Raw genomic sequence first — 72,089 nt, forward strand, 5'->3', positions numbered from 1 at the left:
AGACATTTGACTGTTCTTCAAGGTCTGATCACCATGTGGGCGGCATTGCCCCATGTTGATCTGAGAAGGATTGTGACTGAAGCATTATGGGGCACTGCGGCCACATTTCCCTAATGTGAAATGTAATTTGACCGTGCGGCAAGTGGCAGAGGTAGGGCTGGTGGTGAGGGCCTGCATCCCTCCTCAGAGATCCTTATTACTTTTCACTGACGTGGCTGTTTGAGCCTTTCACGGGCATGTTACTTAACCATGGGACTCTTTCACTAGCACCCAAGCAGATGCAGGTCTTGAGGAGAAGGTATGGAGATGTTGATGCACCTAAGGCTTATCCACAACCTCTCAGACATGCAGGATGTTCTGCTCCAGGGCTGCAAAATCAAGAGAGGACATCTTACTGAGGGGCTGGTCAGAAGATATCCCCCCACCTCAGTGACAAACCAACACATGCTCTGAGGTCTCCGGTTTGCTTAACTGCAGTGAAGAGCCAAGACAACTTCATAGTTCTGCCAGAGGTGCCTGGCAATGGGACATTGCTTTTCTGCCTGCAGCACCATGCACCTCAATCACGTGCTAGGAGATTTCCCAGGTGGATGTGTGGGGTTTCTCTCCATGCTTTCTGCATTTACAGCTATTCATTGCCGTATTCCTTTAGATCCTTAACACGTGCACTAAATGAGTGCCTGCCCTGAGGGAGTTCAGTGCTTATATGCATGATTGGTTATGTAGCTTTCTGCCCTTTTCACTGATTTCAAACATATAATTACGTGTGAGCACATGGCCTGTGGGAATTCTGGCCCTTCTCAGCTTTGGACAATTTATCATGGATCTGTAATAGCAATAGGAGCTTGCACATTGGGAGCAAATTAACTTTTTGTAAGTATTTTGTAAGATTTGTATAGATATTATATAGATAGATAGATAGACATATATAATATTTTTCTGTAAGATACTGTTGCCTTTAAAAAGTGATCAGGGCACAAAAAGTAAATAAGGTGTAATGAAAAACAGTGTTTTAAAACTAGTAATTTTACTTTTCAGAGCTGTGTGTTACTTCCTGAGCATCAAACAAACCATCAGAACAACATGTTTTTCCTGGTAGCAGAAGACAACTGGCATTGAGCATGGATATACGTAAAAAACATGAACAAAATGAGAACGTTGTTAAGTTCTTTTGGTCCTAATTCAGAGTTTGGCCACACTAAGCTATATAAAGCCTATCACCTTACCAGTACACAGAGCCCTGCTATTTACTGACTTGCTTAATGAACAGCTTCTTAGGTTTGTGCATAAATTTTAACTCTGATGTTGCTCACCACCCAGCAGGTAATGAGGCTCAGGCCTTCAGGGATGCTACTCTCTGCTGCTCGCCTTGTCCACTTGCCTGAAAAGTGCTGGAGTTAAAGTGGCTGAGCAGCTTGGAGGAAAATGCTCCCAAATTCTTGACAAGTCCATTCTCCAGGTGTCAGAGGAGGCTGTCAGAAGCAGCAGAAGATGGGGAGCTGGAGAGTCTCAGTAGCAACTCAACACCTGGATTTACAAGATCGGAGGCACCAGGATCCATTTGTCCATCGGGCTGAAAGCAGCGGTAGCTGAGTACTTACTGTAGTACCAGTGCTGCTCATGTGTTTTTTTGCAGCCTTCTGCCAGAGACAGGATTCTGTTTGCGCAGCAGGAGCCAGACCAAAGCTGCTGCATGGTTAAGCTGTGATGGACACCAAAACCTGAAGTTTGTGATCAGACTCACAGCAGAAGTAAGCTGCACTGGGAAGGGGGAGTGATGTCAGCTTGGGGTTTTGGTTCAGTTCCATCTCTGGAGGAAGAAGAAACATTACTTTATCTGTACAAGAGCACAGCAGCTAGCCATACTGCTTGCTATCCACTTTCTGAGGCCAGAATAGATTATTTCTAGCCAGGACAGATGATTTACAAGAAGGTGTAAAATCCTCATCATGCACCTAATTATGCTCTACTACACTATGGGGGGATATTTCCTTCTCAGTCCATCTGGTGATCAGACCATACCCTGAAGCATGTGGATTGATTGCCCTCCTGTTTGTTTTTTTCTCCTAGTTAGTCTAACTGCTGATGCTTTATTTTTATTCATATGAACGTCTAAGCCTTTTTGAAGTCTTGAAAATTATGATTAATTGTGCAATAAAATCAATAATGGGAGTGCTCACAAAGCCAGCTTGATTTGGGAGTGGATCCCAAAGACAGCTGCTTTCTGTAAGAGTGATGGAAAAAGTTGGAGAAAAGCAACAGTAAAAAATTCCAGATTCTGGTTGTTTTTTGGTTTTTTTTTTTTTATGTTTGTCATGGGTTTAACCTCTTCTGCAGCTGCTGGGATCTTTATTACAGGCTACTGTTAACAGTTTATGAAAGCAAAACCTCAAGTCCGTAAAAAATAAAGAATATCCAATTTAACAGAGATGTGTTGAAAACTGAAAGTGTTTGTACTCCTGTACCGGAATGCGGCTATTCCCACACCTCCAGGTCCATGACAGCTTTATTTTTCACGGTAGATTATAGAGACAGGGATGAAGATCTGGTGAGGCATTTACTACAGTATCCCTGCCAACAGCACTTATTGCCTTTTGCACACTGGCAGGTGCTCGCATTTTGCCTAGGGTTAAATATCCCAGTTTTTCTCCATTTCCCAGAAGAGAGCATTGTCGGAGCTCACGGAAGCCGGTTTCTAAAACTGCAGGTCTAGTGACTGCCATCTCGTGGTTATCTCTCCCTGCTGCTCTGGGGCCAGGGCTGGGGCCAGGGCTCGCTGCTGGTGCAGAGCTGGAGGCTGGGGCTCAGAGATCCCCAGTGCTGGGGTGCTGAGGAGGAGGAAAAGTAGCTCCCTTCACAAAACATATATTCAATAAAGTCATCCCTCTCCAGAGCCTGAGCTAGAGGCAGGTTTCTGTCTCCAGGGACCCTGAAGTCCTACATCTTGCCTATGGGAAATGCGTGATGTGTGGAAGCCTCCTCTCCCTGCCTCCCTTAGCAGGCTCTTCTAAAAATCCTAGCCCTGTACAAAAAACTTGAGTTGCTAAGGGCTGGTGAATGGGAAATGCTGTGTCTGAAAATAGCTTCTTCTCTCTGGGGGTAGCAAGTGCCAGCATCCATTTGGGACCGAGGGAAATCGTCCCTCTCACACCCTGGTGCTGCTGCCATCTCCCATCTGTTGTCTGCTTTATCCCTCATGTCTGCCCCTGAGACTGGGGCAAGCGCATCTCCCTCAGACAGGGAACCTGGAGTAGGGCTGTCTTCAGGCAGGATTAACTGGCTTTTTCAGTCCTAACTGGCTATCTATCCAAAAATGGCCCCTGCAGCTTGCAAACATAGAATTGTAGAATCATAGAATGGTTTGGGTTGGAAAGGATATTTTAAGGTCATCTAGTCCAACCCCCCCAACATCTTCAAACAGATCAGGTTGCTCAGAGCCCCATCCAACCTGGCCTTGAATGTTTCCAGGGATGGGGCATCTACCACCTCTCTGGGCAACCTGTTCCAGTGTTCCAGCACCCTCATTGTAACAATTTTTTTCCTAATGTCTAATCTGAATCTACCTCTATTTTAAAACCATTACCCCTCGTCCTATCAGAACAGGCCCTGCTGAAGAGTTTCTCCCCATCTTTCCTGTAGGCCCCTGTTCTGGTTTTGTTAGTGAGGGGGGGCCTAAGGTGGCAGCTTCTGTAGGAAACTGCTAGAAGTTGCTCCCCTTTGTTCAGTGGACTCGGCCGGGCCTAGGGCGGACCCGCTGCTGGCCAAGGCCGAGACGATTGGTAGCAGAATGTCCCGTGATAACGCCTCTGCGATAACGTATTTAAGTAGGGGAAAACAGGAAAAAGAGGAGGAGAAGATGTGAAGCAGCCGAGCGGGGGCAGAGAGGGGGAGGCGCGAGCCTCATGGGCCTTGTAGGCCTCACCCTCTGGCCTCCCGCCGGGCAGCCGACTGGGCCCAACTCGGCCCGGCCTGGCTGCAAGAAGTGGAGAGGAGATGAGAAGTGAATAAGATGTAAAAAGGATCCTGAGAGACGTCTGCCAGCCTGTTGTGAGGAACGGCTGCAGACGCCAAGGTCAGTGAAGAAGGAGGGGGAGGAGTAATATGGCTTCTGGCCAAGATTCCTCTGCAACTCGTGGTGAAGACCATGGTGGAGCGGGTTGTCCCCCTGCAGCCCATGGAGGTCCACGGAGGGGCAGAGATCCACCTGCAGCTCGTGGAGGACTCCACGCCAGAGCAGGTGGAGGCCTGAAGGAGGCTGTGGCCTGTGGAGGGCCCGCTGGGACAGCTGTTCTAGAGGGACTGCACCCCGTGGAGGAGATGACCCACGCCGGAGCAGTTTCACGGAGGACTGTGGCCCGTGGGAGGGACCCCACGCTGGAGCAGAGGAGGAATGTGAGGAGTTCTTCCCCTGACGATGATACAGCGGCGTAAAACAATGCGTGATGAACTGACCGCGACCCCCATTCCCTTTTCCCCCCCCCATGCCACTCGGGAGGGGAAGGTAGTAGAGATAATGTTAAGCCCGGGAAGAGGGAGGGGTGGGGGGGGAGGTTATCTTGTTCCCTGTCTCATTCTCCTGCTAATTTTAGAAATAAATGAATAGTTTTCCCCAAGTCGAGTCTGTTTTGCCCGTGACGGTAACTTTAAGGATTTCTCCCCGTCCTTATCTCAAACCTTGAGCCGTTTTTCTTATATCATCTCCCCCTGTTCTTTCGGAGGGTGGGGGGAGCGAGAGAGAGACTGCGTAGTCTGGTCCCGATCGGGGCTGAACTACGACAGCCCCCTTTAAGTACTGGAAGACCTCGCCAGGCACAGAGGTGAGGCTGACCGGCCTGTAGTTTCCCGCATCTTCCTTGTTCCTCTTTTTAAAAACGGGGGTTATGTTACCTCTTTTCCAGTCATTGGAAGCCTCACCAAAACACAATTTCTCAAATACGATGGACAGCAGCTTGGCAACTTCATCTGCCAGGACCCACAAATGCATCTTATCGGGTCCCATGGACTTGTGCACCTTCGGGTTCCTTAGGTGTTCCTGAACCTGCTTTTCTGCTACAGTGGGCAGTTTTTCATTCTCTCAGTTCCTGCTTTTGCTTTTTTGTATATTAGCAAAGGAAGAGGATGACGGGTATTGCGCCGAATGGGGAAAATTATCCTGGGTCAGGCTGCAGGTCCAGCCAGCACAGTGTCTCGTTTTTGGCAGTGTCTCAGAGCAGCATGTTCAGAAATGACCTAGGAAATACTTCTCCCTGTTTTCTGCAGTCTGTGGTTTCAGTAACAATATGGAAGACACATCCTTAGAGAGCCTACAGTTGTTTTTTTTTTTTAAATCTGTTCCTATTTCAGCTCTATGACACACACTTCCCCATTAGTGCATGCATTACTAAAAGCAAAGAATACAACGCATTTGGCTTTGTAGAACATTTTATTTGGAGAGACTTCTCACATCATTGAATAATGGTTCTTTATTAAGGCAATTCTGAAGGGGCTGGAGGGGAGGGAGGGGGAGAGGGAGGTAACTGAGACTGTGTCAACGGGATTGCATTAAGGCAAAATTCCCTCCTTCTGCATTTCGCCACAGTAAAATCCACGTAAAGGCCAGAACAGTAAATGACTCATGCCAAGGAAGAGATTCAGTGCAAATATATCCCACTGACTATCTGTAGACAGGGCTCGGTCCTTACTGAGGCAATTTGACAGCGCCTTGTTAGCCGCAAAGCTATCTTCCATTGAGGATCCCAGCCTGGGTTCAGGGAAGCATTTTAGTATGTGTTTCATATGCAAGCACAGATTTAAATGCTCTCCTGCATCAAGGCCACAGCCCTTTGAGTGCAAGTCTGTGAAGTTAACAGTTTAATTTTTTATGCACTACATAAATACATCATTCTGTGTCTCTTTGGTTCACTTCTTATCATATTGCTGCTGAATATATCCCTTTAGTTTCTTTAACATGATTTTCATTTCTATCATGCTTTGCAATCTGCTTACATTTTGAGTGTATTATGACATAAAAATGAATTATCCTTTGGAGAGCATTTCCTGCAAAGGTTCCAGAGGTCAGGTGTTCTGGGAGGACCAGGTTATGGTATGTTTTTTTCAGTGAGTAGTAATGTACTCTGTGAGTAATGCCACTGAGGGCAGAAGCACAACTTGCAGGGAAAAGTACTGCTCAGTTCACATACCAGGAACACATTGCAGACCCCACACACTTCTCTCTTTACACAAGAGCTTCCTAAGAGGATCTTACAGTTCCAAAAATATAGTCAAATACTTGCATTGGCTTGGGGAAACCTCTTTTGTTATTCCAGATGCAAACCGATGGAAAATATGGCAGAAATGCTACCAAAAGTATGAAGACATTTTCAGGCAGAAGCAGTATATAACATTTCATAATCCTAAAAGCTGTCTGTACTTCCCAAGACAAAGATCTCCAAGTGACCTCTGACAGAAAACCCTGGTATCCATTAAGAAAAGTATACATATAGGCCTTGCTATTGAAAACTTATTCAGGAATATGAAATGGTTATATCTAGCAAAATGGAAAATAAGACAAAGAAATCAAGCACATATTACTGTCCAAAACAAAACATTTCCTGGATACACATGGGTACACAACTTTTGTATGATCTGGAACTGCATATAACATTCATGCCTTAAAATCATGAACACCTGCATATTTCCTTGATACGCAAAAGAGCATCCAGTTTGAGGGAATCAAAAGGGTGAATACCAGGCATCAGTACAAGTCTTTTGTGCTTTAAACTTTCTTCATGCCTTTTCCCATAAGGCAAGCAAACACTGTCATGACCATTTTGGGTTTTACTTCAACCAGGTCTTCTGGAAGGGCATAGACTCTTGCTCCAATTTTTCTTGCCATAGAGATGGCATATCTGCATTGCAGAGGTGAAAAAAAAAAAAACAAAAAAAAACAAAGAAAGAAAGAAATTAGTGCAGTAGCATTAATTTTCCTTCTGTTAAGAATTTTTTTACGTGATCAATACCAGAGTGTGTTGGGAACTTTCTTACTGATTTATCAAAATTAAACTTTTCTATAGGAATGCATGAGACAGGTTCATAGAAAACTACATTTCCAGTAAAAGGCAGCATGTACTCCCTAGTAGTTAAAGCACTGATTACCTGCAGCATGGGAGACTGCAGGTCAAACTCTGGTATGAGACATTTAATCTCCCATCCCTTGAAAGATGACCCTCACAACCAGTGGTTCTGGTCTTGCTCCCCCTCAATCTCTGTGACTCAGTCTTTGCACGTAAACAAATACACAAGGATAGAAAGCAGAAGCTGATGGTGGTGGAGATCAGTGTTGTTGCAAATCAACATTCAGGGACTTCTCTTCTCATTGAGTCATACCCAGAATTTGCAAGCTGACCCTCCCATCTCCCTGCTCAGACTGCAGTCGCACAGCTACTGGTTGTTCGCCAGTGGGTATGTCTCTTCTCTCTATTTTTTCATTTTAAAAGCTACAAAAATCCCAGGTTCTTCCCACTTCAGAGCATGTATCTTTGTGAAATTCTCCCCAAAAGGCAAATAAATATGTTGGGGGGGTGGGGGGAAGAAAGGGAGGGGAAAAGATGAAAACATCAGCAGAGGGATGAAGAAATTAAGTATGGAGAGAAGCACACGTAGGATTGCAAGGAAAGAAAGAATAGATGGTAGGAAATGGAAGGAAAAAAGAACAGTGGGAAAAGTCTTTATAAAAATGATAGCAGCTCTGATTGCCTTACAGTCATCCTTTTCTCTTTTGTAGTTGCCACAGAGCAAAGGAGGAGCTAAACTGATGATCAGACAGGGAGGTCATCTGTGTAACTCTGAAAGGAAAGGGAAATGCCCCCAGGATTGGCTCTCTGCTAGGAAATGGTTTGCACTCAGGAAAAAAAATCAATATCCACATCCATAAAACCAGTTTTTCAGGCATGAATCCTATCCTCCCCCTTCTCTCTTAAATATGCCCTTGTTCCATCTGTATGTGACTAAAGAGGTATCATGACCTCTAATCACTGGTTTCCATGGCTCACTATTGTTGGCATTGTTCCCTGATCTCTGAAAGAATTTTAAATTTAATAGGAGAAAATAGGAGCTTGTGCAGCGAAGTGATTTTGATCCCTTCAAGGGAATTATAAAGCAGGAATTATAACATTACACACTTCATTTCCATTGATAGTCTTTTTTTACTGTCTGACTCCTAGCCTTCATGCTTCTAACTCTGGAGGTATTTCTCAGTTGAGGTTGTGCCAGATGAGAATGATAGCAGAGCAGTTTTCAAAGACAGAGTCAGGCCAGCCTGAGCAGATAACTCATGTTAAGTGTCACTTGGTACGAACGTACTTAGCATTATTTAATTTCTCCTCATCATTCAGGTCCTCTGTTTTCAAGAGGTCATATTTGATTGATCCTGGTTGAATGGCATCAATGAGATCCAGGACTGGCATGCTGGTGCTGATTTTGCTATCCTGCATAGATGAAAAATACAATTAGATAGAAGAACAGGATCACAGATCTCCCACAAAGCTAGAGTCTAGGCTCAAGAGCAATGGACACCTCAGTCAAATACCATTTAGATTTTCACAAAGGGCTGCTTAGCATCATTTTTTATCTAAGGCAGACTAAGAACCCTTTCAAGGATTCTTTTTTTTTCCCCAATGAATAAGATATCATTAAAGCAAAAGATGCGGTGCTGGGCTAGTGAGTTTGCTTCCTGTGGGGAGATGACACTGATACACGTCTACTGATGGAAGGTGTGAGGGGGACCAGCTGTGTGACTCCTGAGCTCATTACATGAAGTCTGATGGATCTATCTTTGCCTGGTGCAAACTGCTGATTTACATCCATTGAGAGTTCCCCAGCTTGGGGAGTGTCGCAAATGCGTTAGCAAAATTGGAAGCTCTCTGGGAACTGGTCCATCTCCATGTTTATATGGTACCTTGCAAAATAGGGCAAGGTACCCCTAAATGGTACCACCAGATTATAAACATATGGCTATTGTTCTTTTTTATACTGTTATTTGTAATTACTGTTGTTTAATAATCAACAGCGCAGCAGTTCTTGCTTAATTCCAGTCATCATTCCTGGCTCCATGCTTTGATTTCCTATGCCAAACTGTCATTCAAAGTGATTCCTGTTATGTTCATATCATGTTTCTATTAACTTTTCATAATAAAACTCCTTTAATAAAATGTGTATATCTGAATATGCCTTTAAAAGGGAATGAAAAATGATCAGACTATGTAGTTAATTACATCATAACGTCGTTTGTGTATGTCTATGCATATATATGTCTATATACAGGCAATGTATATAAGATGCACACAAACACACTGAATAAGGGATTCCTTAGCAGAAACTTCTAACAATAAAAAACTATACCTTGAAGCTGGAGATGGTTGAATCCTTCCCGGCTGCAGTCAGTGTTTCATTGACCCAGCTGACAATGATTTCATCATTGACCTTCTCTCCACCACCAATGTCTTCAAGGATATTCAGGGTGTACCTTAATAGGGAAGCCAGGATACCTGCATTTGCTCAAAGTCTACTGTAATCTCAGAATCATCCTGTATGTGCACAGCTCAACTGGGATCACCACCTCTTAGACCTGATATTCCCCACCATGCTCACACTGTATATGAATTATATTATAACATGATAATTAATCTAATGGTGTTAGGGGCAATGAATATAAGAAGCCCTGGGATTGAAAAATAAGGGACTCTCTAAGAGAAGCAAAATCGAGGACACCTGGTGGTCGGGAGATGATGAGGAACACCTGGTGGTGGTTAGAGGAACTATGGGTATAAAAGCATGGAAACGGTAAAAATAGGTGGCTCTCTGCCTAGCTTGTAGTAGAGTTTGAGACTTTGGTTTATCAACTGGCATATGCTCTAAACAACTACACACTGATGTAATGGGTCTAATTCATCCTCAATTCCCCAGTCACTGTTTTGAAAGTGTCAAATGTTTTTGATACTCAAAATTCCTAAAAGGTCCCTCTTAGTGGATCTTGGTGTAAATGACTCATTCTCATAGTGCTTACAAAAATAGTCACTGGCTTTAAGGGCAGAAGGGAATTGTTATGCTCACCTCAGACTGACTTTCTGCATAAATACAAGCCTGGAATATTTTTCTTATATGTCAGCATGCACCTAGGCAAGACATCCCAAACTGATGGCAATTAATCACCACATCCCTAGATTAATTACCTGCCTGATAAACCTATACCTTGGTTATAGACTGAATTTAGTCTGTATTCAGTTCCTAACCACTGGGTGTCTTTACATCCAATTATGGAGCTTTTAAACACACATACAAACACACACACACGCAGAATTACATTAAAGTGGGGAGAGCTGCTGAGTTACATCCGCTTCAGGTAGCAGATTACAAAGCATCTGGATCAATTCCTTTTTTCCAGTACATTCTCCCTATTCCCTGATACAGAGACCTTTCAACTTCTTTTTCTCTCTTCCATGCAATGAACATTTATTCATGCTACACAGATAGTGACAATAATAATCTTCTGCATGGGCTGACTGTAATGGCCTTGCTCAAAACATAATGCTCTTCCCGATCGCATCCCTAACTAGGATAGAGCAAAAGGTTACTCTGTATTTGCATATAAATGCAAACAGGAGTGAGAAAGCTGTAGCCTGTAGAGCCTTCTCAGTGACAGCATCAGGAAATTATTACAGCACAAACTGAGTACACCAAAACACTCTGAAGTTTGTGTCTGACTGCCATACCTTCTCATCAACTGCCAGAGTAAGGCCAGCGTGAGTGTACGGTTTCCTTCATTCAGATCTTGCCCAGCAATGCCAACAAGGGAAAATTTGGCTTGATTCTTTCCCAGTTCCACTGCATAGTTGCAGTTTTCAAGCTGTTAATGACAGAGTCAATTAGTGCAGTTCAAAAATATAGAAAAAAAAAAAGAAGACAACACACTGTTACTTTTAATTCTTCGGATCACTTAGCCCAGAGATCCTTCTGAGCAAACAGGAGCTGTGGGGCTTTGTGGTACTGCAGCCGTTTGACTACCAGCAGGCAGCTCCATCCCCAAAATACCATGGTAAACAGTTAATGTAGAAGGAAATGTTATACTTCATCATCAGGGCCTGAAAAAGAGATTACCCTGGAAAATACGAATCTATGGCTCATGGGTATCCCCAGCATCGTGGCACTGCACTGAGACAAAGGATTAGCGTCCCTGTCAATATTTTAGGTCAGTTAATTGCTCTGGCCTTACTGGATGTAATTACTCATCCAGATAGCTAGGAGAAAGCTTTCTATTTAGCAGCAACTCTATGACCGGTTCTTGAGGCATCTGGTCAAGAATGCTTATCATCACTGTCTTTGTTTGATGTGGAGAGCAGTGATCCAGACAGCTGCAATTAAGCTGGTGCCATAGGACTCACGGTGAAGATGCATTATAACTGGTGACTAAGACAGTAGCAAAAGTGGTCTGCAAATACAGTTCTTAAATATTGGCACAAAAGGTATCAAGTCTTTTTACTTTAAAAATATTCTTCACCTGTCAACAGAGCCAGTGAGTCAAACATGTTTCTTTTTCAGGATGAAAAATTATTCACCGACTAGACAAAAAATCATTTAATGTGCTGTACTTGGGACTTGAGAGCAACACGAGTGCCCACATTGCTGTTTGAAATGATAAAGACATCCTTTGAGAATAAGGCATTGCTACTGGAGCTATTCCAGCTTTTCCTACCTTCTTCATGTTGCCACCCAGTTTAGGATATGGTGGTTTGTTCACTCTGTTCCAGTCTACTGGCACTTTGATCTTTTCATAGAGCTGGAAGATAACCAAGGCATCTGAGAGGTCACTGAAAACAGTAAAAAAGATATATCATTGTCCAAAGAACAGTGGAAAAGAACCCAACTAAACTATTAGTAGAGGTAAACTTAGATTAAAAAAAAAAAAAGCCGCATATATTCTTATAGGGTCCAAAAGTTTTTATGTTTTTGTAAACAATTTGCTGGCTGTATTTATCATCTGAAGGAAGTGTAATACCTCCTCTTACCTATATAAGTGATTTACACGTGGATTAACACCCAGGGAGTTCATCCAGTTCCTGAATGTCCTCTCTTCCCTTGTCTCACCTAAAAAAAACATACATCAATCAGCAGGCCTGCAAAACACAACACTCCAGTAAAATAAGTGTCTTGTGATGAAACCATAACTCCAAATTTACAGTACACTGAACCATAAACAGAAGGAGACACTGGTTGACGTGTGAAATAAGAGAGCGTGGTGCAGCATGTAATATTTCTTCATGCCTACATAATATAGTATTTAGGAAGACTGGCCTTAAAATGCTTTCAGAAATTCAAGAACAGCCTGTGTCCCAGCATAAGCAGTTTCACTATGAGGCTGACAAAGATGGACCTGAAGCTCAGCAAATGATCCATACCACTGGTCTTGACCCCAACCCAGAGCAAGCAGCAGCAAAGTTTACACAAGATCCGATTTTTAAATTATATCCTCAATTAAGGGAAAGCCAGATCAACTCTTAATTTCAACTAACAAGCACGCTCAATAGTCCTTACTGGTTCAGACAAATATTTTTATCTTTTAACATGTGCTAGCCAAAGAACAGACCCCTGAAATACCAGAAACTACATACAGGTAAAGAGCAGCCTCCCTTTCTCAAGGCTGCCTGTGCTAACGGTGCAGTGAATATATGTCTGAAGGACATACAGTTAAGTGAACGTATCATCAACTCAGAGCTGGGGATACTGTGGCACGGGGGGCCAGAAACATCCTTTATTTGCATTTTCCTTACCTTCAATAGAGCTCCAGTCAATGTCCTGGTTCTCTGGCTTATGCAGCGCAGGGTATTTGTTGAACAAGTTGGCGACAAAGGCCAAGTTTAACTTTGGGTTCCCCCGGACAACGTCGGTGGCTGTGACAAACTGTCGGCAGCCCAGCCGCTCCGCCTGCTGCAACATGCACTCCGCTCGCTGGACGTCGTCCTTCTCCTGCATCGGCAGAGAATGGGGCCATCAGCCTCACCCTCACCACTTTTACTAACAGCAGGTCTGTGCTTTCAAATGGGTTCTACCTACAATCCAGCCATCTCACTGTTTTTACAGTTATATGCCATATAAAAGGGAATGGTGTGATGAAATTCCCAAATAAATGTATTTAAATATACTTATTACATGTTACTAGTTTATCAATGTAGTTCAATGGTGGTTAAAGTTTCAGCAATAATATCTAATGAAAGGCAAAACACATCATTTAACTCTTTGAAAACTTTGATTTCTGAAATACACAATCATGTTGCAATGCTAAAAAGAGTTTCCTTGTTCTGGCATCCCAGTGGAGCTCTGAGTTGGCCAGCAATGCGAGGAACAGACAGAAAATATCGGCATTTACTCTAAACTTATCTCATCTTACCCTTAATCCTGACATGTCAATAGTAATAGCCGGAATGCCTTCTTCATCTCCCTTGGGGGCAACTTGGTTCAGCAAATGGTAATAAGCTCTTGAGTCCTGTGACAGACAGAGAAATTAAAGGGAAGAAAAATTACATCTAAAGCTCAGGTTCTGCATGCCAGTGCTCCCATGAACAATGTGCCTGCATGCTTCATTTTTATTACATCAATCATTGGGCTACATAATTAAATTAATTAAGCTGGAAGCACTTAGCAATTCCTACTTTATACACTATTTGCCAGATCTATTTCTTCCCTAAGCCAATATATATATGCTGCAGAACGCTCAACGCACAAGATAAAATGCTGTGTGTTGCACTTACAAAAAGGACAGCAACAACAAGGAGATATTAAAATTGACTTGCTCCAAACATTAAATTAGAGAAAAGAAAATGCATACCTTTATAATGCTGTAGAAGTCAGACTGCCAAGCATTTAATAAAAGAAAATGCAGAAGGAGAAAGCAGATGTTTAAAGGATTTCAAAGCAATGCTGGAACAGTTACGGAAGAGAAAGCATAGTTTTCAAGGACAAAAGTTAAAACCGACAACAGTATCAGTATTTTTCAGGCAAAAGGGCAGGAACAAGACAAGGATTTAACATGTTGTCTCTTTAATCTTTCGTGAAATGTAATGTTGCTTCCATGTGTGGAAAATATTAATCTCACTTCAGAAATAACTCAAAGAACTTAAAATAAAGCTACATGTTGGTGTCTAGGGACTTGACTCAGTAACTCAACTAATACTCTTCAAAATATAGATACACTGAATTATTTTAAATGTTATACATCTGCATTTCTACCCAACATATCTAGAAAGCAGAAGTGAGGTGGGGAGACACACTTTAATTAAAGAATGGCTGTAACGGCCAAAGTCTTGGCCTCTGGGAGGGAAACGCGCGCCTTATTTTCAAACAGTAAATATGGTAAGTGCAATTTATCTTTCAATTGTAGATAGAATTTAATCAGTTGCATTACAGTCCTCTCGGCCAGCCTAAAGAAAGATGGGAAAGATGCCATTTCCTTCCCTTTCCATGGATATTCTCCAGTTCACCCAGTGAACCAAAGATCTGTTACAATAAAAATCGTATTGTCAAATATGACTCTCAGACCCTCCTGTTGCCTTCTGTGATATTTCTTTCTGTATGTCAAGTAAGTCATGGTAAATGACTTCTCATGCTTTGGTCCCTGGTGAAGCCTACAGCCAGGCACTTCTGGAGCGGGGCTTTTCCCATTCAGTGCTGGAAGCGGCCAGGTCAGGTCGTGGCTGGTGAGATCGGTGTGCTGGCCAGCCCCTGGCTTGCCTGGAAGCCAGCTCATACACCTTCCCTGATATACCACCTACAGCCCTGGGATGCTGGCTGGGCCTCACACTGTAGCTTTAGTGTCTGAAACTCATCAGTGTGCACCACTGAGGTTCAAATATATCTGTCTAGGAAGAATGAAGGTCCTACAGAGAAAGCTCTGCTAAAATCTGCACCCACAAGTCCATGAAGTCCCAAGTACATGAAATATGCTGCATCAACTAGAGACCCATAGTTGCAGGTACCTCCCCATTTAGCTATATTATTTTGAATAGTCCCACTGAATTACAACTTGCAGGTAAGCACATGCAGGGTTATAGCAAAGGCTGGGACAGAGGAGCACATAACCCAGGTGCTGTACTGAAGCAAAGATCAAGTAGGGGAATTGGAAGACACCCATTCTCCTCCCATACATCTAGTTATATGTCTGGGTAAGGTCCAGCCTTTCCAAACCAAAGCCAGGCCAAGAGGCATTTAAGAACATTTAGGAAGGAGGAGAGCAATAGAAGCAGGGAACTGAAAATACAGCAGTAGAGACTGTATGCCCTGTCCAGAGCCAGCAGCCATTCCTTTCCCAGGCATTTGGTGTGCTGGAGGTGGGAGTGATCACTGGAAGGTCAGGAGGACGAGGAATACTACTGAGCAGAAAAGTAAACCCCACTTAAATGATTTTATGTACCCAGCTCCAGTTTCAGAGCACAGGGATTTGGGTGTGGAGCTGCTGTTTTGCTAATTTTGGTCAATGTTTCTCATACCTTGATGTCTGAGCTGAAGTTGTTGACTTTGTTGCATCCTGCATTCTCCAGGTGATAGTTTGCCCACCTCAGCAGCAGTTCCTCTGGAGACAACTTCATCAAATCCTCCAGGCTCTCTCCTTCTCTCAGAAGAGCGATCAAGGCTAAGCAGGAAAAAAAGAAAAAAATTAATGATGTTGTGAATAGTTGTAGAGGAAAATTCTCTTATGCATTTTGCTACACTAGTTTCTAAAAGTGAGTGATCAAAGTGTTGCCAAAATTCCAGCTGGGTTAGCATGACAGATGACACAAACAGAAAAAGAGTCCCATCAATAAAATGCAGACAAGGCTGTTAGTTGTGGATCTAGTACTGGATCACACAGAAATGCAAGACAATTTCAGTGTGGTCTAAGAACTACCCAATTTCCTTGCTTCAGACCTTAATTAAAACATTATAATAGAACCATAAAATAGTTTGGGTTGGAAGGGACCTTTAAAGGTCACCTAGTCCAACCTCTCTGCAAGGAGCAGGGACATCTCCAACCAGATCAGGTTGCTCAGAGCTCCGTCCAACCTGGCCTTGAAAGTTTTCAAGGATGGGGCATCCACCACCTCTCTGGGCAACCTGTTCCAGTGTTTCACCACCCTCACTGTAAAAAATTTCTTCCTTATAGCTAGTCTAAATCTACCCTCTTTTGGTTTAAAACCATTACTCCTTGTCCTATTGCAACAGGCCCTGCTAAAACATTTCTCCCCATCTTTCCTATAAGCCCCCTTGAGGTACTGGAAGACCGCTATAAGGTCTCCCTGGAGCCTCCTCTTCTCCAGGCTGAACAGCCTCAACTCTCTCAGCCTGTCCTCATAGGAGAGGTGCTCCAGCCCTCTGATCATTTTTGTGTCCCTCCTCTGTACCCACTCCAACAGGTGTCTTTTCTGTGCTAAGGGCTCCAGAGCTGGACATAGTGATGTGGAGCACAGGGGCAAGATGGGAATGAAAAAATGAACACAGACTTTCTGCAGCTTAGATGAAAGTAATCTCAGTGACCTTCACACTGAAACTGGATCCACACAGATATTCTGAAGAATTTGCACATGACTTCATGGGCTCATGGGCCAGTAGGGTTAACTCATCTGTCAGTTGGAGAAGATACTGTACTTATATAGAAAAATTATCATAGTAGTTATGTTCATAAAAGGAGGAAGAGGCAGGAGGGAAGGATCGACCCTTGCAACTGCAGGATACTCAGCTGATCTCTGGAGCATGAAAGGCTTTAGAACAAGTTTTCAATAGAAAATGAATAACATGGAAACTAATTGTTAATGTGATAAAAAGGGAAAGTGTGTCACACTACTCTGACCTCCTTCTGATATCGTTTATCATTCCTTGAAAGAAATAGGGATGTGCTACATAAAGGAAATGGTGGAGACCTACTATATCTGGAGTTCCATAGATAATTTGATATAGGGTGCTATAGGGTTAAACTGAACCAGAAGGGGACAATAGAAGCATTTGAAAGTAGACAATGGACTTTATGAAGAGAACAATGTTAACACTGAGAGAAGTAGGCTGGAAGAAGGATTCTTGTGGAGTTGATTATAGACTGATTTTTGGTTTACTGTTTTCCCTTTTTTTTTGCATCAATTATTTTGGCACAAATGCTAGCGATGTGCTACAAATCTGATGATGATATTCACTAGGTGGCATAGTCAATACAGAGGATGACCAGGAAATCAGATAGAAATAACTAAATTACTAATAAAAATGGAATGTAATTTAATAGTGCCATATTCAGAGACATTCACTAGGGAATTAATATGAGTAACTGCTATTAGCTAAAAGCTTATAAGAAAAGAGGCTGAGAACAACTTGAGTGTATCAGATGTCTTCTGAGCTACTCTGAGCTGCCACGTTATATGACTAGGGGAAAACCAAACATGATATTAGTGCATCCCAGGTATTTCCTGTAGAGGTTGGGATGTAGTACTGCCTTGATACCATGTGCTCATGAGAGTTCATTGGAAATACAGTGTACCATATTCAAGAAAGGGAAATTTCACCTGGAACAGCTGCAGAGAAGGGTTATCAGGGAAAGAGAGAACCTGAAAAGAAATCAAAATTATCTTGGCTTGTCTACCCTGACAAACTGAAGTCTGAGATGAGAAGTAAAGGAGAAAATACCAGAAAGGTAAAAATAGCTATTAAGCAGAGTAAGGCTACCTGCAAAGGAATGGGAACTGGGAACTCTGGAAACTAGTGGCTCTGGCTACGAAAGGGATAGAACTGTGCAAGGGGTAAAGCAATGAAGGTAACACTTGCATGGTAACTGGAGAAAAGAAGTGTCACTGTTGGCTGAGCGGACTAACCAGAGGTGCAGGGAACAAAGCAGCAGTATGAGGTGCCATGTGGCTGCATGTACACATCCACAGCCTCACACTGAAACTATTTCACAGAGAATTATGGCATAGGTGAGACACATCTAGAATGCTGTGTCCAGTTTGGGGCTCCCCAGTACAAGAGAGATATTGACAAACTGCAGCGAGTTTAGTGGAGGGAGACCAAGATTGCTGGGCTGGAGTATGTGGTGAAAAGGATGGAAAACTGGGTTTGTTTAGCCTGGAAAGAGGTCTCAGAGGGGAACATGTATTGTCTTCAACAAATATAGAGGGGCTGGAGCTGTATTTTCCCAGTATGCGCAGCAAAGGCATGACAAGTTACAGTCACAAGGTGCGGAAAGGGAAATTCCAATTAGATATAAGAAAAAAAATTAATCACAGCAAGAGTGGTTGTGCTCTGGAACAAGCTGCCCAGAGAGCACTGGAAAATACCCTGAGCAACCTCATCTAACCTTGAAACTGGTACTGCTGTAAGTGGGTAGTTGGATGGCTGAACCAGAGGACCTCTGGAGTGGACCTCTGAAGGTTCCTTCCAGCCTAAATTATTCTGTGATTCTCTGATTTCACAGAGGAAGAGGACATGTTTTGCAACCAAGAGCAAGAAAAGAGCAAAGCTTCCTGAATGCAGTGTAGCTTTTCCTTATCCCAGATTTAGTGCCAAAGCACCAATGTACCTGGTTGTAGGCCATCATTCCTGACCCAATGTGCATGAAATCCGCTCTGCATACACAAGCCTACACACAGCCTTGAACTTTGGATTGCTGGAACTTGTGAAGAGCCAGGAAAATTACAGCAGTCAAGAAGACTTGACAATAAATACTTGAAGAAAAAATTGAATTAAGATTTTTTTAAAAGAGCTTTATCATAAAGACTGTTCAGTGATAACAGGAGAGCACTGAAATGAAGAGCCATACATACCTTCATTCCTGCTGATCTCTATGTCAGCAAAGAGACCAATCTTGATGACTTGCCATAAAAGACCCAAAACCAGGTAAGGTTTCCCTTCTTTTAAGTCTTCAGCTCCAATGTTAACAACATGGCACCCAATGGCTGAAGCAGAGTTCAGGGCCAGGTTCAGATTTTCCTAGGGAAAGAAGAAAACTTCTGAATGATGCAGTAACTGGAGAGCTGGGGACACAGGAAGGGAGACAGCAAAAACTAGTGAAATTTGTGAGCAGCTTCACTGTGAATGCATTTACGTACATAGAATTACAGAATCATAGAACAGTTTGGGTTGGAAGGGACCTTTAAAGGTCATCTAGTCCAAACCCCCTGCAAGAAGCAGGGACTTCTCCAACCAGATCAGGTTGCTCAGAGCACCGTCCAACCTGGGCTTGAACGTTTCCAGGGATGGGGCATCCACCACCTCTCTGGGCAACCCGTTCCAGTGTTCCACCACCCTCATTGTAATCTGAATCCACCCTCTTTTAGTTTAAAACCATAACACCTTGTCCTATACAACAGGCCTTGCAAAAAAGTTTGGCCCTCATCTTTATTATAGACCTCCTTGTAGGCTACTACAATAAGGTCTCCCCAGAGCGTCCTCTTCCCCAGGCTGAACAGCCCCAACTCTCTCAGCTTTTCTTCATAGGAGAGGTGCTCCAGCCCTCTGATCATTTCTGTGGCCTAACACCTATGATACAAATAAGTTGCTAGGTGGCAGTGTATACAAAAAGCACATGGTCATAGAAATCAGTATGAGTAAACCTCTTGAGTTTTTAACTTTTCATTTCAGCCAAGGTCAGAACTAGTCAAGCCTGGATATTCTCTTTTTGAACTTTGGAGTATGGAGTCCTGGTTTGGGAGTGTTCAGTGGAAGCAGAGGGATTCTGTGTTTCACAGTGAGGGGCAGAAAGAAAGTGGTGTTTCAGGAACGTTATGTTCCTTCGCCACTTATTTCCCGTTTAAAACAAAAGATATAAGGAAATCTGACCCACAGGTCTGCACTATTCAAAAAGGTTGCTTGGTAAACAGAGGGCAAGTAAAGCAGGCAAAGAAGCCCGGAAAATATAATTTATCACACAGATTTGCAATTTTTCACATGAATTTCATCACTGCTGACATGACAGAGAGATTTGATTAGATACAAAATGCAGAGAGACATAGTGTAAATTCTCATAAGCTAGAAAAATTGGAGCATTTCAAATTAATTACCTTTTCTCCACCAGACAGCTGTAAAAGGGTTAAGTTAAAGAGGAAGCTATATTGATCAAATCATGTCTATGTGCGACAGGGATTGATCTGAGCTGCATCACTAAGTTATGCTGCTGACCAAAATGATTAGAACTGAAAAATGTGGTATACAGCATAAAAATCCAATTTAATGGCTTCTGAGCTTACTTGAGCCTGGCTAATGTTCCATCAAATCAGAGCAGCTGAGAGCTAAACTAGGTTAGGTTCATATCTATTCCATATATCTATTTACATTCTGCACCCAGATACATAGATAACTGTTCATATAAAAATATCTCTCTGTGTACTGCTGTATGAGTAACGCAATAAACTTTAAATAGGTGAAAATTAGCTTTTTTTTGGTCCAATTTTAAAATCATATACATGTGCACATGATAGAAACAAAGAAGGGAGTCAGTATTCAAGGTGAAATAGCTCAGATTGTAAAAGGCAGGCAAAGGCCATGGTCCCATCTCAGGCATGTTGCTCACCATGGCACTTCCTGGATCACAGTTAGCATTTTGTGAGGACATCAAACTGCAACACAGCAATTGTGAATTCAAGTCCATAGCCTGCGTGACCTTAGATGTGGAGTTTGGCCTTCTGAGAGCTACTCCAACTGGAACTGGTCACCATATTATCTAGTTGCTCTTGCATTTCTATGGCATCTACCACAAAGCTATCTAAACCTTTGAACTGGTTAACATTATATGTTGTGTTAAGTGCAAATACAAACATGGTTTGTTTAGTCAAATTGCTTATATGTTTGGAAAGAAACAGAAGTACCAGTCTTCATGTTTTTATGATGTGGACCTGAACATTTCACTTTGCCACAAGCAACTTTGCCTGATTGTGTTGGGCAGGACCATGATATCTCCAGCCTTTGCTCTAAGTTATTCTATCAAAGCATCCTAATAGTAAAGCAAAGAATTATGTTGTATTTTAGTACCTGTATTGTGAAGGGCGTGAGTTTCTTTTTGTTGATTGTTCTCTCATCAATAGTATCTGGCACCGAAAAGTTGATCATCTTACTGGAAATAAAAGAAAAAACAACAAGAAATACACTACTACGTATGCGTGCACAAAATACTGATACAGCGTTTGTCACTGCACTGTAAGACAAGTCAAAGACCTGGAGAGTTACTGAACAAATATAGATAGTCAGCCTCTGTTTTTACACGTATACAGATAAGCACACATGCAATACTCAAGCAATTCTTTTGGGTCACACAGGTACTACAGGTGTGAGGCCAAGAATGCCACAAGGTTTTATTGTGCAGAAAATTTCTGTGAAAGTACTCACTATCTCATGCTGCTTTGTGTGCACTCCTAAGAGTCCTTGGATGAAAATAAAACCAAGTAACTCCTCAAATTTCACTGACTTCATCTTATTGCAAAGGTCCAGAGGCAAGGAAAAACTCTCATTTAACATAAAAGAAGCTTTATATTTTTAAAGATAAAATAAGCAAAAACCTAACATTATTAAGGCCCTGAATTTGCAAAGATTCATGAATTTAATGTAAAGTCAGCAGCTTCCATTTAAGCAGAGACATTAGTTTCTGCAGACTCATAGTTCCCATTTGTGAGAAAGACAGGTATTATTTACCAAAGCACAATGCCATCACCGACCGCCTGGAAGAGGTCATCTGTTTCTGGATTCATTGGGACCACGTGCTTACAGTCAGGGTCCTTCTCAAGGGCTTTATTAATCCAATTGACAAAGGCATACTTTTCTTCCTCTGTGGACACAATACCAAATCCATCAGTTTGCTGTGCAATACCTCTATCATCAGTTTACTTACAAAGGCAGAACTCAGACTAGACATCAGGAAAAAATTTTTTACAATGAGGATGGTGGAACACTGGAACAGGTTTCCCAGAGAGGTGGTAGATGCTCCATCCCTGGAAATGTTCAAGGCCAGGTTGGATGAGGCTCTGAGCAACCTGATCTGGTTGGAGATGCCCCTGTTCGTTGCAGGGGGAGTTGAACTAAATGACCTTTAAAGGTCCCTTCCAACTCAAACCATTCTGTGATTCTATTCTATGATTCTAACTCCTGGGGCAGAAGACTCTCCCACTAGTGTGACTGATCAACAAAACCCTACAAGGGAAGAATGCTCTGAGGCAACGGGCAAATGAGCTGAAGACAGTAATGGGCTTGAGCTGGTTAATACTCCTTCCCGCTGACTGGAGTTGCCTGGTGCCATGGGGGCAAGCATATTATAAAAACTGGTTAAGGAAGTTCAAACTGTATGCTGCAGTTGCTATGCTCTCCTAAGTGTAATTTGTACTTGCATCATAATTTGAATGCATTGTTCTGTTACTCTGCTAAATCAAAATCCCACGTAACTTCAAATAAGTTCAAGTAAGTGAATTCTGTATTGTACACAGCACCCTCAACATATGGAATATCTAGAAGAGCTTGGTAAGGATTGCTCTCTGACAGGGAGCATTCAGAAGGTAATGGGCAAACGTTCCCTCTAGTCCAATAGGGCTGTAACGTAGTTATGCTGTACCACCAGCAGCTCACAGTGCTCCTAGTAGCTCAGAGAAGGTGTCCTTTGTGCTTGGGTAGGTGGAGACCTAGGAAGCATCCTCTGCTCTCCCTTCCCCGGAGAGAGTCAGTTCCCCACCCTTGCCCCTGCAGAAGACAGCCAAGGGTGGGACCTTCTCCCCACGGAGCTGCTTCAGAGTGGGCTGTCCCCAGGAGGCAGCAGAAGCAACCATGGCTGCCGCAAACTTTCAGCTTGGAGAAATAGGCTGGGAGAAAAGCCCTGATGGGGTCATGCCCTCTTTAGAAAAAGGTCAGGAGCCATTTGGTTACAGGTGAGTTTACAGAGAGGCTACCAGACTTCTGGTAAAATGTACAAGGAAATGGGTTAGCAACAGCGAGGAACCTGTGCCTTTCCTCCGTGGTAAGCAGGGACAGCAACAGGCTGGTCCTTGTGCTGCTGCAGCCATGCCAGGAGGCTGTTCTCCAGCACAGCTGCAATGCATTTAAGGTATGGAAGCTAGGCTGGATGGAGCTTCCTTCTGTAGCCACAGCTCTGTCCACCCCAGTTCACCACAGCACATTTGTTCCCAGTTGCTATCAGTGCAGGACAGCTGTACCTACCTGAGTAAGAGTGTTGTGTGCCAGCACTGGACTGCTCGGATGTCCCACCGATAGCACAGATCCCCTCCTTTTTGTTTATTTGTTTTCGGAACGACTTAGCAACATCATCACTCTTCAGGTTTTGGAAAATCTTTCAAGCACAAGAGACAATTTAAAAATTTCCGAGAATTAAATCAAGCTAAACCAGTGAGCTCTTGGGCCAGGAGACATGTCCTCTCTCCTTCATATATAGGGAAGCATAGCTTGCATATTATTCAGTGGGTTTCTGTGTAAGATCTGTGTATCTGCTGTGGCAGAACAGGATCATACACAGCTTTTATGTTTTCAAAGCAGCGAACAAAGATCAGCTAAGTAACAGAAATGTATAGGGTATGAAACCATAGAGCTAAAATGTGGAGGAGGAGGGCCTTTAACAGTTTTGGTTTGAAAAAAGGACAAGTAAAAATCTGTTTTTCCATCTCAAGAGAAATTCCACTATTTCAGCATTTGCTTTTCTCCCAGTTCAGACCAGAAAGAGAACATTTTTAATAGAAAAAATGCCGCATAAATTTTCAGTTTCAGTCTGCTGAAATTTTTCATAACCATCTAGCCTGAACATAATCTTTTTGCAACTTATAACTGCAAAACTTTATCCTGCTGCATCAGCCAAACTGAAAAATATTAAGTCTATTCAATATGCAGCAGCATTCATGTAACTTGTCCCAGTTAATTGCAAGATTTCTAGTTTGGTTACCTCCTGCTCTCATCTTTTCTAGTGAGGGGACTCCTTGGATGAACTAGGTCCCCCATGAGGCTCTGTGCTTGTGCCTCTTGTGCCCTGGGGACCACCTTGAGTATCCTGCCTAGCATCTTACTGAAATAAATAACATCTTACTTACTGAAATAAATTCATCAAAACTGATCCTGCCATTCCCTGTGGTTGTCAAATTCTGAATGAGTTCTCTGGCTTTGTATCCTGGGAGAGGGAGATTGGCCGCCTTCAACACATCTGTTAAATCGTTGGCGTGGATGAAACCGTTTCCACTGATATCTGCAAAGGTTAGAGCAAACATTTAGATTCTACATAGCCCAATGACATTTTATACACACAAAGGCTGTTGCTTTCATCTTACCTGGGGAAGGGTACATTATATATAAAGATTTGTTATCCTGAAATCCAGTATTTTCAACCATTGTGGTGTCATTCACACCCAAGAAAAAAATTACAATCACCATTTAACAAACAAAAAATAACAATGATGCATTTATATGTTTTAGAAATATAGTAATATTTTAGCAAAGCTAGGTTTAGATTGATATAATTGACTTTCCAATGTTTACATATAGACAAACATGCGATTTATAGAGGGAGCATCCTGTCTACAGAACAGCTAAAGAAAATGGAGTTGACACAATACAGAGTTACACCTTATACATGCATATATTCGTAGATATAACTTGTGATTTTGGCCTGTATTCTGCATCTAGTATCATCAGAAGTCATGAGTTTAGAGAGTTGGAACTGCATATGATCATCCTTAAAATAAAAACTTGGGTCTTTCTCTACGATGGTGCTAACATGGATAGTACTGCGGAGCCTGTTGCAAGATCCAGCGTAGCATTTTATGAGAAGATCATCAATACAGGTTAAATAATCCTTTCTTCTCCACCAGTTTGTGAAAATCTCCAGGAAATTGAGTCTATCATGTGGAGAGTTTCTGTTAAAACACTGTGGATATGTACATAGTTATATACATATATATATAAAGTTATATATGGTTATATATTTCTATTTTTATATCTCTCTGTGTGTTTCTTGTTTTGCAAGCTCTTTTTCCCCAGCCCAGAGGCCGAGGTGATTTCAAAGAAGCGTGTGCTGATTTCCTGCGTGGTAAGTTGCAATGTGAGCCACTTTGTTGCACGCTGCAAAAAGGCACTCAGCTCTCAGCATCAGTAGCACAGATTAATACAGATTGCAAAGAGCATCCTATCCATTTCTCAAGTCATACAGCAAAAGGATCCAGACTTGGAGAGGGAAATGTCTGGGAGAGGAACAAGAGCTTCCTCCCAGCATTTGCCTTGTCAGTGCATGGGGTGTTTAAGATTCCCAGCCTGGACCACTGTGTGCTCAGAAATCAAACAGCCATCACCTGAAGCAGCAAGGACAACCAATTAACACATAATCCAATGAGGCTGACAGATCTGCTAACAAAAGTTAAGTGAGCTGTGAGAAGCACAAGGACCTTTTCTTAGGATTTGGGTAGACAGTGATGGGTCTGCGTGATTTTAAAGAGAGACAAATCAGATGAGACCTTTAAAGGCTTGGAAAGGAAACACACACTTTAAAAATATATGAGGCTTGAAAGGTCATAGTTAAGGGATCACAAATTTTGTAGCCATTTGCACATTTGTCCTCTCCAGACTCTTCCTCCCCAGAGGGAATACTCAATTTACATTAGAATAAAACCTTTTGACCTTCCAAATAATTTATCACAAATAAATAATATTCTTAGGAAAACACTTGATAATATTCCCAGCATGGTTTTCTGTGCAGCTTTTGAGGTTATTTCATAAACCCTGCTGCTCAGTGCCCTGCTGTCTCTCCCCGGTAAGGGGCCATTGCTCCGCAGCATGCTGATGTGGTTTCATCTAGGAGGCCTGCCGTGGCAGCAGAAGGCCTTTCTGTGGTTTCTGTGACACAGCAGATCAGCGCTGGAATAAGTTCCGTTTCCTCACGACTGGCCAGTACATGAGAAAAGAGCTTGCTACGAATTCACACTTCTGCCGTGTCTTTCCTGTTTGCCGTACTCACCGACTTTGCTGAAAGCCTCTCGTAGCTCTGCCATCTCCTCCTCCGAGAAGTGTGCTGTTGATGCCATTTCTTATTTCTCCAAGTGGCAGGTCTGCAAGAAGAAAGCACTTGTTTTTATTTGATGCCTTATTGGGTTTGTAATTGTGATGAAAAAGAGGGATTTTCACTTGGATTTTCAAAGCCTCTGAGCAGTCCCCAGAGCTAAAAACCCAGTTCCTCTCTGCATCCCAAAAGCAAGAGAAGTGAAAATTCTGCGTCCATGTCCCTCCTGTTGTTTTGCCAGGCCCTACTCAAAATCCCGACAATTTTATTTATACTAATTTAATTTCATTAAATCCTACTTCTGCTAACTTTTGTTTCGCATGGAGAAAGTGGACAAAATCATGTTGGTTCTTGTTATTCCCCCTTCAGAAACACAATTCACCATGTGCTTCTTCAGCAGCGCTAGCAGAGAAGCGGGAGCCCTGCCTGCTCCCGGGGCTCTGGGTTGGAGCCGGAGCCCCACGAGGTATTTGCACCACCTACCTTTGGGTATCTAATGAGGATGGTCACCCTTGCAGGGTGGATGGATGGAGAGAAGCTCCTGGTGCTGTTCAGAGCACCAGGTTGGGCTTCCCAGAGGGCTACTTCTCTTCCTGGCTTCGGGGAAAGTTTAGGGACTTGCCCTCCAAAGTACCTAAGTTAATGCCTGAGACTGGGTGTCACTTTAGGAATGGGTGGTTGGAAGGAGTTTTCCTGCCTTTCCTCTCATCAAAGATATAAAGCAGGAGGAAGGATTAGACTTTCCCTTTCCAATAATCAGAATAAGGAAAGGGAATAATAATCATAATAATCAGAAAGGGAAAGTCATTTGTCACATCATTTAATACACTGCCAGAAGATGCACATTATACCCCTCCGTTTTTTTCATGCACCTACTGTCCCTTGCATCAATTCATGATGAAACTGTTCAGGAGACTGAACTATCTACTATTCTATATTTGTGAGAATGACTCTAGTGTCCTGTGTCTCTTTAAGTATTAATTAACCAAGCAACTATTTAAATAGAATAGAATGGAAACGTGAGTTGATCCTGGAAAGTGGTTGCTGTAGCTACAGTGTTCAAATGAGGAAAAAAAATCAGAAATACCTCACTCCTGGACTAAAACCAACATTGTATCCTGGAGGCTTGGATTCCAAACTTTATAGAAAGATATACAGGGATCATTTTTAAAATTACAGATTTGCTATAGCCCTCTACAAAGACAGAGTTCTGTACAGACTATCTGGGCTTCAGATTTAATGCTCTCCTGAACTCATGCATTGATTCCTTGTATCTGTGAGAACCACTATGGACATGGCTTTGAAATAGCCCAAAGGCAATCTCACGTGGTTGGCTTTCGGTCTGCTGTCTCCCTGTAGTATCATGCAACCTTTATCTGCCTCATCACTGTGATTTTAGAGTGAGGACAGCTTCCAGAGAAAAATCTGTTCATCCACTCCAATCTTCGTAATTAGAGAAATGCAGCGTAATCCATAATGCAGCCTTGGGGCACAAGAATCTATGTGCAGTTTTCAGCACAACGGAGCTGGTGATTGCCACTGAAATACCAATATAATATTAAAAGTGGTTTTAACCATCATAATTTCAAGGATTACCTGTAAAAATCCCTGTGATCCACTAGCAATGTGATTTATATAGGGGAAAATTAGATCCATAGTCTTCCTCCTTCATCCTGGTATCTTTCCTGGCTCTGATTCCTCATTATCAATCTTTTTCTGCTGTTTTTGCGACAGAAAAAGAGTTGTTTTTCTGTGTGGTTTTACAACGTGTGGATTACCTAAAATGCACCTGGACAAAGGAAAATCTTACACTACCAGCAAAAAAAATCCATATTCCACTGCAAAATCATCCCTTCCAGTCTGGTCACTTGATCAAGCAATACAATTTGTGACACAACTTTTAATAGCATTAAGATCGTTCAAGAACTTAACAGATAAGAAACGCCACAGATTGTTGTCTATAACATTATTTTTGCAAAAAGTTTTACAACCTTGAGAAAAAATTATCACCATCATAAAATGGACTTTTCTTGATTGAATAAGAAGTTGTGGCCTCTTACAGTAACTAGCTGATCTGTTAAATACGGAGAATTCTATAAACAGTACATGTTTACATGCCTGGGCTTTTATACTAATAATACACAACAGGATGAAGAGTTTTGCTGTAATGAACTCTGCTGACACATTTTTTAGGTCAATATTATGTTGTAAAGGTGGCTATGCTTAGCCAAGAAATGAGATGACTCTGTATTGAGCGTGGGAACCCGTCCTCGATGACCTGAGGAGTAGTTGTACTGGGGCAATGGAGGTATCGTCACTGCCTGCTCCAACACACAACTGCATTTTCATCCCCTTGGTATTTCCTGATTTCAGCCTGTCAGCTCCAGCGTCTAACATCACCTGGTATTGCTGACTAAAAGCCCACTCTCTTTTTAAGCAGTGGTGAGATTCGGAGAGGCACCCTGTCAGCCAGCCCTGCGCTGCCATCTGCACAGCTCTTTTGGCAGGTGAACTGCATTGCAACGCATCATCTCTCTAAGGGTTTGACACTGGTGCCCATCACAGTACATCTGCCACCAAAAATCCATACCAGCAAGAAAATCCCTTTATAGCTACCACCTTCCCACAGTTTCAGGGTTACCTCTAGTCCTGGATTTGGCAAGGGACTGCAATAAAGGCAGGGAAAGAGCTGAAAGTCTTTGCTGTGGGTCTTCTAGGGTCACCTGCACCCAGAAGACCTCTGCAAAGGGCGTGAAAGGCCTCCAATTTACACTCAATTAATCAAAACCAGAATTTTCAGATTAAAGGTTTCAGAATTATTCACCATTAAAAAATCGGTGTAATTTTTTTTAATTGTTCAAGTAGTAAAAACAAGACATAGGGAAATCAAGAGAGCAAAAGTCCAAAGCTTTAGCAACACACAGCAAAAAGAAGCAAATCTACTTTAAAAAAGCTATTTTTCAGTATATATAAAGTGCTTACTTTGCTTAGATCATTAAAAGTAAATTATGATATTTAGGCACACAGAAAGATAAAATGCTTTGGGATAATGGTGGGGGAGGTCAGGCCTAATATTTTCCTTCTGATTTTATCAGCCAAGAGCAGAGTCATTTGCTTCTAGGAGATAAACACTTCCAGCACTTCACTGTCCTCCATGCAAACTGAAAATACCTTGGGCATCCCGTCAAGAGGGCATCCAACTGCCCCAGGTCAATAGTCCAATTGCTGATAATCCACAAGGCACTTGTAAGCATTCGGTGCACTGCTCTGCTCCAAACCATTTGCAGAATCAGTATGGCAAGACAGATGTGGAGAAAAAAAAACTCAGAGGACAGTATAACAGCAAAGGAGAACATGTGGAGATGACAGGCAATATAAACAAGTTGAAACAGCTTCTTTGAAGGCAATAGCTGTTGAGGGGCTGAGGGAGGAACAAAGAGAAAATCAGGAGATGAGAACCAGGCGATGGCTTTGAGCACAAAGATGTATGGCAAGAAGTAAAGAGAAGAGCTGTGCAGCAGGGAGTCACAGCAAGAGGGAGGGGAATTTGAGAAGGAATGAATGCAAACTGCTAAGCTATCATCACAAACGAGATTTTGAAGGTCATCAGCAGCTGGGAGGAAGAATCTTGAACTTGGCATCATAGAAGATCAGTGAAAGAACTGAAGTTCCTTAGAGAGAACAAGATGAAAGTCAGCACATGCTCGGATGTGAAGGCAAGACGCTGAAGAAGGGAAGACAGCTATAGTGGAACTATAGTGAAGGCACTGAAACTGCAGAAAACAGTGGAACTGCCAGCAAGAAAGAAATGGAAGGTAATAAAAATTCAGAAGGAAAATAAAAGACTCCTTGAGACAGCCTGAGCTTTAGATGGCATCAGGACATCCGGATTACACATTGCCTGGAAGTGACATTTTGTTCTTGTTTGGCAAACAGCATAAACCTACTATTGCAAAAGCAAAATAAAGTTGTGCAAATACACTCCTTCCTCCCCAGAAGACTGTTGAGTTACAGGTTAATGTAAAAAAGGGAAAACGGTCTCACCTAAACTGCTGAGAATCATAACATACTGATATCAAAAGAGCCTCTATGAAGCACTCCCTTTACTCCTGTCATTTCCAAACCAATACATTACAGCCATGTCGTAAAGCCTCCTTTTATTTGACCTTACCCTCAGAAGAACGTACTACCACACTGATGTTTTAAGTGATCTAATGACAAACTATTTTCAGTCCAGGAAGAACTAAAATAACCTCAAATCTGAACGTTACTGCTAAATTGAAACACAGTGATATTGATGTTCTTTCATCTCTTTCGAAGCCATAGTCTGAGAAGCTGCCTGGTTATGTATTATTTGGCAAAGTGTGCACCCACCATGCAACATAAATAATAAATAGCAAAGCCATTAAAACCTAAAGGTTTCCAAAACTTGTTTTAAATGGTTACCTTGTCTCATATTTTCCTCCACTTCTCTGGTGTTTAAGCTTTATTGCAAGCAAGGCAATTAAAACCTTGAAGATGTGAAACCGCACTTTATAGCCAGACATGAAGTCGTACCTCTCCCCAAAGCAAAGAAGCAAATTTCATGGGGCAACATTACATTTCACAAACGCATATTTAAGTCATCAGGAATTGCTTAAATGTGAATTTGGTGTTGAGAAAGTTGAATAAATTACTAATATTTACTCACTTTTCACCATCAGGGCTTTATTTTGTTAACACACTAGTACTTTGTTAATAATACGGTGACCACTCTAGCTGTTGGAGACTGTTCAGATAAAGGATTGCACGTGTGTTCCCTGTCATATATAAATTTCTCTATTTCTTCTGCTATCTTCTCTTCAAAGTTGTTTATTTTTTCTGAAAGTGATGAAACAAGAGTCACTCACTGTTGCAAAACATAGCTGTTGTTAGAGTTGCACAGGGCAGTGTAAGACTGTGTCCCCCTCCGCACACAAAACTCTGCTTTTTACTTTATCAGAGCTGACAGCTCCAGTTCCTTTTCTTCTCTCTTTCTTGTCTCATCCACAAATTCAATTTCCAAATGTCCTGGTTTCCGTAAGGGTTGGGGAATACTTCCCTAGCTCTCTTCTGCATTAGCCTTTCCTTCCTAGCTGGTATCAAAGAGGGACCACCAGCAATCCTTCCCCAATGTACAGCCCTGGACAACACCACGGGCAAGCAGGACTAAGAGAAGTGGTCTCAGAATTGTGCAGAAACTCTTGTGACAGATCTGAAGCATCTTGCAGGCCAGAAAAACATAAGGGAAAAGGGAATATCTTGAGCATATTTGATCTTTGTCCCATACTTCTTGCACGTTTGGTACCCTCCTCATTCCTGGTAATTCATTAGAATATCCCTGACAGGATATTCCTCCCCAGAAATACTTCCCTCTACCTTTCTCTCATAAGGTCCCACACATAAGTCCATATATCCGTACACATTTTTGTTCAAATTATATGTCTCAGTCAGTTGATTTTCTACGGTATGGAAGGACTGAGGAGAAGTCAAGAAAAGAGAAGATTTATGAGCTAGGCTCCGACAAATGTTTTCCTTCTGGAGACAAGTTTTTGTCATTTTTGTTCTCACTAAGGGGTGAGAAAAAGAGAAATCATTCAGTGGATCTCATGTTGAAAGAAGAATCAATGCTATAACCACAACAGCTTGGCGTAGAAGTTCCTCAATTTTAAAGTTTCATCTTGTGCTCATCAGCAAAAAACCTCAACTAAAATGAGGCAAAGCCATCTTGTTGACAATCAGACAAATAATAGTTTATCTCCCAATTGAACTTCATATGCTCAGCATACTTGCTGTTATCATGCTTCTCTCTCATATATTTATTATTATCTGTTCTTATTCTTATAGTTCTGATCAAAATAATGTACTTGTATCCCTGCACCAGCAGAGTGATCCACCACGTGGGCACAGCAAAGTAAGACAGTAGCGTTAATGCCAATTTTCCGCAGCCTTGCCGCCAGTTTGCAACAATGATAACTTGCAGCGATGGCTCTAGGGTGTTCAGCCGCCTTCGAAAAACAAACAATCCCCTCCATAGAATCATAGAATCATAGAATGGTTAGGGTTGGAAGGGACCTTCAAAGGTCATCTAGTCCAACCCCCCTGCAAGGAGCAGGGACATCCCTGACTAGGTCAGGTTGCTCAGAGCCTCATCCAGCCTGGCCTTGAACGTTTCCAGAGATGGGGCTGTCCTTTATTCCTGTTTGGCGTCACAGCTTCTAGGCAGATTGCATGGACATTTTTTTGTGATAGGTTTTTTTTTTCTGCTAATGATGTAAGATAAAAGCTAGAATCCATACGTCTCTTCCTCGCTGGTGAGTTATGCAGCTAGCCAGCTACTCACCATGACCGACAGCATCAGCAAATACCATCAGGTTTTGAACCACATGTCAATTAGATGCATATCTTGCACAACAACTTTGAAAATCATTGAAGAATCGTGAAGAATTGCAGCATCTTTGAAGAGGTGAGGAATTTAATAAAAAAGGTTAATTTTTCAAGCCATGCACTTAGGGGCATGACTATTTTCCTATTTAAAGAGCTATAGATACACACATGGATAAAAGCTTTTTCTAATTTCCTCAAATATGCTGAGTTAAATTTTAAATCCTAAAGTAGACAGAAACATACCTGGCTCTCTTGGAAACGTGTAACTTGCATATTACGGTACCTTCAATCTGGGTGGGATGTTGCTGTTTCAGTCAGCATACAAAATACAGAGAGGAGTCTTTCTGAAGTTACGGCAAATATTTCTTCCCTGGTATGTGATAAAGATTCACGATAAATGGCACTTTTTGCCCCAAAGGCATTTTAAAAGACTGGTGCCTGCAACAGCAAAATCTCACCATGTATGCAGGCACTGGAATTGTTCAGCTGTTGCACTTCACATATTTTATTTTGCATACAATTTAAAGAAACACAGAGAAAAGACATTTATTGCTGTTCAGAAAGCAGCATAGTTATGCCCATGAGTTATTTTCTTAATGTTCTATTTTATAAAGGACTTTATTTGTCAATGCGATGCTTGAGTCCTAAATCAAATACAAGGAACAGGGCTTAGAAAGGGAAAATCCGCAGAGCTGTAGAGAAATGGAGATCTCTTTCCAATATACCACTCAGTGGCAGGGAGTGCTAATCCTTCAAGGAAATTAAGACATTGAAGAAGCAGTGCTGTGAACCCATAAATACTTTCCTTATGTGTCTTTTATCTGTCAGATACATCCTACCAGAGAGATAGCATATGTGTGCATCTTATTTTTCAATCAAAGTCTGTGGAATTTTCTTTTAAAGCAAAAATTGATCCAATACACTAGATTTTTTTGTTGACTCCCTTATGTTTTCTATCCCTTTACCAACACAAGCTAGCTTGCTTTTAAGTGAAAATATTTTTCCATAGAAAAATGAACATTTTTATTCTGAAATGCTTTCCAGAGATTTTTAAAATTCTTATTCCTTTTTTTTTTTGGCCAAAGCTGGTTTTCAAACCAAGCCAAATTGACAGACATGTTCAGTCATTCAGAGCAGATGTCCTGTTTGGCAAGGAAAGCCCTGCCTCACCCAGTTCCACCTTTGCTAACTAAGTTGGGGGAAGAGGAGAGCATCTACAGGGGCTGCACTGGATATGAGTACAAGGTGTTACTCCACCTCTGCCCTCTCACAACCAGGATGGCAGATGGGACACAAAACCCAGGGGCAGACAGATAAAAGCCTCTCTTCGTATTCCTGTGAGGTAGTCATCATACTGGAGCCCAGTGGCAGAAGGTCCGGTCATGAAGTACTGACTCAGACCTAAATGGCCTGTGAAAGCCCGGTGTCTGATACAAGAAAAGAAGAACATGGCCTGTGTTTCCAGCTTGTTAGCAGCAAAATAGTTCCTCTGTGCATGGAAAATATTTAAAACATGTTCCAACTGTAAAAATGAGGTGGATATATATTATTTTTAGCGACAAATGTATATTTGCATTTGATTCCACTTGGATTTATGCATCTGTTGCTCCCATGCTGGGAGCTGTATTCTTCCCTTAGTTTTGCAGGACTCCTCACTGATTCCAGCAGGGATTCTAGGGCCTTAGCAAGCCCCTGAGTGATCAGGTTCCTCCATGCACCAAAGCAGACCAGAGAACAGAGAGCACATCTGAACATAGCCCTCCTTACGGGCTGCTTGGGACCCCCTCCTGAAGTGGTGCCATGCTGGGAGCTGTGGAGCCTCTGACTGTGCAATTGGGAACCAAAGCAGGAACTGGAGCAGCTGCAGGCACCAGCCTTTCGTGCCCCTTTCCCCTGAAGAATAATTTGGCCTTATGGTGCAGTCCCTGAGCCTGCACCACCAGGCACCCCTCGCAGCAGCATGCCACCCTCCTCCTTGCAGGCACTGCTTCCATGTCTGGGACACTCCGCTTGTCTCACCTGGGGGCTGCAATTTATTTCCCCTCCTACAACTTTCCCCTTCGTTAACCGCAACGACGCACGGAGCGACCAATGCAGAGGCCCCTGTTCCATCTTGCAGCACGGCCAGTTTCCCTATCCTAAATGCTGTTTCAGGTTTTTTCATAAATATTTTCCATTTTGATAAATATTTTATGTTTTGTATCATCATTTCACTGGAGTCTGCTGTTTTGCATGAAAGGGCTAAGAGTATGAAAATCAGCTACATATCTGAATATGCTGTACTCTCCTGATCTCCCCTATCTCCTTCCTTCCCCTTTACTCAACCTCTTTCTGAAGTCCTTTCATACTTTAGAAAAAAAATATAGTGGTGACTTTTACTGTAGGATTTCTATCAAGGTAGCTCTGGTCCATGCTATAAAACTGCCTTTTAAGCTGCTCATGACTGAAATCAGAAGAAAACAGGATTAAAAAGAAAAAAAAAATTGGTAGCATAATACAGCACGACAGAGTGCGTGGTATATTCTGTGAGCAGGGAGAGCGAAGCAACACCACCAGACTTGTTTAAGTACAATGAGTTTCATATAGGATCTCAAACATTTTATAACCATAACAGTACTCAGTCCAAACCCTTAACTTGATTTCAGTTGAGGAAGCAGATTCAAAAACAGTAACATAATATCTTTTTTTGACCTATTGTGTGAGCACTCTCTTCAGCTCCTGAGGTAGGTGAATCTGGACCTCATGGTCAGGATGGAAGCAGAAAACCCCGCTCCCGTTACCAGCGAGCAGGCGGGTACTTCCCAGTCCCTCCTGACTGTAGCATCCCTCCTCAGTGGAGTTTCCCACCACAGAGGGGGTTTCCACATCTGTCTGCTCAGGAGAGTTTGCCCAGCCCCATCCCTGACCCTCAGGCCCCATCTCGGAAGGGGAAATCGCTCCTGCATGATAAGCAAGAGGGGAGGAAGATGATATTTGCTGGAGTTTCTCTACATGAGAGGTTTCAGAGCATGATCTGCTTTCATCAAGTAATCGAACAGCCATCTGCCGAGCATCCATCTGCACTTCTGATGGCACAATCTCGCCTGCCATTTGCTAGAGATCATCTTCACTTGATATCTACAGCAGTGAGGGATCAGCCAGCCAATGGTGTCTGTGACTTTGGCTACAAAGACATGAGGTCCCATTTGCTTGAAAAGTCAAGTTACTCACAGGCTTAAGGGTCCATTGTACAGACAGCATTCAAACCAAATGCAAATGCTGAGGAAACAACTGTCTGACAAAACCTGCAAGTCTACTGCTCTCACAGAGCAAAAAGTTAAGCTCAGGGGCTCCTGTTCACAATACTACCACCTAAAATGTCTGTAGACCTTTGCAAGTCACACTTCATCTACAGCCTGAGCTGAAATCCCAAAGAAGACAAGGGACAAGCTTGACCAGCTTCAACAGTCAAGATCTTAAAAGGCAAATATAAGGTTAGGACCACCAAATATCACCATTTTTAAAGCAATCAGGATCCATCATGAATCAGTTTGATTTATTCTCTGGAGAGTAAAATTACATTTATGAAAGCCTAGTATGAATGTCCTAAAGGCAGCAGAGTGTATTAAACAATACGGGCCAGAATACATTAGCTTTATGAATCAGTGTTTTTCACCACTGGAATTAGAATCACCCTCTTACCAGGATTCACTCCACAATCTAAATAATGGTTTCTTACTTTATCACACCCTGCCAAACTAATTAAATGCCAGCAAATGCAAATGCAAAGACTACCACTCTACTCAGTCAAAGACCACTCTGCCCAATTAAATCCATCAAACACTTTCCTGAAGGTCAGTAGAAACGCCATGCACAAGACTTAGAAAATGCTTCAGGCTAATACAGAATCTGCACTGCTTTTTCACGCTGACCACAATTTCCTGTGCAGTTAAACTGCTCATATGCACAATGAGGGCGGCTTGCTAAAAAAAACAGCAGGTGCTGTGATCTTACCTCCTGGGCTCAAGCGGTGGGTCCAAACTGCCAGAGCAACTGCTCGACAACTGCAAATCCAAAGGAAAGGGGAGAACTTCTTTAAAAAAAAAAGACCAACAACTTTTTGTAGGTTGGGGAACTGCAAAGAAGGATGTCGAAACAGGTTGCTGCGTGACCAGGAAAATCTTCCTTTTTTTGCAGAGCAACTAGTCAAGCTCAAGACTGCAAGCCCAAGACTGAGCCCAGAGAGGGAAGTGACTGGTGACAAAATGTCACAGTCAAATAGATTTTGTCTTTATAAGGACATTTACCCTTCTCTGGTCTCCCTCTTCACCTCGTTACTCCCACAATAGGTCCACGGGCATGTACCACTTCCTCTCAGTTTTAGCCCTCTTTAGTTCCGTTCTCGCTCACTAAGCACAAGCATGCAAGCATGCACACACAAAACACCTTCTCTCTTTGCTGATTAAAAGCAGACACATTTTAGACTCACAGAACAACAAGGTCTGCAGTCCTACCCCACGGTCAATGCAGGGCTGGTTGCAAAGTCAGGCTGGGACGCTCGGGGTGGTGTCTCCAGGGATGGAGACTCCTCAGCATCCTTGGGCAACCTCTACCAACCTTCGATTGTCCTCGCTGTGAAAACTTTTTTCCTTGCAGGTGGTTGGAATTTCTCTTGTTGCAACTTGTGACCTTTTTATTCTCAGTGCGCACCTCTGACAAAAGGCTGGCTCCATCTTCTCTATACAGTCCAATTTGGTAGCTGTAGACACCGAGAAGATCCCTCTCAATCCTCTCCTCTCCCGGCTGAACAAATCCAGCCCTCTCAGTGTCTTCTCAGACCCTGTGTGCTACAGCCAATGACCATCCTGGTGACTCTCTACAGTCTGTCAAAGCCTTTCTTGTACAGGAGAGCCTCAAACAAGACACAGTGTTCCTCACATCACCTCACAACTGACATCCATTTCAAGGACACATTTCCGAGCTACAGTGAGTATGTGTAAAAGTGCTTGATGGGTGCAAATATTAGCTATCTTTCAACCCTGATGACGCAGCGTCACAGAAGCCTTAACAGAACTGGAAACACAACATCAATAGATAAAAGTGATTCATCAACCCCCATCATCGATCCCCGTGGGGATTTTAAGAAATATCCTGCCTTACCAGCAAAATTCCCACCACTTTCCACAGGCTGAAGAATCATCCTTCAGCTTTTTTAACAACTTTTGTTCTATTACCTCTGAAAATAGGCAGCTGAAAAAATAACCAAACTGAATGGCTTTAATGAAAAAGCTGTCATTCATGATTCATCAGACCAGCTGGACCATCAACTACTTGCTGATGTAGAGAGCTTCAGAAAAACCTTCTCATGAACAAATCTCCATAGTTAAGAGCCATCCTTGAAGCACACATACATTCACTGTATTTAGAATTACACTGAAACACGTTCCAGGCATTTTTTTATTACTTCCTTCTATTAGAAAAATACCTCCCATGGGGTATTTTATTATTTGATAGACTGTGCCACAACTCCTTTTCTTTGTTTTCTTGGATATTTAACACCAGCCTGATGGTTTGCCCCAACTGTTTTCTTACAGACCTTTTTCAAATCCTTAATTGTTTCTGATGCTCTCCATGACCTCTCCTTGAATGCTGCAATATCTTTCCTGAGATAGGGAAGAGGGCACCAAATGCATGCATGCCTTAAATCTAACGTTTTACTCACACAGGAAAATTAAGGGTGAGTGTCTCCTTATCAGAGATGTCTGCTAAGTACTCTTAACTTACTCTGTTGAGTTACTATAGCTTATGCAGAAGGTAGGGTAGTGACTCAGATTTTCCACCCTAGCGTATGATATTTTATATTCATCTCACTTAGACTGAGCTGAATACCGAGTCATCAGTACACAGCACAGATCATACCAGTGCGTACCAAGAGGCACCAGCTGTGCTAAAACACTGCTCGAACAAGCTTAGAAATACAAGGACAGCGTAGATGAGATTTCAAGTATGATGGATTTATAGGGCAAGTATAAACAAAAGATTTTGATATATTTGCCACATGGACCATGAATGCCTTTCCCTTTTTCTGCCTTATTTCAAGACCTACTGGAATGTCACTGTGTATACCTAACAACGCTGTCTCACCAAACATTATTAAACTTAAGTAGTCTTTACACATAACCTCAGCTGAAGTCTTGTCATGACAACACACTATTTAAATTCTGCACTGTGCATCCTTGAAGCATCATACAAATAACAATTTTACTGGGCTGCATTGAAATACATTTAACTGTTATGGTGCAATATTTAACTCCTACCTGTACTTGGTTAACTTGTCCATTTGTGATGTTTGTTTGTGGTATCACTGACAATGAATGATTATATGACAATGATCTCTTTAATGTAATTTCTTACATGGGGCAGGATAAAGTATGCTTACGGTTAGCAACAGGCTAGCTGGTGTTATGATAGGATGTACTGTGATACGGAGTTAAATGTCCATTACTGTCCCGCATTAGAAAAATAATACACTCGAGCTACAGCTCCAGTCTTAGGGCCAAAATCCCAGTGCAGCTACTTTGAGATTTACTTGCATGAAAGGCAGAAGAGTTAGCGAGGGATGTTCCTCCGGTTACAGGCAAAGACATTAGGAAATAGCTGAGATGATTGTCTACAAAGTAAGTTCCATAAGTTAACATGCACTATATCTAATCACTAACAGAGGAATGACTACAATTATAAAAAGACCATGCCCCTGAGCCACAGCTGAACAGGTCAAAACCAATCATTTCCCCTCTGTTGTCACCACTAAAACACTTCAAAAGCCTTGCCCCTCATTGTCCCTCTGCCTGAAGAACCTTCCTTTCCATGCACCTTTTGCCCCATGCAAGGCAGCCGCACTTCGCTGCAGGTCAGCCAGACTGCCTCACCGCAGGCTTCAGATCCTTCCATGGCTTTTCTCCTCCTCTCCCGCAACCTCAGCTCTCCTCTGCCTCTGCACCAGCCACGCAGCCCTAAGCAGCATCATGGATTCACTCCTGCCTCCTTGCCTGGCAACGGGCTCTCACCTTCCTCCCCTTCATCCCCGGGTGCCTTGGGGAGCCTTAGGAAGGGTGACCACTGCCTGATTTCTCCCATCATCAAGCTTGGATATTTCTCAGCAAGGTAAGGAGCAACCCAAAAAGCCTGCAAGAACCATTGATCTGATTTCTGCCAATGAATGGGAATTATATTTGGAGGGACTGGGGCATCTGCCTAAGAAGAGGTACAGAAGCTTCGTCTTACTTGGCAGCCCAGATGGGGTTCACGGGGATCCCAAACCGAGGAGGGAGTTGGGGTCTGCTGTAGGTGAACATTTCCTTGTGGGAGCTGGGGAAGGGTATTCCTGCAGTGGCCTTTTCTAGCATGATCACCTCTTGGCTCTTGCGTTTGTAACTGCCCACTGCAGTCTCCCAAGACCTTTGCCCTTCTGCAGGCTGCTTCTGCTTCAGGGTAAGAGTTTCTCCAAAAGCCATTATTTTGCAAAATCACATTCGTATAATGCAATGCCTTCCTTGCCACTGCTGATAGTCACGGGTTGTGGACATGTCTTCCATCCAAGAACACACACAGGACCGGAATGGTGTGGTGGGGAGCAGAGCAGGGACAGCATCACAGACCTTCCAAGCTGACAGCAGAGGCTTCCAGCAAAGCATCTTTGATTTAATGACAGCACAATTTTAAATTAACCCTTTGAGGGGAACATCCTGGTCCATGAAAAACTAGGGCAAATCCAAATTAATGGAAATTATTTTAAAGTTATCTAATTTAAACAAAGAATATCTTGCTCTTATATAAGTATAGAGGACCCGATTTAATTCCCACTACAGTTTGATGCGATCTGAATCACACCTTTATTCCGTGTGACCCTGTTCTTCCTGTTAAAGTCAGTGACGCTTTCTGTAGCCACTAGTTATTTAGGTACTGAAATGCCTGCCTCCTTTCTGAAAACGGACCCTGAGAACTTAAATGCTGTTGAAAGGTAAATGAGTCCTTGTGAAGCAGGAGTCATTACTCTGATGGCATGTGTGGGGAGGAGGTAATCTGACCCGCTGCTGGGACTGTCTGTGTTAGCAACGTATCCTGAAATGACACAGGTGATCTCTGCAGGAGAGAGAATACTAACGACTGAGGGCTTTGCAGAATGCGTATGAAAATAATACCTTTTACACTGTGTTCTTCCTGCAGTATATCTGCCAGCAAAAGCCTTGAGAATGCAAAATGGTGTGTGATCCCATTGAGCCTGTCACAACATGGATACTGGGGTCTTTTAGGGGTGGAATAATGATGTCATGAACTATCTGTTGGTGCAACAAGAGCATCTCACTCTTTTTGTCTCAATCTGTTCATGCAGGAAGGAGTGGGGCAGACCTACCCCTGCGGGGCTTCACCTCCAGCTGGAGTCTGCCACCATGCTCTCCCTCCCTGAGACGTGGGATCTCTGACCCCCATGCAACCACTACCTTCCATGCCGGGACCCGCCAACCCCCATGGACCTCTCATATCGGCATGCTCAGCATCGCCCTGCACAGCTCCTGCATGGAGCCAGAGGAGGAGGGAGAAGGCAGCGTGGAGGGGGGTGGCCCATACCTACATAGGTGTGAAGAAAATGAAGGGAAACCTCTGCCACATAACAAAGCTGGCAACCTCCAGTGCAGATCAGCAAAAAGGCATTTACGCTTGGGCTGGAAGGGACATCTAAGGCTGGCACATCTGGAGATACAAGCATGTAAAATGTTCTTTCATACTGAAAAGCGTGGTTTTGGTGGGGTCATTCTGAGAAGCAGTGGCTCTCCAAACCTCACCCTTTCCCCTGGAGCTGGGCACAGGAACAGCCAGAGGGATAACGTCCCGTTAAACCTAGGCTGGGAGACTGGTTTACGATTTCACATGCTTGTGTAGCTTTTCAGTTTCCAAACCCTTAACTCTGAAAACCTGTCTTTGAGCCTTCTAAGCAAATCTTTATTTTGGTTTCACTAATAGGTTGTCTTATTTAGGAATCAAGATGAGCCACAAAGATCAAATCATCTATGAGTAGACTGTTTCCACAAAGCAAAGCAATAGATCACTTCTAAGCAGGCAGTACAACCTACAACCAGCCTAGAAAGATTTACACTCCCCAAAACATGTGCAGGGGCCTAGGAGAGAACAGTGCCTGCTGGCAACAATCAATCGCCGGCCTTGGAGTGGGTTCTTCCCTCAGCAGAAGGAGCCAAATATCCCTGTGAAACAAAAAGCAGATAGCTCTGAGGCCAGGGATGAACTTTGGGCTGTCAGACTTGGTATCAAAGTCCCAAAGTCATTTGCTTCAAAGAGATCTCCTGCACCGAAGTGACTGAGTGCATCTGAAAGTTCTCTTTATGGCCCAGGCCCAGGCCCAGGCCCAGGCCCTTGCAGCAAGGGCTTAGCCTTACTTAAAAGGCATAAGGAACAAGATTAATTTCCTGCAAGCAGTCTGAACTTTGAAGGAGAGACATTTAAGCAAGTGAAAAATGAAATAGCAGGAAAAAAAAAAAAAACTGTAAAATGAAAGCAATGTTAAATAAATAACATGAAAGTGTACACCCCACTACAAATTTAATAGGCTACACCCAGCCATGAATTATTGAGCAGAACCATCCATTTGCTGCAACAGGGAATACTGGTGAAATATTAATAACAGTGCATGAGCTAACCTTAGGTTTTACTTGGTGGAGGGAGAGAAGAAGAGGTTGGGAAAGCCTGGCCACTCTTAGCCGATGGAGCAGCCACGGCCTGCGGCCTACTGCAATGGGAGGAGGGCACGCACCCCTGGCTTTCCTGGGAAAGCCCCCAAATCCCACGTCTCAAACAGAGACTGGCAGTGATTCCGCCAGCTGATAAACCCATTTCCAGAAGGATACGCATGTGGAAGTGTCATTTGCAGAGGCTGTTGCAACAATACTGGCTCTCATGTTTTTGGTATTTTCGCACTCCGGTGAAGATTGGAGTTTTGGTTAGATCCTGACTCCGCCTAAAATCTGTTTCCTAGCTGTTCTGATTTTCCTTCAGGAAGTATTTCACCTTTGTGAAGGAGGGAAAGTATGAAAACGTGGCTTTGATGGCTCAGCTGGTCAGAGGCTTACAGGAGTAAAAAGTGTGGAGAAATAGATGGAAAAAATGGGGGTTTTTTAACTATAATAATTATGATACGGGTTTTTTTGAAAGCTGGAAGGAAACAAAGTAATGATTTTCGAAAATCTGTCTCATAGTTAACTAACTCTAATTTATCTGTTACACTTAACAGCTTCAATGTCACACAGTTTTTGGTGAGTGAGCCCTGGGTGGCTTTGGCATGGTAGCAAAAGGGGTGGCTGTCACGGAAAAGATAAAGCACTTCTGCTGGGAGCCCAGGCACCACATCCCACCGCCAGAATTTCAAGTACCTGGCTTCTGCTGCAAACTGGTGCGACAGCAGGAAAAAAACTAAAAACATCACATTATAAATGAAGGTGCTCTCCCGAACAACCTCTCCACAGGTGGCTTTTTGCCAAGAAAGGAATAATTCAATTTGCTTTGGGTCCAGACAGAAATCTGCACACAAACACCTGTAGGACTGAACAAAATGTTGCATGCATGGAGGCATGCTTGCATACTTACTTTCTTGTATACCCCATCATTATGTTTTGATTTTTTATGGTTTTAAATGTTAGACATTTTATCTCCTACACTGTTTGCTTTGCTTTTTAGCTTTTCTTTTTTTTCCACTCAGCTTCTTCAAATATATCTTCCTATATCTTTTCATCTTTTTTGGCATGTTTCTTTTTATTCTTTCATTTTCCCTTGGCACATTTTCTATATTTTTCCCCTTCTCCCTGTACCTTTTGCCTTTTCCTCACTCCCTGACTCCTGCCCTAGCAGCTTCTGCTTGCTTGCAGTCACGCGGCACTCTTCTGCTAGAGTTCTTCATAATATTTCTAAGAGTATTCAGCTCAGAAGCCCCACTTCTTTTTTGCAGCCTCTCACTTGCATTTTCCAAGCCTGGGGGTCAACTGCCTGTAATTCTGCACAGAAGCTGCTGCTCAGAAACCCCTACAAGCAGTTATTAGTTCCCTGTTGGGAGGGGAAGTTTGCCTCCCCCAAGGGGAACGTGCTGTCTTTCTACAGCACATCCCCAAAAAAAAAAAAATCTCAGTACAGACTCTGGAGAGCAAATGCCCGAACTGAGGGGGTTTCATTTCCAGCCTTGCTGCGGCTGTGTTTGCAGAGCCAGCTTTGCTTCTGGCTCTGCCTCACCACCCTCCTGCAGATGAGGGATGAAAGCCAGCTCTTGGCTGACCGTGCGCCGTGCTGAGTGACAGCCTTTCACTCAGAAGGAACATGTCCTGCATCAACTGAAGCTGCAGGAAGACATAAAAAGACTAGGTGGGGAATTTTTTGGTGGAGGCATCAGTATGGAAATTAAACACAGAAGGTATCTGAGGTCAGGCTTTCCACAAAGGCCCTGAATCCAACAAACTCTTACCTGGTGCATCTCTATTTTTGGAAAAGGGATGTGCACAAGGCCACCCTCTTTCCCAACAAATCTAGTCTCAGTATTCTACATGGTGATTAAGAAAAATTCCAAGACAGAGCTTGTATTTGGGATGAATCCCTTCCATGACATATGTAATCTATCAAATATGAGGGGAAAAAGCTTGGGAAGGGGGACACATTTCTGCCCCTCTCTGCCTGCTAGCAATCGTGAACACCGATTACTTAGCCGTAATTCTACTTCAGCCCAAGGCCCACAAAACCCCAGTTATGATTCCTTCATGTTTTCTGCACCAGTTTTGCTTATCTCCAATACACAAAAGTAAGCTTTTCCTTGCCTTTTTTTTTTTTTCCCCATCTTGCTGGTCAAACACCTTCCCCTCTTAGTGGTTGTCATTAATACCTCTTGGAAGCTCAGCTGAGATAAGGTTAAAGAGATGTGGATATACTCTGCAAGGCAATTGAAGGGTATTAATCATAGAATGATAGAATAGTTTGGGTTGGAAAGGACCTTTAAAGGTCATCTAGTCCAACCCCCTGCAAGAAGCAGGGACATCTCCAACTAGATCAGGTTGCTCAGAGCCTCATCCAACCCGGCCTTGAATGTTCCCAGGGATGGGGCATCAATCCAAAGACATGTTCCTATTCTAGAACTCTGTGTAGAGTAGTAGCCAGGCTTTGACTTGGTGGCCAAGATTGCGAGGCTTTACACACCTGAGCAAAAATTTGAGGCAGCCTGGACAAGTTTTAGCAAACAATAAAATTAGCACCTGACTAAAATACGGTTGGAAAGACCCTCTATATTGGGATAGTAGTTAAGTTTGCAATCATACAGAAGGCAAACATAAAAGAGAAAACTAGACTTCAATTTTGCTGACTGCTTAAAGCGCTGTTCCCTTTGAGGGAACACAGAGAGATGGAAGATCCACCACTCAAAAGCAAGAATTGAGTGTGAAGTATCAGATGCAACCAGGTAGCATGAGTTTGCTCACACAGATGCTGCTTGTGTTGCTACCTGTGGGTATCATACAGGAGCTGCCTGCACTGCTAGAAAACAAGCAGAGCACATCCTCAGGCAAGCTAAGCAGTTTCTCATCTCTGCGTCCTCACTTTAGCTGCCCCTTTTTCTGTGCTGCTGTGGCCAATGCACACTGAAAGCTAATGAGGCAAAGTCATCAGGTATGTTTTCAAATGCCAGAAGACTCAAAAGAGCCCCTAAACAACTGTTCTTGAAAAGGAGCATAAAACATTAGCTCTTGGGTGTTATCTAAAAGACAGGTAAACTTGAAACAAACATTAATTGCTCTTTTGACATAGCATTCAAGAGGCATAGGGGAAACTGAAATGTTAAACAACTCAGTAGCAAATGAAAACTCCACAACTGTATTGATCTTGTGTATGTGTCTGTCGGTGGTGTCAAGAATTTAGAAACCAAGGTCTTCTGCAGGGTAGAACCAGGAGACACCCTGTGCTATCCAAGTGACAGACATCAGTAACCCCAGCAAGTGCCCTCTTTGCTGTCACAGATGATGGAAAAAGAACAAATTCTTCCAGGCAGCTGCCCATAAATCCCCTGTATAAACAGCTCAAGGAGCAATACTGTTTGGCCATATTCAGCTCTGTATCCCACTAAAAAAAAATGCACAGACCACGACATCCTTGCAGATCACTCCCAAGTCAACAGTGAAGTCCATTCTCCCACGCACTCACTGACCTGTAGGGAGCAAGAGCACATAACCCATCCCCTGAAGCGAAACCCCAAAAGGGCCAATGTCAGTAGTGCTGCTGCTCCCAGCCAGCTTTGCTGCCCAGTTTCCATCCCTCATTGTACAACTGAGCCAACAAGCAGGATGGATTTGGAGACTACCTCAGGCAGATCTGCTTAGCCCCTTCTTGATTATTTATCAGTGTCTCATGCAATGAATGGCGAACTCCATCACTTCTGAGCTCAGCTGTTCCCAGACTACAGGGACATAGACGCCTGAACACATTCAAGATGAAGGAAACCTCTGCAGATTATACCACTAGCCAGCTTATGTCATGACTTGGAAGTGGGCAACTGGCTGGTTATGGACAGCTGAGGAATGGCCAGCAGCCCTGCCATCACTTGCCCTCACCAGGGAGCTGAAGTGCTAAGGACAAGACAGGGGTGCACAGAGAGCCTAGGGCTAGTGTGCCTGCCCTATGGCAGCAGGAGGGAAGGAGGAAAGTGGACGGTCCATGGATAGGGGGAGGACAGAGTCAGACCAGCTTCCCAAATAGCTGAGAGCCATTCATAGAAGCGTATTCCTGCTTCGGTCTCCTCTGCACACCCCACACAGGTTAACTGAGGGCACACAGAGGAGGGATGAGCACCAGGAATACCACCTGAGCAGTAGGATTTCTTGGTGTACCATCAATATGAAATGATTTCTTCCTGCAGCACTGGTGGAATTTTGCATGCTCCATGGACGCAATGACTGAGCCAAAGAAGCTGCAGTGTACATCCTCTGCAGACCTCCACAGGCAGGAGTATCTACATATCCACCCTGGGGTTCCCAGTCCCTTGCTGCCGGGCATGTTCCCACTGAAGCTGGTGACAAAGACGCAGCTGGCACGTGCTGCCATGGGCAATACGTACAGACTGGTCAAGGAGTCCACTCCAAAACTCATGACTTGGTACCATGAGCCACATTACTGCCCAGGGATGAAAATGGCCTGAGTCACTGTGAAGTGCTGGCCAGAAACCATCCTCCCCAGCCCCTCAAGTTTGCATAGAGGAATGAGTAATGCAGCTGGGAATTTTTCTCTCAGATGAGACAGAGAGACAAGTAAGAGAAACTAGGTATAACAGACAGAAGGATGGTTTGCTCTACCATCATCATTCAGAGAGCTGCAAAGGGTGGGGGAGAGAAGAAACCAGGAGCATCTTCAGTTTTATTTCAATTCCCTTTGCTATCCAGGGCTGAAGGACAAGCACACAGGAGAGGTGGAATGAGACAGAGATAAAAGATTAGCACAAACCACCAGATACCTCAAGGGAAAGAGGGTTCAGTGTCAAGCATGGCAGGTGCAGTCTGCCTGCTGGTTACACTTCCTTTGGCTGGTTTAATGCTCCTTCAGGCATTTCTTTACCTTTTCCCACCTGGTGAATTATGAGCTTCACCTAAGCAGCAATGAGTTTCCTACATGACAGTAGCTCTAAATCCTTTTCTAAGCATTAGTGTGGAAAATATCTAAGTTTTAAGTGTAACAAAATATGTTCTTCAGCTCTTTGCAGTGTTATATATTACATGACTGAGTAGTGTGTAATGAAACATCCATTTTAGCTGTCAGAAACACTGGACAGCCAAACTACAGGAGAGCCAGGGAAGGATCTCACACTGGAGAAAACCCCACCAGTTTGCCTGGTCCTTCTCCCTCCTCTGCACGCAAGCTGTTCCTGCAAGAGGAAGAGGAAGAGGAAGACAGACTGGGGGGTGGCTCTGATTGCGTGCAAACCTGGGCGTCCCCTGCAAACCTATCTTCTCTTGACTCGTTCACAGCGAAGTAAGACCCACAGTGCTCCTGTGCAGCACGCTGATCCTGTAAGCGCATCCTCGACTGTATGCTGCAGATGCTGACTTGCAAATCACGTTTTAACAAGAGGCTGCCTTTGCAAAGACTGGATTTAGTTCAGCCTGTTTACATTTCCTCAGTAGTTTCAGCTGTATGTTGTAACCTCTGTTTCCTCCATGGCTGAAGAGCTGTTACTTTTCGTTTTAAAAATAAGTGTATTTCCACACCCCAGTGAGATTTCAGTACTGTGGGCTTGTTTTACTTAAAGCTCAGGGGCACCTGCATTTCTGGCCACGGCCGCATGAATGAGGCACCGTGAGGACAGCTGGCGTGTGAACTACGATGCTCCAGCCACTCTACACCCAAGAGCATGTTCCAGCAATGAATGCGAGAGATGTTCACTCATGAATGAGAGAAATTACCGTGCGTATACTGAAATCCTGTGTACCAGCTGCTCTGCAGCCTCCCTGCAAAGCTTTGTGGTCTCCCTTCCTTCCCAGCACATGGGTATCTGCAGCCACAAACCCCAGCTTTTACTAAAGGCCGTCTTTTCAGCTGGTCTTCCTACCTGCCCTTGCAAAATAAGTGAGCATTTAAGGAAAGGCCGTGTGCTTCTGCCCAAAATTTCAGGGACGTGCCACTGCATGGGTTCTGTGCACCCGGGCCAGTGCAGGAGGGTCCTCAAATCCCACCCCAAGAAAGGTGCTGAGAAGAAGGGTGAGAGGATAAATACATGGCAGATGCACGGTGGTCACAGCCTATGAGGATACCTCTTGCAGCTGCTAGGTTTTCTAATGAGGTTACCACTGGTTGCACAAAACCAGTTATCTAAGGGCACACAGGCACTGAAGGCAGAGCAGTGCAGAAATATCCAAGTTTGCAGTGCAGAAATACCCAAGTTTGCTTAAAGAAGCTAGCTCAGATGCTCGTAGCAATCTAGCTCATAGCTGCTAACTAATGTATCCTACTTCTCTTATTTTAAAAAAATGCATATTTGGGATATATATATCTGAGAGAGATCTCTCATGGTTTGAAATAGTGGTTTAACCATTGGACAGTCCTTCCTCCTCTGACTTTCTGCTTGTCTGTGTGGGACACATAATTATGAAAGTAGATGTTGATGAAGCCTGGATATCGGGATGCAAATGAGAGCCACACACAAAGGCAAATATTTGGGCACTCCCAGCTTTGCAGCAAGGGCAGTCAGCAGTGGTTATCTGAAAAGCAGTGTAAAATTACAATCCTTACCTGAGAGTTGCTTTTGAATTGGCTTGAAAAATTGTTTTCTCATCTATGTGTGTAGCATCCACACAAAAATACTGGGGCTCACTCATATATCACAGCATTAAGACTGCACTGCCCTTTTAACTGAATGAACACCTCAAATAAACAGAAGGTGGGGAAGGGCAATATGTCTTAAAATAATGTGATTAACAAATATTTTTATTCCTTCAGATACTAGAAATCAAACAGACAATATAAGAACAGCCCTGAGGAGAAGGACTTGGGAGTGCTGGTGGATGAGAAGCTTAACATGAGCAGGCAATGCGCCTTTGCGGCCCAGAAGGCCAACCGCATCCTGGGTTGCATCAAGAGGAGCGTGGCCAGCAGGTCGAGGGAGGTGATTCTGCCCCTCTACTCTGCCCTGGTGAGACCCCACCTGGAGTACTGTGTCCAGTTCTGGACCCCCCAGCACAAGAAGGACATGGACCAGTTGGAGAAGGTCCAGAGGAGGGCCACGCAGATGATAAAAGGGCTGGAGCACCTCTCTTATGAGGACAGGCTGAGAGAGTTGGGGCTGTTCAGCCTGCAGAAGAGGAGGCTCCGCGGAGACCTGATAGCGGTCTTCCAGTACCTCAAGGGGGCCTACAAGAAAGATGGGGAAAGGCTGTTTAGTAGGGCCTGTTGTGATAGGATGAGAGGTAATGGTTTTAAAATAGAGGGGGGTAGATTTAGATTAGAAATTAGGAAAAAATTTTTTACGATGCGAGTTATAGAACACTGGAACAGGTTGCCCAGAAAGGTGGTGGAGGCCCCATCTCTGGAAACGTTCAAGGCCAGGCTGGATGAGGCTCTGAGCAACCTGACCTAGTCAGGGATGTCCCTGCTCCTTGCAGGGGGGTTGGACTAGATGACCTTTGAAGGTCCCTTCCAACCCTAACCATTCTATGATTCTATGATTCTAAAACATTTTTTTCTCTTTGTAGGACTTTTTGGCTTTTTAAATTATTTCTCCCAAATGCCCTGTGCATACCAACGCCTCCAGTACTACCTAAAACCCACTAACTTTTGCAAATATCAGGCTTCCTAGTGGCATGCATATTCAAAGACAGTTTCTTTTTTAAAAACTTATGGTTGGTGTTGGTTCTGAGAAACACACTGCCATGTGCATGGGAGATCTTCAGTGGCCCACGACCCAGCGTCATCAGGAAGGAAATAGCACAGCGTTACTTCCGCCACCCCAGGGTCCCCTCGCACGATCTATCCACGTATTGTCTGTGTTATTACTGCACCACTTCACAGGCAGCAGATTCTCCCGGGCTTATCACTCAATGGCACCACAGGTCTCTCCCATGGGATAGTGGTGAGCCCATTCCCACAGTCAGACATGGCTTCTTTACAGAGGAAACTCCACCAGCCAGCTTGGTGAGGCATTTGGCTTTGGGTACCTGGTGAGGAGGATGCTTTCCTCTGAATATTGGCCATTTTAGCAAGGGGAGCTCATCCAAGCTGGGAGTTAGCCTACCTGCCCTTACAATGGAGCAGTTGATGAGGACAAACCCTTCCTGATGAGCAGGGTCCAAGCCACTGGGAAAGCATGCTCAGGGAGAAATGGCAAGGTGGGTATTTTAAAATAGAGCTGTTCGGAGACCCTAGGGTTTTTTTTTAAAGAACACCTAACTACTTCATTTCAATTCACATGCAAAAATAAATGTTCTCACATTATTGCTCATTGTGTGTCCCTGGTCACACTTCCCGTGTTAATCACAGTTCTCATTAGCCATGCAAATGACCTCACTGTAGCTGCAAAATGTACTTCAAGCTATTTCCACTTATGTTGTGTGATCTTTGCTGTTTTCTCTAACCCCAAGTGGACATGGGTGAACTCTGAGATCCAGAAGCTGGGGACTTCCAAGGACTTCTAGTCTGCAGGTCTTCCAGAAAGCCTGGATGCACCCTCTTCCCTGGGACCTTAAAAAGTACAGTACAGCTGTGCGACAGTAGCTGTTCAGCTCTTTCCAGAGACTGCTCTATTTTTCCCATGTCTGAAACTAGGTAATCTGAAACCTAAGTTTTATTTTGAAAACTCTGACCTGGATACACAAGTGAAAAAACTGAGGAGCAAAGTCATGACACCGGCCCGTACATAAAGACCGCAAACATATGGGGAGGGGAAGAAGAGAAAAATAATCTGCTCAGGATAACTAAAAGGAGCCTGTTACATTTGCAAGAGTTTATTACCAATATTTCATGATAAAAATCTCACAATCTGAATTTCATATTTCTCTTTGCAGATCATCAGACAAGTAAGGACTGTATAGAAAACAACAGGGCATAAATGCTAGAAGTTTGCTGACACTTAGGAGCACAGATGCTTTCAAATTTAAAGGTAAGGTAAAGGTTGTATAGCTTGAAAAGGTATTTTGATGTATGGCATAAATTATTTATTTTCTTCTAAATGCAAAGAAGCATTTGTCTGTAAGATACACTGAAATCTCACCTTTTGAGTTCTTCCTGTAAGCAATAGAAGAAAAATCATATTGAAAACTTCTTAGAGTCAATCATTCAAAAACTTTTTTTCTATAAAAATTAGAGAATGTTCTCATGTATATTTACATAATCCTGAACTAAAGAAGTTGTTCCTAAAGATACTATTTTAAGGTATGTCTTCAGTGATTCAACCAGAGACTTGTGCTTAAAAGCAGACACTGAGGTTTGCCTTTTTCCTTGTTATTTAATGTTATGACCATATAAAACACTTATATTAAAAAAAAAAGGAAGCAGTAACCCTGGCTTTTTTCAGCTTTTATTTTTCACTCAATTCCACTCTTACTTAGCACACTAGCTCCCTTTTACCAGTACACACAAGAAAATGAAACTTCTTTTCTATTTTTTTTTTGCCCTGAGAGAGGCAATTCAATCTCAACATGGCAACAGGCATTTGTAAAAGGTTAACAAAACTGCTTTCATTTCAAGGTTAGGCAATATAACAGCATGGTGAGAGGAACTGTAAAGAGGAAAGAAATTCCGATTTGGTAAGAAATACAGCTATTTCTGCTTACAGGAACAAAAACATTTTGTAAAATAGTCAGGTCTCTGAAACAATTATTTTTTTTTACTGCCATTTTACAGTGCTTTATCTTTGGGGAAATCAGTTCCAGAATGATGCTGACCTCCTTTTCCAAAAACTTTTGAACTCACTGATATAAGTGTGATGTGAAAGGCATGTGCTGCCACTCTGCTGTCCCAAAAAATGCTTTTCTATGCTGTGGTACCCAATTTAAACAGGCTGAGAAGAGAAGACTGTGGATATGTTGGTTGGAAGGGACCTCTGGAGTTCATTTGCCCAAATCTCATGCTCAGGGGGTTACATTAAAATGCAATGCTATGAGGAAGAAAGCTTTTCTGATGTAAAAGCATACATGCTTACTTAGCTGATGTGCACAAGTGTTCCCAGCTAAAATAGCCTGCTCTCTGCAGGATAAGGGCTTGCAAGAGCAAAATGAAATGTGTTGACCTTCTTCTGAGATTTTCTTCTGAGATTTTCTTTAAAGAAAAAACCGTACAAAACAACTTCAGTGGCTTCCTGAAACAGTAGTACTCAAGGGCGTACATTCACAATCTAATAAAGGTCTACTAGTGCTAAAATATCACAACAGGAAAGGAAGAGTAAAGGCTGAAGGTTCAATAATGAACACCAACACAGATAAATTTCAAACTAGGGAAATTTGTTAAATATTGATTCAGAAATTTAAAAAAAAAAAATTTATAAGAATTATCACAATAGAAACAGATTAAATATGACTAAAGTAGATTAAAAAATAAATTAGGTTTATTCAAAATGCTGATTAAGTGGCCTAGCTATCTTCCCAAAAGAGAGAAGGAAATTGGACTAGCCGTCTTCCTGTAAGCAAAAAGGAAATGAATGCACTGTAAATACTAAGGGTGACCAGGTCACTAGGTAGGGTAGGAAGGAAAAGAAGAAGCCTACAGACTGCAGATGTTTACACGGGGAGTATTTTCCTCCCTAACAGTGAGCATCTGACTCAGGCTTCTAAGCCTGCATGCAGTGGGGCCAACTTCAGGGCTCCCAAGGGCTGGCTGGGTCGGGGGCTCTGCTCAGGCACTCTGTAGAGCATATCTGCCCCCAGGCAACATGGAGAGAGCCTGAAAAAAGCAAAATACTGAGAGAAAAGAAGCAGATGTGTTATTTGCTAGGTCCACCATCAATTTAGAAATCCATCCCTCAAGTCCACCTTGCAATGCTATTACCAATTTGTGATTTTTCCAGTTGTGTGCTCCCTATGTGGCCAACACTAAAGGTCAGTAGGAGGACTAGCAGCATGGTCATAACTGCTTCTTGATGAAATCATTCAATTTTGGTAACTCATGCTGTTACAATTGGTATTTATTTCATCCAGCCCTCAAAATTGAAATGTGGATTCTCTTATAACAAGGAAGAGACTATAATTTCTGATGAATGATTGCATTTTCATGAGAAAAACCTGCAGGTTATCTGTAAAATAAATAAATAATACATAAATAAATAAGTCTGGTTGTTTAGCAATAATACAGGTTACACATGTGCATGCAGAGGAGCAGAAGACAATTCCTGCTCTTCATCTCCTGGCATGTCCTCCCAACACAACCCTGCCTATGGTGCCTCGCTGTTCCCTTCTCTGATTTTGAGCAGATGATTGGAAGGTATGAGTTTTCTAAGGACTTATTTTTTAGCAAGGGCTACCTGAAGTGTGTGTTGCATATAGAAAAATTCAGGAATCGCGGGTCTGTCGTAGAGACGGTGATGGAATGCGAAAAAGGAAGCGTTAGGGGTGAGGAAGCACCGCGTGATGTGGTGGTGTGGGAAAGGGAGTTGCATTTGAGTTTCATCTTGTTTTCTAACTCAGGAATAACACGTATAGCATACTCTGTTACTGGACTGCCACTATTGCTGATTTTCTCACTAACAATTAATTGTCTTAACAATTGTTAAAAGAATAGAGGGGATAAGTTTGGAAGCAGCCTATGGAAGCATCATCCAACCAGTCACCCAGGACAGATCACCAGTGGAGATTAGTGCCAGACACTGCTGGGGACCTGGACCACAGTCCCTCCCATGTGTCTTGTCACACCAGACACCCATTCAGATGGCTGTGCCACCACCCAGCTGCTGTCACGTCCCCTGCCATCGCCATGAGAGGGATCTGGAACAGAAAATGGAAAAAAGCATTTTCCCCACCAGGGAAAACTCACACAAGCCTTTGAGTGAGATGGCATTTTAAGCACAGCTCTTGTAACTGTCTTTTATGCTGAAACAAAAAAAAAGATAGGCCTTGATCTTGCAAACACAAAGGCCACCTTATTCCTCTCAGCTGAAAGGAGAAAAAAAAAACAATCCCACTGAAGCCTGGAGAAGTTTTGCTAGGAGCTCCTATAAGAGCAAAATTTCATCCTGCTCACAGAATACAGGATGCCAAACTTCCTCAGGGGAGGAATCCTAAATCACACTTTGGTATTCAACAAGTAGGATTTTCAGTCTGGGTTCCACATACGACCTCGCCCTGGCCCATACGGACACCACTGCAGAGCCAGGAGACGGCAGAGCTGGAGACGGAAAGGCTTCCCCTACAGCCCCCACCAGTGGGTACCTGGCAGAAGGGACCTGGCCAGGCCCAAGCACAGTACCTTCATCTGCTGCATCTGGGCTGACCCGATGTCCCACCTGCCAGACATTTGGCTTCGCACACGCTGGTGGAACTATTAACCCTGCTGAAGTCAGAGCTCCAGTGAAGAAAAATTAAAAATTTTGGCAAAGGTTTGTTGGATTATCCCTACTGTCAGCCACAAAATTCCACATTTACCTCCACGGAAGACTGCAACCCAGTATTTCACTGTCAATTTCAGGAACACATACGAAATGTTTCAGTAGGAGGATTCTGGTGTCCTTCAGGTAGGATCCACCTATGTCTGACCAGGGGACTCAGGAGTGTGTCTAGGCTCCCAGGTCTGGATGCTCACCCTAGTACCCTAACTCCAAACCCGACGGCAGGTACAAACACCTCCATCCTGCCTCCCACAGAAAGGGGTGCCAGGGCAGAAAGCGAGGTGTCCCACCAGTCCCGAGCAGCACGCAGCCAGTTGCTGCACAACAATGGAGATGCAACCGGCGCTAATGCACAAAGACAGTGACACCAGAGGTGCTGCCCAAACGAGCTGACAGCCTAACGGGGGAGAGCTCGCGATTTGGCACGGCGCACACGTAACATGCATTTCTGCATTGTGACATTTTGCTTTGAATCTCTCATTGCTAAGCACAAAAGCCATAAAGTAAATCACTCGGGTACAGTATTGATTCTTGAATGACAATTACATAAAGAAAAAGTAAATGCCTTGGTGTGTTACATAAATAATTCCCCTCTGGCATCTATTATGCACGTTGCAGCCATACCTTTAATTTCATTTACGCAGTTTCTTTTGTAGAAAGACATCCAAATTTTTCCCTCAGCCTGTTCCTCTCACTTTATACAGTGGAATACGTGCAAAGGAAGAGCAGAAGCAGAGGCAAGAGAGGGAAATTGATTGCTGCCAGCCTGGTAGGGAAATGTTAACCTTGCGGGGAAGGGGACAAACAGCAGAGTCATCTGCACCATGCAAATCAGCTTCTTCATTTCCACAGTGAGGCAAAGGAAATGCCCTTCAGAAATTCTCAAAACTATTACCCCTCTAAAGAAGTGGTCTTTAGCGGGACCCTGTGGACAAAAAGGAATTTAAAAAATAAATACTAAGATTAAATCTATCAGCTAAGCTGTTTTTGACACAGAAAACGATGGTGGATTGTCAGTGTTCACGTCACACAGATGCAGACCACTCATCAGTCCCTAAAGCAACTTAATGAGATAATTTCCAGTTAACAGAGATGCTAAAACTGCCTCCATGTCAGTGTCCCACCCCTCCCTGCCCTATTCCACATTTCTAAGTCACTCACAACAGACTTTATACCCAGGCAAGATTTCTATCGCACTTGATCAAAGGGGGGTTTGCTTGAATCAGGACTGCAGTGCCGGGACTATTTCTGAAATTAATTCTATTTCCAAGATCAATTTGAAGAGGCTTGGCTCAGCTCAACCCAGAAACACCAGATTTACACCAGCTCTCCCGTCCAGGCAGCGTACCTGCAGTCAGCGGCTAGGGCAGAGCGCGAAACTCGCAGCAGCCTCGCCCCGTTCCCAGCCCCTCCGACCACGTACGTTATCCGCGCCCGGCCGAACCGCCACCAGACCCTGCCACCCCGTGCGACCCCCAGCTGGACTGCTGCTGGGACTCCCACATCGCTAATAATAATAATAATGATAATAATAATAATAATAGTGGTAGTAAGAATAACAACAACAACAACAACTTATTCTATACCATAAAACATCTCTTAATTCTAATTATATTGTTATTAATGATCATATAATTATACGACATAATATAATTCCATACCCATTAATTCTCTAGAATAAAATTATCGGCTAATTACCATTATATGAGTATTGTTATTACAGTTACTGCTCTAAGGAGAGCCCGTGAGCCAGCCATGCGGGAACAGCTACCAGCGAGGCGCCGCGCTGCACCAGGCGCTGCCGGCCCGGGGCTGCCGCTGCCGCCGCCCCCTCCGCCGGCTCCCGCCGCGCCCCGGCCCCCGCCCACACCCGTGTGGCCACGCCCTCGCTGGCCACGCCCCCCGTGACCACGCCCATTCCGCCAGGCCACCCGCGGGCTGCTTGTGAGGCGCCGCTTCTAACGGCCGCTGCTGAGGTCCCGGTTTGGCTGGGGGTGAACGGGAGGCGGCACCCCCGGCCTGCCCCAAACCGTCATGGGGGCTGTGGTGGCCTCATGCCGGGGGGGTGGGGGGCCTGGTTGCCCCCCGGGGCTTCTGGAGGCCGGTGGCTGAGAGGGGCCCCCAGCACCTTTGTGGAGGGGATAGACAACAATTTTATGAAATTTTCTGTTAGGCAGGGACAATGGGTATCGGGTGAAACAGGATCTGGTTGGAGCAAGCCAGGGTACTGTGTGTAAACAATGCGTGCCGTGCTTGCCACCATACCCATCAAGAAGAACGGAAGGACAGACAAAAAAGAAACGTCCTGCCCCGGAAGGTGCAGAAAGCTGGGTGATTGCCAAAGGAACGTGAAGTCAGCAAGGATCTGCAGTAACGGGGGGAAAGGTAGAGATGGCGGGGGGGATCACAACCGCCGACTCAATTCAAGACCTAGAAAACTCTCCCCCCACACCTGTAAGGAGCACGAGCGGCAATTTACATAGCAAACGAGGCTGATTTAGCTGCCTGGTGACAGACAGAATGGTCATTACTAACCAATGAGTGTAAATTTAGGTGGGTTTTTACTAATGATGTCACAAGATAAATACGTTGTCATTTCTTCGTGTGGTGTGCTTGCTTTGTGGAATTGCTACCTAGCACCCATCTCTGTCCAGAAATTGAATGAATAAATAAATAAATGCCTCTGCTCTGTGTGTAAGATCAGCATACTGCACACCGGGTAAATGATCCCACTCTTGGGACAACAGAGGGAAGAGGGTGAATTTCCTGGGAGTCTTGGCCCAGGGAGCATCTCAGCGCCCAGCCTGAGGGCTGGTGGCTGGGTGCCTGGAGAGGCCTGTCAGGGATGGGTAGGAATGGATGAATCAAAGTGAGAAGTCCTGAGGGTGTGGAAAATGTTTGGAGATGTTTTCACGGTGAGGTTGAGCTGCCCCTTTTCAGATCAGAGGCAGGAGCTAAGTCTGGTCAAAGGTTTGTTCTGCTTGCATCAGACAGTGCTGTCTGTGCAAGGCACCTTTTAAACAAAAATGTAAAAACTATGATAAGAAGAAGGGAAAATTTCTTGAGAAAGATTCAAGGTGAAGAACAAAACCAAGCACAATATTGTATCTTACTAGTATTGTGCATTACAGTGTACAGCTACTGTATTGCTCAAGAAAATAACATTTGTTAAAGGGTACTTCTGTAAAGAGTTTTGCTCTAAGCTCATACACTGAACAGATGCATTTTCCTGATCAACGTTAACCTGGTTTTGATGCTCTGCAGCAGAAAGTTCCTGATACTTGGCCGTGGTTAAAGTAGAAAGGTTTCTTTTGATCCATATCTGATCACTGTCACTCTGTGCCACTCTTCATGACAAGTTTATTGCAAATTCTTTCCCTACCTCTCTTCTGCCCCTGACTTTGCTCTCCTCCCACAGCGAGATCTCTGCCTAGCAGGGTTCATCACAGACACCACCTTCCTTTGCTCCTGTATCCTCCACTCTGCTCCTGCATCTTCACCAGGCTGAATTTCCCTGCTACTAATTTTCTTCTTCCCTTCTTCAACATTGACAAGTCCTGTTGGCTCACCCGTCTGGTGTCTTGAACTAAATTAGACCTACAGTAGAGACCACAGCCATGTTTTTGTGGCTGCAGTCTTTATACTTCTCGATTCTGCTTTCATTTTGATTTCACCTAGAATCTCACCAACTATAATGGTCAATTTTATCTCATGAGAAAATCATGTTTCCTCTCCCTTTGGCTTGCTTTTATCCTTCCTGTCTCTAGCAGCTCGAACAACTCTTATCTTCCTTCCCTGGCAGAAACACTGGGGTTTCTTGTCTGCACTGCATTTGCTGCACTGCCCCCACTCAGTCTCCTGCTTTGCTTCTTATCCACCCTGCTGTCTCCGTAACTTTAGGTTTCCTTTGGTGCTTTCACCTCCTTCCCTGACTCTGAGCCCACTGAATGTGTGGTGCACAGTCACTGTCGGTTCTTTCACTCAATTTTCATCCTAAGACTTCATTTCTTTCCAGTCTGTTTGTCCCCCAGGTAATTTGCAGGCAGTGTTCCTCAAGGCACTGATTTCTTCTTGACCAAATCTGAGAACATTTCTCACCCTCCTTGATCTGTCAGCCAGTTCCAACAGAAGCTACCTATAAAAGAGAAAACAAGAACGTTTATCTGTCTTTAGGTGTGTGCCCTAACTGGGTGTGTGCTCTATGTCTTGATTGTTATCAGTGTTGGAAGGAGGCCCAGAGGTTGCCCAGAGGGGTTGTGGAGTCTCCACCTTTGGGTAAACCTCTGAGTAATCTGCTCAGACCTCATAGTTAATCCTGCTGTGAGCAGGAGGTTGGACCAGAGACCTCCTGAGATATCTTCCAAGCTTAATTATTCCCTATGCTATGATCCAGGTGGCAGGTGCCAGAACCCTTGTCCTGAGGAGTGAAAGACTGGAATGATAAGATGCAGTGTATCACCAGGGAAGTCCCAACATAGCTACAGAGTGTTTTGTTCCTGTTCTTGAAACTCGACTTCTTTGGCTTTTTAAGAAGTTCTGCATTGTGGGGGTTTTTTGTTGTTGTTGTTGTTGTTGTTGGGCTGTTTTGGTTTTCTTTTTTAATATTATATTCTTCCTCCTGTGCCTTAAGTTCATTGCAGGGATGCTGTCCCCAGCCTCTGGTTAACGTCATGAGCCATGCCAGATTCCAGTTATTTTTGTGTAGTGATAGCTCTTGTTGCAATGTTTGACTATTTATTCAAACTCAGCATGGCTATAATTGAACTCCAGGCTTCCTTTTCAAACTTCCCCTGCTTCTTCCTTTCTCCATGCCCTTGTTTAACTCTCATTCAACTCTGTTATCTGGATGTCAAATCTGAACTTAGTCCTGTTTATATGGTCCAGGACTGTGTTCGTTCTTTTAATCACAGTATTTTTTTCTTCTCATCACAGTTTTCTATATTGCTGCACTTCATATAAACTAATCTTGTCCACATGCAAAATTGCACTGAAATCTCAAGTTTGTGTATTTTCAAATTAAATTATTGAAATATTTTTTGCCTAGAGATGTCCTTGTTTCTAGCTGTATGTGACAATTTTTTTAATCTTTGTAAATCTTCCTGTGAGCCATTACTTTAATGATAGCACTTTCAGTTTCTCTTCAAAGTCACCTTCATCAATGCTTTCTCTTCTGTGTTTTCCTTCTGATTTCCAGTTCTTTAGGATCAGGTCTTTACACTGTCTGATGTCTTACATGTTTTAAGCCCTACACCAAAAAAAAAACCCCACCCAGACTCAAAATTTAGGATGTAGATCATCTTGAAAATCGCTGCAAATTAGAGATTTACTAAACTTGGCTACTAATAAGAGGATTTCTGAAACCAAATTGGGGTTCTTTGATTGAAATCAGTATCTGTATGCATTCATAAACTAATACGAAGCCGGAAAGAAGCATAAAATTGCTACTTGCAGACTCGACCTTTTACCAGGGTTAACTGTTGCTCTTATCAAATCTGTTTATCCAGCGGAAAACTGTCTCCGGGAGCTTTCAGAATGCTCGACATGGGATGTTTCTATATTTTACTACTCCTCCTTTGGCTCAGAGATTCAAAACTCCAATTGCCTCACCTTTTGTGACAGAAGTGCTGAAAAACATTCTTTAATGCAAGCATTCCAAAATTAATAGAATAGCTCTTTTACTTTATTTTTTTTTATGCTATCACTGATTTATTTCCTGAAATGCTAACAGTAACTAGAAAAATTGTTGAATCAGTCAGTAAGAGAACAAATGCCCTTTTTGGCCACTCCTCCTGTTTTGTGATTCTTTTATCTTCTGGTTTATCTGAGCAGACATTTATAGTTCAGTACCTTAAACTAGAGATGACTATTTCTTGTGTTTTGCCTTGTCAGATTTTTCTGATTTTTCGAAATATCTTTAGTTGCCCTGAAGGAACAAAGGCAAAGCAGAAAATGGTTGAGCAGCCAAAACTGCTTTGTAGGCTTCTGCCTCCTAAGCTGCCATCTAAACCATCTGCACCAAGGAGGATGTTGGTAAAGGTAAATTGTACAAAGACAGTTTCTGTAGTGCATCGTTTCAAATTCCACGTGTCCTCTAAAATTAAAATAGAAGAAGATAGATTGAGAGTTAAGCTACTAGTGCAAAGCAGTGTGAATTAGACTGCAGTATGACCTGTATGACCTGCATCTTTTTGGGAGGGTCTTCAGGTAAATAGTGGAAGAGTCATCAGGACAGGTCCTGGAACTTGAGTCTTCTCCACCTATCAGTCTTCAACACTACCCATCGGATAATAGAGGTATTCCCTTTAGCTGATCCTAAAATATGAGAGATAATATGAAAATCTGCTGGCATCAAGAAAAAATAAATTACATCCCGTGGAATCAGATCATAGGGGAAGTGAGATATAACTTTGATTCAAACAAAATGAAAGAAATGAGGTTTTGGGGGATGGTCCTGCTCTTCTCAGTATAGACATCCATGTGAAAAGACATATCTTGGCTTATTTTAAAGGCAGCAGGGGTTTCTAATGAAAACAAAGGACTTTCAATGCCGTATGGTTCATAAATAACTGGTCATTTTGTGCATCTGTATACGTGAATGAAAAGCTCTTTCCTATTTATATAAAGTAGCTATTGATTAAATATTTAAGGACTAACCTCTAAAAATAAAAGCAAAAAACAATAACATGATCCATAATCAAAACATTTTTAACCTAAGTAACAAAAAAAATACACTGGAAACTAGGCACCAGTCCTGAAACCAGATCTGTAGAGAAGGACCTGAACAGGTTCACTGACTTCTGTCAAAACTACTAAGCTCCAGGATCTGCTGTAGAAGTATAGCATGCAGAAATTTTACAATGTTTTTTTTCCCAGCTCAGCACAGTAGAATACAGTGGTAGCATGAAAAAACAATGCTATCCCTACAAACTGGGTTAAAGGGACCAAAGGAAGCTTTTTTTTTTTTGCTTTTTTTTTAAATCTAGCTTCTATAATTCTGAAGGAGTACCTGAATAGCTAAAACTCCTTAATCTTCACGTAGTCGATAAAGCAGGCTAACAACAACAGAGTTGCCGTAGCCACCTCTCAAGGCAATATGTTGTAACAGAAAGAAAAAAAATACGATGTTTTAAATAAATGGTGAGTAATTTGACTTTTTGTTTTGTTAGAATACCATCATACTGTATTCGTTGTAATCATTATGCAATATTAATTTAAAAGGAACAATGATAATGTATTAAAAGTAATATCTTTATAACTATTAAAAATAGTAAGGAAAATTCAGTTAGAGAAGTAAGGTTGAAAAGTCAGATGATATAATTATTGACCCCTTGATATTATTAAGCCCTTCCTAATATTATTTTGAAAGGCTGGTGAAATCTGTTTCTGTACAATACATTTCCAGTCTGGCGCTATCCAAACAGATGTAAATATTTCTGGCTCACTACCAGAGCTGCGCTTTGATGATTTAAACCATTTTAAAAGTGATAGATAAACCTTTTACCTTGAAACAAATTTCTGTTGTGATGACTCTCCTTGTAGTAGTACGTATTAGTGGCGGATGCTATTTATAGATTGGGTGTTTATATAGTAAACCTGACAAGAATCTAAGAGCTGCGCAGTAAAGTTTGTTCAAGGATCATTTCTCCAAATGTAACCATTACACCTGAAAGATATTTCTACAGCAGCATGCCCATTGATCAGCAAGCAACTCTTCAGCAGTGGTCATTCCATCATCTTGGAGGATGGAATCGTTTTGTGCTTCATGAAGTGTGAGACTGAGACCTGAGAGTGGGAGGAAAAAAAGAGAGCGTGGTGTGGCATGTCTTTTCCCTTGCAGCGGAGTATAGAAAGTGAGAATGTAACACAATGAAGCAGTTGACTGAAAAGGCAGCAGAGATGTCAGGGGGTGGGCTGTGCCCAGCAGAGTGCTGGAAGCTGTCAGCCACTGTGGTGGAGGGCAAGCAAGCCAGGGAGATAAAGCAATGGTCCTAGCTTTCTTTGAGAGCTGAGTTGTAGCAGAGAGCTATAAAGAGTAACTTTTCCCTTGGCACGGCCCTGGAGATGGGTCTGCCTAGCAAAGGGAACAGAGCATCAGCCTTGTGGAACTACACAGACTGAATGACAGATAATTTACTAAGTATTTATTTGTTGATAAAAAATGTTCAGCTGGCTGCAGTACTGTTTGGAAATTGGGGACTAGCTAAGGAACCAATGGACCCCCAGAATGAGGTCTTTGGGAATAGCCCCGGTAGCAAAGTCAAAGTCCAGTTCTAGTGTGAAGTGCGTGTGAACCTCTCCCTCAGTGAGACATTAGGGCTTGGTGCCATCCCACCACATGCTTAGTCATTGAATGGAGGGGAATAAACTAAGTAAATAGAATTTATAAGCCTCTCAGTAATCAGTGTAGAGAGGTAAGCAGTTTCAGTGAGTTCAGCTGGCTGAAGATCCGATTCACCCTCTGAAGAGAGGAATTCACCCCTGTTCTGAAGAGAGGAATTGCATATCCTGTTTCATTATTAAAAGGACCCAGGACAGGAGCAGACAGACTTTGGACTGTGGTGCTTCAGCTGCGTGCCTGACAGTAGAAAGATGACTCAGACCTCAGGGGCTAATAGCAGTGCTTTTGCACAGGCATGATAAATTCCATGAAGCTGCCTATGACTTGTAAAAGATCCTGCAGTCACTTTTGAGACAATTTCCGGAAGCTGATTCCCCTGTTCCTTTCACAGTCTGACCACAACTGGCCTCCCTTGTATCATCATGCTTTAAACAAGTCCACTCCATGGTGCTTTTTTCATACAGAAGTTGCCTGAATGTTTGCCCCTTTCCCGTTCAGTAGGGGTAGCGTGAAGTTTAAATGATACAGGGAACATTATGGAGCGTACAGAGGAACACTCACCAAAGGAGCCCCGTCTACTCAGGTGAAAGATCTCATTGCATTGGCATGTGGCACCTTGCCAAATGGATTTAGGATCCCTAAACAGGGACTTGTCAGTGATATAAATGGCCGTATTTCACATGCAGTAGAACATTAATGATGCATTCTTCATTAAACTATGTATCTCATAAGGTACCTCTGAAATCCTGCCCTTTCCATCCTGCTTGTTTTGTAACTCTTCTACTACATACTACACATCATTCAATATAGTCTGTAGGTGAATTCCATTCATGTTGAAAAAAAAAAAGAGCAACATATGTTGTGATTGGCAGTGCTGAGATGCTTAGTCTTAATTGCTGGTGCATGTCCTCTGAACAAGAAAAATCCATGTGAGGCATGGGATCGAGTTTGTCACACGATCTTTTCCTCAAAAAGGATGCCAGAGTATGCCTCCTGATAAATGTCTTTTTTTTTCTCTTGTCTTCAGCAGGCAGGATTTTTGGACAGTACCTAACTAGAGTGATAAAGAGTATAAATTATGAAAATGGAAAAGCAGTGTCTGGCAGTGCTCAAGGGCAAGTCAAGCTGATGCTTCCCTCAGCAATGAGCACATATCCCACGGTCCCTTGCATATCCAACCTAAAGATACATGCCTGTCTGTTCATCAGATTTGCCGTGGTCAAACACTAATCCCGCTCAAAGACTCCCTTCTTCAGACTCAGTTCCAGCCTAGCAGTACACAGCCCCAGTCTGACCACATTTCATCTTGCCCACTACGTTTCCAACACAGATAAGTCTATCTCCTTAATCAAATACAGTTCCAGCCCAAAACTAGAGGTTTCCATGACCTAAGGAGAGGTTTGATTCTCTCTGAAGCAAGTTTTCCGGTAGAAAAAATGGAGCAGAAACACGATAGATACTCTCAGTTCATAAGAATAACAACTATGCATGTTAGTCTTTACCAGGCATTACTGCAAGCATTCCAATCTACTCCAACAGCAAAATGCCAAATGAAAGCAAAAAGAAAAGCATTCTGTCCAAACTCCTAGGAGAGATTTTATTTTTACTAAAAATCTTAGTGGGCCTGATATCTTCCTATCTTACAAAAATCATAGATTCTTTCGTATGAAGCATGAGAAACTTCCAGAAGGCAATTTTTACTACCCCACAATAAACATCTAAGATGGATTAAATGAATCAAGCACAAAATAGATATCTGCTTTTTGACCATTTGTAGTAAAATGTAGTTCTACAGTGTCATTTGCTGGCTGCAGCTTGCTATTATATACCCATGGTCAGCTGCAAAACTACATAAAAAGCTGTAAACCATATTAGCTGCATTTTAAGCACAGAAACTGTGCTTAAAACATAGCTATTCACTGCAGCCAGTGCTGAGGCTCTGTACTGGTTGCTTACACCGCAGATGCGGGTATGGTGATTATGGCTGAGAGGAGGGAGGTACCTGAGATGGATTGTGCAAACCAGTAAGTTAAGTGTACAGAGCTGTTAAGTTATGTTCACCACCTGGTACTTGCTGGTCAGGCATAGTGTTATTTAATCTCAGTTTTTGAAGCTGAGAATGCTTTTTTTTGTGAAAGTATTTAATAATATCTGCATTATAACATGAACCATTTTATGACTGTGGTGGGCTGACCGTGGCTGGCTACCAGACCCCCACCCAGCCACTCTCTCACTCCCCTTCCTCAACAGGACAGGAGGAGAAAATAAGATGGATATCCTCGTGGGTTGAGATGAAGGCAATTTAATGAGCAAAACAGAGGCTGCGCACAGAAGCAAAGCAAAAAGAGGAGATTTATTCACTACTTCCCATCAGCAGGCGATGTCCAGTGACTTCCTGGGAAGCAGGGCCACAGTATGCATAGTGGTTGCTTCAGAAGACAAGCTCCTTAACCATGAATGGCTTCCCCCAGAGGAGGGGAAATGGGCATTTGGGTCAGTCCATAACACTTTGTCTCTGCTGCTCCTTCCTCACAGTTTTCCCCTGCTCCAGAGTGGGGTCCCTCCCATGGGATACAGTCCTTCAAGAACTGTTTCAGCATGGATCCCCCATGGGCCTCAGGTCCCACCAGAAAGTTTGCTTCTGCATTGGCTCTCCATGGGCTGCAGGGTGGATATCTGCTTCAGTGTGGACTTCCATAGAAGAGGTCCTGAAGGAGGACAACCTGTGTCCAGTTTGGGGCTCTCCAGTGTGAGATGGATATTGACACACTCTGGCAGAGTGTCACCAAGATGGTCAGGGGGCTGGAGTACATGACATGTAAGGAGAGACTGAGAGAGCTGGTTTTGTTGAGCCTTAAGAGGAGATGCTTAAAGGGAGATCCTGCTAGTGTCTTCAGCGAGAGTCAAACTCTTCTCAGAACAGCAGAAGAGGCAACTAGCACAAGTTGTAGAATGGGAAAATCTGGCTAGATATAAGGAAAAACTTTTTCCCTATGAGGCTGGTCAAACATTGGCACAGGTTGCTGAGAGAAGATGTGCATTTCCATCCTTTGAGACATTCAGGAGTCAGAAGGAAAAGGCCCTGAGCAACTTGATGTAGGCCTGCTTTGAGTGGGAGTTGGATCAGATTGAGTCCCAGAAGTCCCTTACAATATGAATTATTTTATGGTTCTATGCTGTCTTGAAGCTATAGAAGCTTTAAAAATAATCTCTTATGTTTAAGATCTTTCTTACTGTATTTGAATAATATATAGGGCTTTTGCGCAATAAGATTCTGAGCCATTTGTATAAAGCAATCTAGTTCTTGTACATGCAACATGTCTTCTGCTATTATTCTGCACTTCTCTTTAGAGATGGCCTTGGAAGAGAAAATGAGATAATCTGGTTCACCAAAAGAACTTTGCGAGAGGAAAAGAAAGAAAAAGCGTATGCTGTACATTACTTAAAGCTACCTAAACTTGAAAGAGAAGAAGGACACTTTACAGGCAGGATCAAGAAGTATATGTCACTTTCAAGAGAGAAACTAGATAGATGACATCGGCTGACAGTCATAAAAGGACATTATGGGAAATGAGACTCTCAGAAATGCAGCATGCCACTTTTAGACTCTGGAGGACTACAACCACTACATCCTGTTCCACTAGCAAAATACTGGAATTATAGTGTAACAAATTAATCTGCAATCTTGGTTCGGCATTGAAATGACAGTGTGGTTGAAGGTACAAGACCTAAAGCACTCAGAGAAGGATGCCACTTCTGAACTGTTTGAAGTTGAGTACACTCCAGCACAAAGAGAAGCCTGTAGTGCCTGTAACTGCTATGGTAGCTATGGAGGAAGGCAAACCACTGCCGTTACTGTAGGCCATAATCCGATTCTACTTGCAGGCCCCTTTTTTCTGTACATGAAGACTCACTCTTCTCCCCTCAGAGGACAAAGAAAGGAAGCATTTGTAAAGAATCTTCAATCTTTTTATCTTTATGCAGATATTCATGAGTTATTTGATTACTGTGTGAAAGCTTTGTCTGAGTATGGCAACAGAAGATCTCAAGGATTAGATGCAGGAGGTTTGCAGAACATTTCCCATTCAGATTTTATTTTCTAATGTTTGCTTTCCCCTAAGAAGTTCTGTAATGCCTGACACTCTTTTTTTTTATATCATAGACTCTAATGATGCCCCTGATGGCAATAGCGTGGAGGATCTTTGGGAAATTGATTTCCATTTTATAGCAAGCAAGCGAGATGAAGAGGAAAAACGGATGTCTAGGTCCCAAGTGGAAGTACTATGTTGCTTCTTGTACCTGAAGATTGTTCTTAGCCTTCAGGTATATCCTTTAAAGATGCATTACTCATGTTGCTGTGTTTAATAGTCAGTAGCAGCTTTCATTCAAAGTATCTTTTAGCTTTGTAACCTCATCCAAAGAAAAATTATCTTAAATTTCTTACCATACCTGCATGAAAAATAAGTGCTTAGCATGATTTAAAACTCTTCTGTTAACACTAGAGTAGCTGTAGGGATAACTGATTTACATGGTTTTCTTCTATAATTCCCTTGCCTTAAATTTGCCATTGTTTATTCTTCTTTTCTTTTTTTTTCTCACCTTCTTTTGCCATTTCCTCAGTACTTTAACTGTGTCTCATTTTCTTTCTTTCTCCTGCATAATTTTCATGGCACTTGCTCAGCACTCTACCTGTTGCCAAAGTGTAAATCAACCCGTTATGTGAGCACCATATAAAGCAGTTGTCAGATGCGGAAAATGAGAGAAGGTGCCTCTTGCTTTTGGTAAGGAACTAGAGATTTAATATTTAATAGTTTCTGGGAATTTTCCTGCTGATCTAATCTTTGTCCGTTGGTGGATCTGAACCAGCAGTTTAATCTCGTAGTTGAACAAGGCAGAGGAAGCTTCACCCAAACTCCCATGTGGGATCCTCTGGCAGAATTTATATTTCTGCCTTCATGGAGGACACAAATCCCTAGTAGTTGGCATGAGAAAATGGTTTTCTAAGTCATCTTTTTATAAATGGTTTGTAGACTTCACCCAACTGTCTGCTGCAGGCTTCCGTTGGAATAGGAGTTGCTATCTGGCTGAGCAAGCTCCTACTTGGAGGTAGATAGTGGATTTAGGTATGGACTTTAATATGTCAGAATAACCATATCTAGTGAGAGGGTGGATCAGGAATAATTGATTTGATTTTGGGAATAATTCTAGCAGGATATGTTCTGCTTTAAATGAACCTCAATCTTAAGCAAATGCTCCGTGTAAATTAACCATAAATATTCCATTCCTTTTTCCATGACCTTGAAAGAATTGGTGTTATTGTTCCCTTTCCTGTTCTACGATCTAGAAAACCTGTTGAAATGTCAGTATTCACAGTGAACTTACTTGGTTCCCGAAAATGTTATGCTGTGACATAGCTGTGTTTGGAAGCTGTGATAAAAAGTATCCCATATTGTTGTAGCAATATGGTACAAATTTTGTCTGATACCTATTTATTTTGAGGTTCTTTGGTACCATAGGTGTAAGAAGTTTAATTATAAAATCAAACAGATTATGTCAATTTCTGCAAGTGTGACCAAAATGGAAACTGGCAGTGACAGAGATGAAAATACCAGAACCATCATCGCAAGCAAACAGTGCTGGGAGTTCTCTTTCTTGGCACTGTAAAAAACAACTATTGATTTTCCACATTCTTGCCAGCAATACTCTTATGTGGGTGTAGAAAAAAGTATTTATAGATCTTTTTTCTCTTTGCTGAAAAGTATACAGTGTATAAATTCCTCAGCTGTATAAATAATCTCCAAAGCATCCAAATCAATGGAGCTACTCCCCACTTAACCAAATGAGATCTTCAAATGACACCTCCTCCTTATTTTGTCCAACTTCTCTACACTTTGCCTACTGTTTATTAAGAGAGTTATTTGCCAGCACTACTATCATTTTGCTGACTTTTTGAGAGGGGAAAGACTAGTCTTGTCAAATTATTTTTAGTAGACAATCAGGCCTTGCCACGTACTAAAAAGATTCTTGGTCCATGGTCATCATGGGTGAAACCTTCTTTGCTGTGCTGCTTCCATTCTTCTTTTGAGGCAAGCTACTTAAACTATTTTAAATTACTTTAAAGTAATTTAATTTAATTTTTTTTTTAGGGTCTATTCACCTTTTGCGTGTTGCAGAACGCTCTGGGCTAGCCTTGAGTGGGCTGATGCATTCCCACAGTGAGACGCAGCTCCATGCAGGGACACAGGCTGGGACTGCAGGATAGCCAAGTCAGGGAAGCCCTGTCTCTCAGCTCATGCACAACCCTGCACTGCTGTGGTTGCACTGCATCCTTCTCTGTAGCAGGCTGACTTCAGTTATTCCTAGAGCTTTCCCCACTACTGCCTGAGGTCTGAGACACCTTATTACACAGTATACACGTCTTACAACTTTGTGCAGCATCTAAACTCAATGATCTCTGCAGCTTTGCTAAGGCTTCCAATAACAGAAAGATACTTCTTGGCCACCATTAAAAATTGGTCCAAAATTTTCCACTTGAATTGAATTATAAAAGTGGTCAACACTTTCAATTTTCTTTTAAATGTCTTCGTTTCTATTTTGCAAAACACTTTTTTTATTTGTCTGAGGCCTTTGAATGCCTTTGAAATGTCAGCTTATTTATTAAAGCAGAAGTGTAGATTTGTAAAAAGATTGAATAATAATAGTATCTTCCTAAGTCATCAAAACATTTCAGTTTGCTCAAAATGAAAGAATTGTAAATGTTTGTGCTCTATTACATGTTGGTTCCCTGATCATCGACATTGCAAAAATATTCATTCATCCCCAGTTTTTCTTGGTGTGAGCAAACAGCTTCCTCTACAATAACTCTACTGTGGTGCTGTGGGCGGTTCCATGCATGGGCCCAACCTAGTAAGCAGCATGGAAAATACTGCACATGATTTGTCCCCCTTTTCCATATTAATGGAATGCTTTAGGGCTTGTCACCCTCTACCCTCCTCTACGCTATTATACACACTATGAAGACATCCATATGGTAGGCTTCAGGAAGAGTTCTCACTTTATTTCAGATTCTGCAATCTGAAAAGAAAATCCCTACCTTGCAAAATAATAATGATGAATGAAAGCAGAGAGAATACCATGGCCCCGTGCTGTGCAGTCTGCTCTCAAGCAGGTAAGCAGTCAGTGTGCACCTATGCCACTCATGACTTGTGGCCATGGATTGCTCCTTGAGTGGATAAATTTAGCAGCAGTTCTGGGCTGTGTCCACCTTGAAAAAAAGAGAAGAGGTTATATGGATTTGATGGAAGGAAGCAGGACTGACAGTGAAGGATTTTGTGGCAAGAAGCAAGGTGGGCTGGGCTTTGAGATGCTAATATGGCCTTCAGGCCTATCTTTGACACTGCTTCAGCTGAGACCATCCACAGGGGACTCACACTGTGTATTTCTGGCTTTGTTTCATGATAAATCTGTGAGACCTGAGGAATTGTTCTTAAGGATGATACTTTTTTTTTATTTAAATGAAAAGTCTGCGAGCTTTTTTTTTATGCAGCTGATCCAATTTTTATGTATCTTTTAGTCCCACTTTTTGTTCCACCTTCCAGACCTGACCCCTTTAATGGATACCTTGGTCTACCTTAACTTGTCATTCAATAATTTACTCATCTTTCCTATACAGGTGTGTGCTGCTTATTTTCCATGACTTCACTAAAATGATGTAAGGCTGAAATTTTACAATTTAAATATAAAAAATAACTTTCAAAGAGTCACTGTTTAATCAGAGGCAAATGGCATAGCACAGATACTTAAAATAAATGAAAAATAATAATTTTCAGTATTCAACTTCTTCAACTTTTTTGGTTATTTGGAATTTAGTAAGAATCACAGAAGTCTTCATGGCTGCTCTCACAGGCTCCTGCCTACTCACACAAGGTCCTTATCCACAATCTCCCCCCAGAACTGAGCGACCTGCAATTCCCAGTGGTCTCAGTCTGGCCAACTCCCTTAAGGTATCCAGATGTGGTCTGCAGCAGCTAAACACCTGACGCTACTGGGAAAGTCTAAAACTGGAGCAAGTTTAGTGTAAGCAGAATCACTAGAAATGGGTAGCTACTCAAATCTAGAAAAGCTTTAGTGAACACAAGCTCACTATATATTTTGAAAACACTTTTAGTTTAAGCAAATTCCTGATGATGCCAACACATATGTCCCATTTTAGCGGACCGTGGACATTCCCCTGCTGCTTCTTTTTTCAAGCCTGGGATAGCACACCCACTGCCACGCTACCTGATGCAGTGCTAGCTACATGGCTACATGCTCTCCCCTGTTCAGGCCCAGGGCTGGGTCTGCCTCAGCAAAGGCTGTGCTGGGACAGCTTACAGTTGTAGATGCAGGCTGGAAGGGAGTTCTGGGGGTCATCCAGTCCAAACCCTCACTCAGAGCAGCACCAGTTTAGACCTTCAAATGTCTCCCTCAGGAGCACAGGGCTCTTGAGCTAAGGAGCTAAATCGGTAGTTTTCAAACCATATTCTTCCATATCTTTTGCCCAGAGAGGTGGTGGATGCCCCATCTCTGGAAACACTCAAGGCCAGGCTGGATGAGGCTCTGAGCAACCTGGTCTAGTTGGAGATTTTCCTGCTCCTTGCAGGGGGGTTGGACTAGATGACCTTTCAATGTCCCTTCCAACCCTAACCATTCTATGATTCTATAACTCTAAACTTTTCTACAATGTGATCCTCCGCCTCCCTGCCTTTCTAACTCACCATCCATATGCAGCCAACTATAGAAGACCTTAAAAAATCAGATGAGTAACTTAAGTGAAGGTGCTTCTAATAGTCAAACCTCTCGTTTGAAAACTTTCACTACTGGTTTTGTGGTTTTGATCCATGATTTGAAAAACACTGCCCTTTCGAAAGCAATAAATATTAGCAGGTTGTTTTTTTCAGGTCTTTTTTAAATGCTGAACAAACAAAATATTTTTTTCTGATTTCCTTTCATGTGGTTTTAGCAAAAACATTCTTCAAGCGGGCATTATAGAAATTGAGAATTTACACTCAAAAAGTTAGGATGTGACACTAGGAACAAAACCAAGGCTTCTGAAGGGACGTGCTGGACAGTCTTTACACCCAGCTGCACTAACAGCTCTGCTTTGCAATTCCCAATCACAGGGTTGTAAGTGATACGGTAAGTGATTGGCAATTGTATCGCACACGGTATCTGCAGTAATGCTTGCAGTAGTTAGCTGTACCTGTGTA

The 72,089-nt window shown here is 42.9% G+C and overlaps 1 protein-coding gene across 2 annotated transcripts; it reads right to left on the reverse strand.

Moving 5' to 3' along the window:
- Positions 1–5,403: 5,403 nt before the first annotated feature.
- Positions 5,404–56,225, reverse strand: LCP1 (lymphocyte cytosolic protein 1). 2 transcript variants are annotated; one of them, XM_086771838.1, is made up of 16 exons: positions 56,202–56,225; positions 25,967–26,057; positions 24,054–24,205; positions 23,176–23,305; positions 21,667–21,799; positions 21,010–21,091; positions 18,807–18,972; positions 15,516–15,658; positions 13,421–13,516; positions 12,804–12,999; positions 12,042–12,120; positions 11,729–11,843; positions 10,749–10,882; positions 9,379–9,502; positions 8,341–8,465; positions 5,404–6,887 (listed from the first exon to the last, which is right to left on the reverse strand). In XM_086771838.1, the coding sequence occupies exons 2-16, from the start codon at positions 26,031–26,033 to the stop codon at positions 6,755–6,757; spliced, it is 1,875 nt and encodes a 624-aa protein (XP_086627964.1). In that variant the 5' UTR covers positions 26,034–26,057; positions 56,202–56,225; the 3' UTR covers positions 5,404–6,754. The 2 variants fall into 2 exon arrangements, with proteins under 2 accessions (XP_086627964.1, XP_010128497.2); XM_010130195.2 differs by lacking the exon at positions 56,202–56,225 and adding an exon at positions 36,407–36,617.
- Positions 56,226–72,089: the final 15,864 nt, after the last annotated feature.

Source organism: Chlamydotis macqueenii, chromosome 1 (genome assembly GCF_036417535.1).
Source record: "Chlamydotis macqueenii isolate bChlMac1 chromosome 1, bChlMac1.mat, whole genome shotgun sequence".
Lineage (NCBI taxonomy): Eukaryota > Metazoa > Chordata > Aves > Otidiformes > Otididae > Chlamydotis > Chlamydotis macqueenii.

Bases quoted from the DNA above. Each gene is read 5' to 3' on its own strand.
- LCP1 (XM_086771838.1), bottom strand. From the start codon at position 26,033: ATGGCATCAACAGCACACTTCTCGGAGGAGGAGATGGCAGAGCTACGA. The intron at 21,800-23,175 runs GTAGGTACAGCT...TTGTGTCCACAG, and splicing joins CACACAACACTCTTACTCAG to AGGAAGAAAAGTATGCCTTT. The intron at 9,503-10,748 runs GTATGGCAGTCA...TTCCCTATTAAG, and splicing joins CTCTGGCAGTTGATGAGAAG to GTACACCCTGAATATCCTTG.